Genomic DNA, 72,089 nt, shown 5'->3' with positions numbered 1-72,089 from the left:
GAGTAGAGTTATATTTTATCTTCTGACATGATTCACTGCCTCGACCTTTACAGTCAAGAAAATCATTGGATTACAAAAAGCTTTAAAAAGTCGGCATCTTACAGTAAAGTAGCCTTCTTTCTTTTAAGTGAAGAAGCAGTATGTTTAACAAGCTTCTAATGACCTCAGAAGGCAGTCATCTACTAGAGTTAAAACTACAGAAGACAAATTCTTCCTCTTAGAAGCATATAATTTAGCACAGCTAAATGGTGCTAGACAAGTTGTCTTTTTAAAATAATCTTTTGCCCAATCTTGAGATTTGGCAGTTCTTGACAGGTATGCAGCAATTTAACTGAAGCATTAATAGGAAGTCAAAGACTAGTAGTGTAATGGTTTTTCTTAGCTGTATTCTTGCGTTTCCTTTTCTAACATTTAATTTAATGCAAACCTGTTGGACTTTATTATTTTGTTTGATACAAATATAAATCTACATTTTAAGTGAATGAAAGGAAACAATTTTCTGCAATTAGTCTGAACTCATTGAATATGTAAATGTAACACATTTGCCTTGCATATACTTCTTTTAAAACACAAAATGATTTTTCATGCAACTTAAGCACCTGTTCAAAGCTCTACAATAACATTTTGAAAACAAAAGAAACAGAAAAATATTAATTATAAGTTAGGTAATCAAGAACACAATGTTGTCTGAAACTGAAAGTCTAACATTTTGAAGGTTTCTCCATAATCTATATTTCTATTATTACTAAATTGTTTGAATGACATTTTACTTACTACAAATGTTTAAACCTCATTACAAAAGAACAGTCTTATGTAAAATCTTTATGATAAATAGCATAGAACGGTGTTAGTAGATTTGATCAGTATCAGTAATGACCCACAATACATATCTTATATAGTAAGTTTAGTTCGGGCTGTTGCAAATTAAATTAATGTTTAAAATTTACAGTTTTTTGTAACCAAAAAAAAAAAAAAAAGTGTGGTATTTTTTTGTCAGATACAATTTTGTATAAATTGTGATGGTAACAATAGTTGCTTTTTTCTGTTTTCAGATTTCTCATAACAGATTTGTATTTATGCCTCCACACTCAATACTTCTCATAAGAAGAAGAGATTATTAAAGGGTATGTCGATCATTTTCTGTGTTTTATTATCATTGTGAAGCTAATATGTTTGCATTTGTTTATTTAAGGAAAGCCTGAGGAACATCAGTAACCTACGCAGAATCTGTTCAACGAGCAGTAATAATTACCTAATTCTGTAGGTCTAATTCATGACCTTGCAAGAAAGGATCAAGGTAATCTTAGAGGGAAAGCTGCTTATCTCGGGTGTTAAGCTGATTTATCACTGGTGCAGCTCCTGGTATTTGATCTTTACAATAACACGTTTCAACAAGGGAACTCCGGAAAGGTGTTTTTTTTTTTTTTTTTAAACACTTGCTTTGGCATCTATTATTTTTGGTAATGAAAGTCCAGATTGGAACAGATTTAACAATAAATATATGCAATTGTAATATGTTTAAGTGTCTTACCTTCTTTGCATTACCTTGCATTAATGTAGCTGATCAAGTTTCGCAATTTTTATTTTTTGTTGCCTTTTTTCTTTCTGGGTTCTTATTTCTGATATGTTACAAACTGCAAATGTACCTTATTAAAGCCAAACAATACCTGTCACTTTGTTTAAAAAATATTTTAAAAAAAAGTGTACTAACATTAAACCAAAGCAGGAGTCCATGAACTTCATCAATAATAAAAACTAATTAGTATTTTGATATACAGTACATTGGATTTGGGAGGTACTCAGATTCCTTCACTTTCTGTGCACTTTATTATGATGTAGATTTAATTTTAAATGGATAGATTTGTCATTTTTGACAATCAATCTACACTCAACAACCCATATTGACAAAATAGAAACAGTTCTTCAGAAAGGTTTGCAAATTCATTAAACATCAAAATCTGAAATCTCTCATTTGTCTAAGTATAGAGACCCTTTGCTGTGGCACTCCAAATTGTGCTCAGCTGCATCACATTTGCTTTAATTATCCTAGAGAGAATTGTAAAACTTGATTGAAGTCCACCTTTGGTAGACTGAATTGATTAGACATCATTTAGAAACTGAGCCATGTAGTCTAAGGAACTCTGTAGACCTCTGCGACCAAACAGGCGGAGTGGTGGCTCTGAGGCTAAGGATCTGCGCTGGTATCCTGAAGGTTGCCGGTTCGAATCCCCGTCACTGCCAAAAGAGATCCTACTCTGCTGGGCCCTTGAGCAAGGCCCTTAACCTGTAATTGCTCCAGGGGGCACTGTACAATGGCTGACCCTGCGCTCTGACCCCAAGGGGTATGCGAAAAAAACTAACAAACACTGTTGTAAGTCGCTCTGGATAAGAGCGTCTGCTAAATGATGTAAATGTAAACAGTGGTGAGCCACAGATCAAGGCAAGGGTATGAAACCATTTCTATACATTTGAGTATTCGCAGGAGCACAGTGGCTTATATAATTGCAAAATGGAAGAAGCCTGGAACACATACATACACAAAAACAAACACACACACACACACACCTACCTATATAGTTGGTCGACAGATTTTAAGAAATAGTAGGTAAGTAGTTGATGTGTTAGGAGGTCTGTGTAACTATCATAGTGCCAAAGTACAGCTACACTTTTACTCTGTCATCATGACATCTGCTAAGGAGGGGAAATCACAATCAAGAGAAAAGTAACATGCTACCAAATACCCTTGTTAGGGGCTCTAACGTAACAGCCAAATTAAAAGAAAAGCACACCCTGCAACTGTCTTTTGTACTACCATAAAGTTAGAAGATTCTCCTGCTACCTAAACTTACTCCTGCCACTCCAAAATACTGTGTTGTTTCGCAGAAGTATTGCATTAATTCAGTAACATGTAATCCAGTAACAGTAACCAACTAATAAAGTGTCACTTTAGTTTTCATTCATTTCAATCGCTATAGTTGTGTTGAGAAAGTGTGATCTGGTGGTGCAGCGGCCAGTGTTCAAACCGCAAATCTGTGGGGGCTTGGGTTGGGAATGAAAAACAGATGGATGTTATTTACGTCCCAGCACTGCCCTGTACACAAGAATACAGCATATAGAAATATATAGTAACAGGGAAATGAATGCTAACAGAGATCAGAGAGAAAATTTTTACGTTCATTAATAATAAAGAGTTGGTTAATGGCACAGTGCAGTATGTATGTGGAAGACAGTTAGTCAAAAAAGAAATAAGCTAAGCCCAATGTAATATAATATCTAGTTCTGCTTTTAAGGCTCTGCTAAATTTTAAGTTCCAGAAGTCACAGTGCTAAAGTGCCAGAGGATGTATAATGACATTTCGGAATAGAATTTAGTGTCAGGCTATCTTGGGTGTATCACAGGTTGTAATTGGGCAGGTAACCAACACATATTGTTAGAGGTGTCGGAATTTACAGTTTTATAAGTCAGTAACAGTGTTTTGAAAGCAATATGACATCTGTCAGAAATCCAGTTTACTTGAACCAGTTAAAGGCTGATGTATTAATTATATTTGGTACTGGTCAGGACTCAGAAAGTATCACTTTGAACCTGTGTAATCCCTTAATACTTTAAATGACATACTAATATTTCTTGAAGCAGACAGTACCATCTACATGGAATGTAATCTATGCAAGCCCGGTTTTCCCCCAAAGCAAAAAATGATGCAGATAATAATGGGCCATATTATAGCATTACTAGCCAGCCAAATAAAAATGTTAAATATTCTAGCAAATGTCTGTTCAGCTATAACCTTGTCAAAAACTAATTTACTACCATTTCTCAAATTTTTGATTTGCAGTTATTGATGTCTACTAAATGTAGTGTTGTCATACATGATTCTGAATGGAAAATACCGTGGTGAAGAACAAAAAATAATGTACATGCTAATGTCTGTTTATCCCTGCAGTATACTCTGTATAAACAAACAATTTCACCTCATAAAATCATGTGCCATAGTACATGGCTCAGCTAATATAGAAGAAATAATGGCCAATAACATTACCTACTCAATATTTTATAGACTACATCAGAAAAAATAATATTGCAGGCATTTTTTTTTTTTTTTTTAGTGTGAGTTTTTGGTACTTCCTCCCCTTTAAATTCAAGGAACCCCCCCCCCATTTAAAAAAAAAATGAGTTAACTCCCAAGTACTGTTTTATTATAATGTAGCTCTCAGCATAACACGGCATACAATTACCCACTCTGAGCCCTGATATAACGGTTACAGCAGGCAGAGAAGGTTTGATCCCACATTTGTTTTCTTCTACATTTATTTCCATTCATGAAGGAGGAGCAGTTCAGAGGAGCAATACTTTTTGTTTTAAATTTTAAAACTCCAGTGTAAGATTGTGAGAGTTATTTAGACCTCACAATAGGATAGTTTTATAAATATCTGCAAATGGAATCTGTTTCCACATTTATTTGAATATTAATATTCCCCATGAAAACTGTCATTATAATTTCAAGCTAGGTCAGAAAGAAAAGTACTGAAAGTATAACAAAATATGCAAATTCCTCACAATTTTATTTCAAGGCCAGCTATTGAACGAGAACGACTTGATTTACAAGAAACACTAAAAGGAGTAGTGTCAGTTATACTAAACCAAGATTCATGAAGTAGACAGATCTGAATGTGTACATAATATAATGTTGTTAGTCAAACATCTTTAGTTACAAGAAAATAAACATTTTAAACTACAACAGCACTTCTACAGTATATGCGAGTGTATATACAGTGCATCCAGAAAGTATTCACAGCACATCACTTTTTTCACCTTTTATGTTACAGCCTTATTCCAAAATGGATTAAATTCATTTTTTTTCCACAGAATTCTGCACATAACACTCCATAATGACAACGTGAAAAAAAGTTTGAGGTTTTTGCAAATTTATTAAAAAAAAAAAAAAAAAAATGAGAAATCACATGTACATAAGTATTCACAGCCTTTGCTCAATACTTTGTCGATGCACCTTTGGCAGTAATTACAGCCTCAAGTCTTGCTGAATATGATGCCACAAGCTTGGCACACATATCCTTGGCCAGTTTCGCCCATTCCTCTTTGCAGCACCTCTCAAGCTCCATCAGGTTGGATGGGAAGCGTCTTAGCACAGCCATTTTAAGATCTCTCCAGAGATGTTCAATCGGATTCAAGTCTGGGCTCTGGCTAGGCCACTCAAGGACATTCACAGAGTTGTCCTGAAGCCACTCCTTTGATATCTTGGCTGTGTGTTTAGGGTCGTTGTCCTGCTGAAAGATGAACCGTCGCCCCAGTCTGAGGTCAAGAGCGCTCTGGAGCGGGTTTTCATCCAGGATGTCTCTGTACATTGCTGCAGTCATCTTTCCCTTTATCCCGACTAGTCTCCCAGTCCCTGCCGCTGAAAAACATCCCCACAGCATGATGCTGCCACCACCATGCTTCGCTGTAGTGATGGTGCCAGGTTTCCTCCAAACGTGACGCCTGGCATTCACACCAAAGAGTTCAATCTTTGTCTCATCAGACCAGAGAATTTTCTTTCTCATGGTCTGAGAGTCCTTCAGGTGCCTTTTGGCAAACTCCAGGCGGGCTGCCATGTGCCTTTTACTACGGAGTGGCTTCTGTCTGGCCACTCTACCATACAGGCCTGATTGGTGGATTGCTGCAGAGATGGTTGTCCTTCTGGAAGGTTCTCCTGTCTCCACAGAGGACCTCTGACAGAGTGACCATCGGGTTCTTGGTCACCTCCCTGACTAAGGCCCTTCTCCCCCGATCGCTCAGTTTAGATGGCCGGCCAGCTCTAGGAAGAGTCCTGGTGGTTTCGAACTTCTTCCACTTACGGATGATGGAGGCCACTGTGCTCATTGGGACCTTCAAAGTAGCAGAAATTTTTCTGTAACCTTCCCCAGATTTGTGCCTCGAGACAATTCTGCCTCTGAGGTCTGCAGACAATTCCTTTGACTTCATGCTTGGCTTGTGCTCTGACATGAACCGTCAACTGTGGGACCTTATATAGACAGGTGTGTGCCTTTCCAAATCATGTCCAGTCAACTGAATTCATCACAGGTGGACTCCAATTAAGCTGCAGAAACATCTCAAGGATGATCAGGGGAAACAGGATGCACCTGAGCTCAATTTCGAGCTTCACGGCAAAGGCTGTGAATACTTATGTACATGTGCTTTCTCAATTTTTTTTTTTTTTTAATAAATTTGCAAAAACCACAAGTAAACTTTTTTCACGTTGTCATTATGGGGTGTTGTGTGTAGAATTCTGAGGAAAAAAATGAATTTAATCCATTTTGGAATAAGGCTGTAACATAAAAATGTGGAAAAAGTGATGCGCTGTGAATACTTTCCGGATGCACTGTATAAAGGTTCACTACACATCATGCTATAGTCAATTAAATGCGTCTGGTAAAGGAGAAACAAGGAGTGATTACTAAGGGAAGACCCCAGCAAAACAGAAATTGCCAAAAGCCTCCATGACCTGTATTGGACCATCACAGCAGACATTATCAGCTGCATGAATCAGCTTAAGACAAGGAAACAATGTAGTCCATCTTCTCAAGCTTTTTTCTAGTTCAGGAGATATCACCTTTCCCAAATGCCCATTAGCAATGATGAAGTTAGAAAGAAATAAAGGCAATTAGGCAGCAAATGATTCTTTGGTGCAGCTTTAGCATGCATTTATCTGCTGCTAATGCTCTGGTCACATGTCCTCCTCTAAATAATTATTTGAGATGCTCCCCAATACTAGGATTTAGGGTAATACCTACTAAAGAATATCATTGTCTTGGGTGGGCGTTTAATTATTCTATATATTTTTCAAACGCACATTTATATAAGGATGCACATCTTTCACATTTCCAACAGGTGGGATTATTGATTAAAGTTTGGTCAAAAAATGTCAAAAAAAATAATTTAACCACACTTTTTCAATTAGTAATCATAATCTTATATTTATATATATATATTTATATATATATATATATATTATATATATATATATATATAAATATAAGACCTGCTGTTTAATGACAAAATATTTTAAGGATAAAATGGTAATTTCATGGTTTATTTGTTAATTCTGCTGCTATGATAGATTAGACTGTTGCAATCTTGCAAGCAGATTGCTTGTTTTGTACAAGTAGTGTAACACATTATAAATGTGTTGATTTGATACTGCAGCAATGTATTACACTCTTACAAAGATTTTCATTATGCTTTAGCTTAACATTCTCCCAAACCAAGGTGCACTTAGTATGTCTCACTTTTTCTGACAGTGGTTATTCTGCTTCCAAATGTATTGTAATTCATGCTGACGCATACCCTAAATACTATCCTCATGTGGCTATTTAAATTAACAGTACATCCCAAGGTAAGTTTATATACAATACAATACAGTTTATTTTTGTATAGCCCAAAATCACACAGGAAGTGCCACAATGGGCTTTAACAGGTCCTGCCTCTTGACAGTCCGCCAGCCTTGACTCCAAGACGACAAGGAAAAACTCCCAAAAAAACCTAGTAGGGTAAAATGGAAGAAACCTTGGGAACGGCAGTTCAAAGAGAGACCCCTTTCCACGTAGGTTGGGCGTGCAGTGGGTGTCAAAAGAAGGGGGTCAATACAATACAATACACAGAACAAATCCTCAATAAAAAATAAAAAATAATTTTTTAGAAGTACGGAGCAGAATTTAACAGTAGATGATATCACATACTAAGATTTGGATAATTTTAGACTCCTGGATACCTCATCCATCAAGCTGCCTCCCCCATTTGGCCACTCTATGGCTGAAACAGTGCTGGGCAAGCCAATCCGATGAAAGGACCCCTCTTTCTCACGATTCCTGCGATCCTCCATCAGGGATGACTTTACCTTAGGCAGGCAAAACAACTTGGCAGGTGGGCCGTGGCACCAAGTGCCACATTTGAGTACCGAGAAGAAAAACAGAATAGGTGAGGGTTAGTATCCAATTCTAACTATCATATTACTTATGTTTTAGTGCTAATGACTAACAACAGAAATGCAGTATGTACAGTTAATCAGCAGCTCTAGTCAGGATATGCTAAACTGAAGTAGTGAGTCTTCAGCCGGGATTTAAAAGCCGAGACCGAAGGGGCATCTCTTATAGTAGCAGGCAAACCATTCCACAGTTTAGGGGCCCTGTAACTAAAAGCTCGACCTCCCATTGTTATTTTATTAATCCTTGGAACCATAAGCAGACCAGCATCTTGAGATCTTAATGTGCACTCTGGTTTGTAAGTCATGATAAGTTCAGACAAGTAAGCCAGACCTTGGCCATTTAATGCTTTATATGTTAAAAGAAGGATTTTGAAATCTGCCCTAAACTTAACCGGGAGCCAGTATAAGGATTTAAGAACTGGAGTTATGTGTTCGTATTTTCTTGTTCTTGTAATAATTCTTGCAGCCGCATTTTGGATTAACTGGAGGCTGTATAAAGAACAGTTTGAACATCCAGTGAACACCGCACTGCAGTAGTCAATCCTACTAGAGATAAATGCATGAATTAAAATTTCTCAGAATCCTGTTTATTTAGAAAGCTCCTTAATTTCCTAACATTTTTAAGATGGAAGAAGCATGTTTTGGACAATATGCGCTTTAAATGACATGCTGGAGTCAAAGATAACTCCTAGATTGTGGGCTGATTCAGTAAAATTAATTGGGATTCCAACTGAGTTAAATGATGACAAAATATTTTTATGATCAGCGTCATTCCCTCCAACAATTAACATCTCTGTTTTATCTGTATTTAAAGACAAGTAGTTCTCATTCATCCACTCCTTTAATTCGCTAACAACTAATTAAAGACAACATCGGAGAAATTTCATCTGATTTAAATGAAAGGTATAACTGGGTGCCATCTGCATACGAGTGAAAATTAACATTATGTTTCCTAATGATAGATCCCAGTGGAAGCATGGAAAGTGAAAACAGTAAAGGTCCCAGTACTGAGCCCTGTGGGACACCATATTGAACTTCTGTGTATAATGATGGAGTACTGTCAGCACATTTCTGTACATATTGGAATCGATTTGATAAATAAGAACTAAACCAAGCGAGCATATCAGTTGCACTGATTTAAATTAATTGTATATTAAATAAGATTATTCTTTTAAACTCTTAGTGTAGGTTAATTCAACAAAAGTTGAATGTTAACATCTTCTTTCTAATCCTAAAACCTGGTGGCATGGATCGTGGCCACTCAGTATGACAGACCTCAGTATGTGCGTCTCGGGAACTGCAGGTCTGACATTGTGGTCAGCAGCACAGGAGCGCCGCAGGGGATTGTGCTTTCTCCAGTCCTGTTCAGCCTATATACATCAGACTTCCAATACAACTCGGAGTCCTGCCACATGCAAAAGTTCTCCGACGACACTGCTATCGTGGGCTGCATCAGGAGTGGGCAGGAGGAGGAGTATAGGAACCTAATCAAAGACTTTGTTAAATGGTGCGACTCAAAGCACCTACAACTGAACACCAGTAAAACCAAAGAGCTGGTGGTGGATTTTAGGAGGCCAAGGCCCCTCACAGACCCCATGATTATCAGAGGTGACTCTGCAGAAGGTACAGACCTAAAAAGGCGGAGTGGTGGCTCCGAGGCTAGGGATCTGCACTGGTAATTGGAAGGTTGCTGGTTCGAATCCCGTAAATGCCAATAGGGAGTCTGCTCTGTTGGGCCCTTGAGCAAGGCCCTTAACCTGCAATTGCTGAGTGCTTTGAGTAGTGAGAAAAGCGCTATATAAATGCAAAGAATTATTATTAAAAATACCTGGGAGTGCAGCTGGATGATAAATTGGACTGGACTGCCAATACTGATGCTCTGTGCAAGAGAGGACGGCGCCAACTATACTTCCTTAGAAGGCTGGCGTCCTTTAACATCTGCAATAAGACGCTGCAGATGTTCTATCAAACGGTTGTGGCGAGCGCCCTCTTCTACGTGGAGGTGTGCTGGGGAGGCAGCACAAAGAAGAGGGACACCTCACGTTTGGACAAACTGGTGAGGAAGGCAGGCTCTATTGTAGGCACGGAGCTGGACAGTTTGACATCTGTGGCAGAGTGACAGACACTGAGCAGGCTCCTGTCAATCATGGAGAATCCACTGCGTCCACTAAACAGTATCTCCAGACAGAGGAGCAGCTTCAGTGACAGACTGCTGTCACTGTCCTGCTCCACTGATAGACTGAGGACATCGTTCCTCCCCACACTATGCGACTCTTCAGTTCCACCCTGGGGGGGGGGGGGGGGGGGGGGTGAACATTAACATTATACAATGTTACTGACTGTTATACCTGTTATTTTTAACTTGCATTGCATTTTTATCACTTTTTAATTAATATTGGTTTTATCAGTATGCTGCTGCTGCTGCTGGAGTATGTGAATTTCCCCTTGGGGATTAATAAAGTATCTACCTATCTATCTAATCATTATTGACTGAACAGCAAGCTTTTTATAATTGAATTAATGAATTCCTGCCAAAAAAAAAAAAAACTTGAACCATTCCTTATTTTTTCTGTGTAAAATTATAAAATACATCACTTTCTTATTAAATTACAGTAGGTGTGCTAGGATTCTCTCAGTTACACAAGATGAATCTTTGGGAATTAACAATAATTTTAAATCCAAAGCTGTCCAAGAGGTACACAAATATTTTTGTTTAAAATGGTGTCAGTGTAGAACAATCCCAAAAGATGCTATCTGTTGAGGCAGGCGATTAACAACATAGTTCACAATTATCCCAGATATATTTTTGACAGTTTGCAGTGGGACATAAGTGCACAGTATACAAATAATCTAGTTAATTTTTAAAAATTTGTATAATATAAAAATACTGCTTGCATCATCATCAAAACTAGTCATTTTCAAATTAGGGATGTATATATTAAAATCTGAGAAGTTAGGCAGGTTAGTTTTAAGGAAATCCCTAGCTTGTATATAGACGCAAGAAAAGATTTTCAGTAAGAAAACATTTACTGTGTGTGACAATAGCTCAAAGGATACATATTGTATACATAAAAATCTGTAAACATGCTGGATACCCAATTACTTCCATAAATCTACCAAAAATACTGTCAGATGCCAGTTACTGTCTTCCCAAATAAAATAAAGACCAGCTTAAGTGTAGATAACATTTATCCAGAAGAGAATGTGTTAAGTTCCTGTCAAAAGTTCTAGATAAAACAATATAGAATGTTCTGCATTCAAAAATCTCTCAAGATCAACATGAATTTAACAAATGCAGACATCCAGATTATTTAAATGCAATATATTTGCCTATAGTGCAAGACGTTTCACCAACTTTGAATAAAGAAAAGAGTCAAATGGTGTTATATATTCACTGTATTATGCAAATTTGAATATGGCTCATATATTTTTGCTTGGATTTAATTTTCTTATTCTACTATATATAGCATAAATTCAGACTTTCTCAAACAAGTGCTGAACCTGATGGGGTGCCCATTATCACCAATGGTTTTTTGGATCATTATCAAATACCTAGTTATTCATCTTTGGATGCAATTAAAAGGGACCATAAGGGTAGGATTTGAACAAGTATTTCTTTATGCTTATAATATGGTTCTCTATATCTTGGAACCAATCAAATCATTGCTATTTATATTAAATCTGTTATGCAAAGTATGAAAGCAAATTCAAATGCTGCATCCTCCTTTCTGAAGCTTGAAGAATGTATCAGTCAGTTCAGCTGAGTAAACTCCACTAGAATCTGCAAGACAAGAACATTCTCTTCAGTTCTTTTTCTGTGTTCAGTATTAATCTACTGATGCTACTTGACAGTTCTTTTATACATGTTACATCTGATTTAATTAGCAAATCCAAGACTGCAGCTTTAGCAGTATTATGTCACTAATTCCTTAAAGTCTAAATCTGCATCACATTAAAACACTAAGCATTTAACAAGTTTGTCACATTGAATAGCATTTACAGGTCTTCAAAAGAATTGGCACTTGAGTCCCTTTTCACCATCTATTAATGAACTATGCGTGGGGTCTCTGGTCTAGCACAGGGCACATCTATAGGTCCCAGTTAATCTAGCACACACCTTTATAGGATGTAGAAGAAAACAAGTATACCAAGGGTAGATTTTTAGACACAATGGAAGAATGGAACTGTGGAGCAGCAACACTAACCATATATGTAAACCCTTGTAACAAACAGAAGCAAATACAGCAGAGTTTTTGTTAAATATGAAAAGTAATAGGATTTGTTTTTTGATGATTGATGCAGCAGGAGTACATTTCAGTGACAAAGCCATCCCGGTAAAATTTGCGTTAATGTTTTCCCTGAATTGGGAGAGTAAATGTGAGTTGCATTGTACTGTACATCTATAAATGAGAGACAAGCATTTCCATTATACATTACACAGCAGCATTTTCAAAGTATGACAAATAAATGAAAAACTGTCCATTCCTCAAATGACTGCATAATACTTTACTGATATTGTTTCTGAATTCACTAATATACAAAATGCATAGCATACTATAAACCGAGGTGGGTAATGTTGGTCCTGAAGGGCTGCAAGTTTATGTTCCAAGCTGGTTTCTTAATTAGAAACCAATCTTTGCCAGTCTTGGACCTAATTTAATTTTACGGCTTGTTAGTTTGCAATGTTCGGTTATTACATCATAAATTTTTCATTTCCGATGATATCATCTAAATGATTTGAAGCCTAAAACTGATATTTTTTCAGTCTGTCACATTTTTCTCAAAGTGGTTTATTAAACCAAATACTGCAGGACAGTTTTGCTCCACATGATGTTAGCCGTTAGCTGTTATTTGTTGAGCTGTGCTCTCCCTTTGTCTTGTCATTTATTAACACACCCGTCAGTCACGTCCCACACTCACAGTTGTTCCATAAAATGTCTATGAAGCTCACATAAAGCATGTAGGTCTCATAATATACATTTGAATACAATACACCCCATGTGTCTCACATAGGCACCCCTTTATCTCTTGTTTCTGTCATGTCTGAAGTGTATCTTTAAGGTATATACTCGTAAACTCCTGGGCCTGGTTAGTTGTGGTATGCAGCAATTTGAACCTATGTCTACCTTTGTCTCGATCCAACAGTGGAAATCACTCGCCTTGTGTCTTTTAAAGCGTCATTGTTTAATGTATACTGTATGCCATCTATTGCTTTGTAAATCATTCTTTGTCTTCGGTTGTACACCGGTATATACCTGTGTATCTTTTGGACATATTTCAGTTTACAACGAGGTACGTCCAGTAAAAGCTTTCAAGAAAGCTCACCCCTTGTAGTTTTTTTGTGGATGTGCCAAGTTGTTTAAGCTCTCTGCGGCCACGTTGCACGGACAGTGCGGAATGAGGCAGAAAAATGACGAATCCATACAGGTGTACATAGAAACAAGTTAGACAGAGAACTACCAGCTGCTTTGCCACTTGCATGTTATTGCTAATAAGGAGCCATTAAAAACAGTGAATGCAGCGGCCTATGACTGAAATAAGCAATTAAAGGATAGGACCCTAAACAAGCAAGACCACTAAAATGAAGCATCAAAATGTCACTTGAGCAATAACTGATTAATCAGCAATAATTGACCTCTTAAGAAACTGCGTTGGAACAAAAAACTGCCCACCCAGCTTTAAACAAAGGACACATTTAAAGTTAAATCTCTACGTTTTTAAGAGGACTTCACTTTCAGTGAAAATGAACGCTGCTTGCTTAGTTTAACCGAAGCCACTATAAGGGACAACCGGCAGTTTTATCCTGGTTGGGACGCAACAGCAATGGAAGGATGGGGGAAGGCAGCTTATCAAGGACACTGCCTCCCCCAAGATGATAGATGGCAGCTTCCCTGGACTACAGCGGTGCCCCAGATGCCCGCAGGAGTTCGGCAGCACATCCCTGCATGGGTACCGTGGGTGCCACCAGGGGACGCTGTGGGAAGTTGGTGGGAGAACAAATTCTCACCTAGCTTGGAAGTACTAATGGACAATGACAACGGAAGCCCAGAAGTACTTCCGGGCCGATTAAAACCTGAATTCTTCAGCTAACCTGGAAGTGCTGGCAAATCAAATAGGAGGAAGAACAGAAGAACTTCAGGGTCATGGACTATATAAAAGGACTGGTGGAGATCCAGAAAGGGAGCCAGAGTTGGGAGGTAGTAGGACAGAGCTTGCTGAGATGAGTGGAGGAGATTATTGTGATTACTGTGTTTATTTATTGTGCTTTTTGAGGCTGTGGCACTTTGGAGGCACTGTTAGAAAAGAAGAAGGCGACAATTAAATTACTTGGTGCTTTTAACTTGTGTCCAGTGTGTCTGTTGGGGAAAAGGTGGGCAATAGTGCCACAAACCGTCCACTCTCTTACACCACTTCAGTTTAATTAGAAATGTACTGTATTTCAAAATGTATATAGAGTAAATCTACATAACATGGGTTCTGCTCTCTGCAGGGTTTACACATTTTTCTTTTACTTCCTTAGTATTTCTGTGAGTATATTATCTTGGATTTCGAATTATTTATAAGAATGATAATTTTCAACAGTTACTACTATGCTGCTTTTACAGAGCGCCAGTAATTGAATGTAATTATTAAAATACCATTAAAGTTTGTATTTATATTCTGCCTTGCTTTCCTTATTCTGTTCTGTAGTCCTTTATATCGAAGACTACTTAATGTGTGCTTTTCACAAAAAAGTAAAAGATATTGCTTACTTTAAGACATCCAAAACAAAGCTACAGAGAGGCCAAAAACAAGACAAGAAGAAATGTGTGCAAAAGGCAAAAATGTGCTTTCCTTGAACGTAGTATAGCACATAAACCTGTGAGCACCATAATTTCTGTAAACCAAGACAGCATTATTTCATATGGCGGTTTTGATTCTCTGTACTCAAAAAGTTTTGTGAGGACTGAAGAAAATCTTGGTAAATCAAGTGACTGAAAAATTCCTTAAAAAACAAATCTGCTGCACAGTTGCTAGAAGCCTAAAACTGGGACAAAAAAGTTTTTTTGGTATCTATTGTCTGTACACAACCAAGATAGAAGAGGAGTAGCTAAGGAACAAAAGAAAACAAATCACAGAAAATGTAGTCCAGTCAGACCTCTGGTCTTAATTCAAAAATCAGTATGAACCATTACACTGGTCAACAAGCATTTTGCTACTGGGATTCTTTCACCTGTACTTTAACAAATTTCACTTGCGAACTCCAAATCTGAAAAACCGTTTTCGTCCAGCATGTCCCATTTTTTAGTTATGATGTTCCAGGTCTTGGACAGCTAGGGTGACTGGACAGTAAAGGCGATGCATTTCAGCATTTAAGAAAGAAGTTTGGTCTCGAGAGAAGTGAAGCCAAAATTAAGGAAGGTGTTTTTGTTGACCCTGAAATCTGTGAACTGATGCTTGACGAGGAGTTCAAAAGGAAACTGAAGCCAACTGAATCAGCACCCTCATTCGTACAGGTTGTCCAGAATTTTCTTGACAGTCACAGAGCAGAGAATAATGCTGAGCTTGTGGAGAATATGCTGAAAGTGTATCAGCTTACGGCAGCCAGAATGTCACTGAAGATGCATTTTTTACATTCTCATCTTGACTTTTTTTTCCCACCAAATCTAAGCAATGTCAGAGATGAGCATGGGGAAAGATATCATCAAGATATAAAGGTGATGGAAAACGGATATCGGGGAAAATTCACTCCGAGCATGATGGCGACTACTGTTGGCTCTTGCAGAGAGACAAATGTGCAGTACAAGTGCAACATTATTGGGCACGCTGACCTCACTTTTATATTGAGGTAAATTGACAAGTATGCTTTAACTTTACTCTGGTATTGTCTTCTGGTTTGCATTCAGAAGAAACACATCAAAATAATTTTGGTGGGAAATAGTCCAAACTCCAGATATCGTGTTGAAATATTATATTGATATTCAAAAGTCTCAAAACATCAATGATGTGTATTTCAAAAACCTGACGTGCTAGCTTAATTCCAATTTCATATATGAAATCAGTGCAAAAAACTTAGAGGTGCTCTGATGTTCCCAGTAGAAAACAAAAAATATTTTTTTGTAGACCAGTGTTATCAAACCTAGTTGACCTACACTTATATAGACGGATCTAAGCATTGTACTACTTTGAGCAAAAGATGTTTCCACGCAAGGATGAAAAGGTGAGCTATTTTATACTATAACAGATTCAATAAATTCAAAAACATACTATAAATACTATAAACTATAAATTCAAAGACAAACAAAGTCTACTATAGGTTGCCTGAAATTCAAATAGTTATGTAAAAGTCTTAAAGGCATCATATTCAACTTTTTTCTCATTCTATATTATTTGCGTTTCAGTCTATTCATTTAAACTTCCATTTCACATTTTATAACCAACATTCTCAAGTTCAGCTCTGTCATTTATTAATAAAACTCTTATACTTAGTGTTAACTTTTTTTTTTATCTTCAGTAATTTTAGTTTATAAAATTATACATATTTTAAATGTACAGAAATTTGCACATATACTCAAAGGAGATGCATACTTAGATAACAAATATAACATTATTTAGCCATCTGTACAACATGCCAAGTACTTTAAATTATTTTCTTAATAACGGTGACATTTCAGTTGCAGTCATTTTGACAAGCAAGGCATATATTAAATCAGTAAACAGTGTGAGAGTGGTCTTTGAAATATTTAAATTAATGGGTTTAGAGTTTAGTCTATTTGCATGGCAAATAGTATATCATTAATCTCATTTTTAATTTTGTTACTCACCTACATCCACAACTTCAAGGTAGGTTTTTACTTTGACCCTGAAAAATAGTAATTCTCAATTACCTAAATTATATTGTCTACAAGTGTCCTAGTTAGGGAAATATTTTTTATCAATTTATTAAAAGATCAAAAAACTAAGTAATAAAATTTTTGGTCACTGGTTTTTGTACAGGATAACAATCCAAAAAAGTACTGAAGTAATGTGAGAGAAGGAATGTTACATTTTTGTTTTGCTTCGTCAATGATGCCAGTAGTTTTACAATAAGGAAGTTTGAGTTTACCTGGTCTTTCATAATCATATTTCTAGTAAGTTAATCTCTCTTTTTATTAAAATCATCACAAAAGATACCCATGACTTTCAAGTGGAGTCCGAAATAGTAGCTTCTTCAAATAATAGCATTCGACAAATAAGCTCTATATAATCACTGTCTCGAGCAGATTAAAAAGTACAACACAGTGTATGCTTGTCTGTTTCATGTATACAGCTGTCCTCTTGCAGCAAAAGAACTTCCTTCTTTTGGGGGTGGGGGGGGAAGAAGCAAGAATGAGAATGAGGGGGACAAAGAACTGGCATACTTGGCAAAGTGCCAAGACCATATGGTTTAGCGGAGGTGTGTTTGTGTCCTTTAATTTGATTTTCTTTGATCTATCTGATGAACACATCAGTTTCTAAACAGGTTAAAGAAAAGATTATATGGTCAAGGCTAGTAGGAATTTTTCCTTTTTCAAAAGAACATGGTTCTGCACCTTTCAATTGATATTTATTCAGCGTTTGATGACTTGTAATAGCATTGCTGAGAAATTGGAGGGCGTATGACATTAACAGATTACCCCTGAACGTGTTATAACCCTAACTGGCACAAGTATTCTAATTCTAGCGTTAGCAAGTAAGCACGCTCAGGAATAGAATTTTCTGTCTGCTTAAATCTTCAGACGGTAAAAACATTTAATGAACATCAAATTAAGTCCTAGTTATCCACCTGCAGTTGAACAGTATAAAACATTCATTTATATCAATTTAGAATTGAAGAAACATTACTCTGACTGTCACAGACCTGAATACAGTATACTTAGAACATTTGAATATTTTGAAAATTAAGAAAATGTAAAATATGTTATGCAAAGTATAAAAGTAAATTCTACTGCTCTAAAACTGTTCTAGATAAAACTTAATATGTTAGTATGTAAACACTTGCACTCCAACACCGGTCTATATACTATACTGTAGTAACAAGATAAGTTGAAGAACATTCATCTATTTTTCCAACCCGCTGAATCTGAACACAGGGTCACGGGGGTCTGCTGGAGCCAATCCCAGCCAACGCAGGGCACAAGGCAGGAACCAATCCCGGGCAGGGTGCCAACCCACCGCAGGACACACACACACACACACACACACAAACACACCAAGCACACACTAGGACCAATTTAGAATCGCCAGTCCACCTAACCTGCATGTCTTTGGACTGTAGGAGGAAACCGGAGCGCCCGGAGGAAACCCACGCAGACACGGGGAGAACATGCAAACTCCACGCAGGGAGGACCCAGGAAGCGAACCCGGGTCTCCTAACTGCGAGGCAGCAGCGCTAACCACTACTTTAAATAAATAAAAGTTCTATTTAATCTAGCTTTTTTAGTTTGCTTCCAGGTGCTGTGCAAGCAGCATCCTTTCATATTGAATCATTTTTCAGTTCAGTAAGCTAAATTGGCTGTCTCCCACTACATCAAATAACCCAATATAAGAATTGTGTGAATATCACAACCAATATTGAATATTAGTAATAAACTGTATACATTCTAGAGACAAAGATGGACCAAGTTCAGTTTCCAAAAACGCAAGGTGGTAAACAAGGTGAACCATAATATTTGCTGTTTATTGATACATATTTCACTGTCTAAATAGAGTTGTTTAAATCCTTACTTTTCTATCCTTAAAAATCTTTACAAAATACCTATTGTAAAAGCAGGGATCATAGATCACACCGTTAAATATCCAGGATAGGAAAATCTGCGATAATGAAGGAAAAAAGTGTTGGTTCAACACATGATATGAAAAATGTCCTAAAACAGAAAAACATGTTAAAGATCAAAGAAATCAAAATATTATATTAAGTGGATGAATATATCTGTTCAGTCAGCTTTACAAGTTTAATAAGAAAACCTAAAAATTTTTACAGGGTAGAACACTGGTGCAGGTCAAACATCACTGTTCCTGTTCCAACCATAATGCTGACAATTTCCACGAGTGTAATTTCAGATTTCCTGGGTCAGCGCACTGATCTGCGATTACTGTTTTGGAGGCATTAGCTGCAGAGTCATCTGTTGGCACAAACTTGTAAACACTGGCAACCCAATAGCTCTAGCCATGGATCCAATGTGTAAAAGAAGTGCTACTCTTGGTGTAAACCACAAACACAATACAATGTCCATAACCGATACAGATGAACTTCTGAAAAAGCTCAACAGCAGTGTATTTGCGAGAGACCTGTGTGAATTATACAACATTGGCTCTTCGACAATGCAGGATATACAGAAATGGAAAGAAAAATTGATCCAATTCTTTTCTAACAGTGGATTATAGTATATAACAAATAGAGATAAGGAAAACGATGAAAAACAGGGAAAGTTCAGAACTGGAAATAAAGTGCTGATAACATTGTCTAAGGTCCACGTAAGTAAAGAAGTTCAGCTGTCTAGGGAACGGGTGAAGGAGCAAGGAAAAGATTTTTGAAGAAAAATTGAGTAGATTACAAGTGTGATTATAGTGAAGGTTGGCTTCAGCATTTCAAACAGTGTCATGGTTTAATAATTCATACAGAGTGTGGCAAAAAACGACAACGAAGCAGCTGCTGCATTTGTTGAGTTTGCCAGTATAGTTTCTGATAAAAAAAAGAAGTCCTGAGAAGGTCTAAAATACCAATGAAACTTTATTGTATTAGAGATGGACTATAAGAAAAACTCTGACAACTGAGAATGCAGAATCACCAACAGGTTAGAGAGCATTGAAAGATCACATTACTGTGCTAGGCTGCTCTAATGCTGTGGCCTTCAAAGGTTGACAGTTTCCAGTTATTTGCTGTGCTAAAACATGGACGGATTACAACTAAAATAACATTGGAATGGTTTGAAAAATAGTTTGTTCCTGAAACAAGAGCTCACTGTGACTCGGTTGGCCCGAACTGCAACTGTGAGATAATGCTTAATGTAGACAATCAGAAATTTTGGAAAAAAAAAATTTTTTTTCAGTATCTACTTTGTACATCATTAGTTGAACCCCCGGACAATGGCATATTACCTTCTCTTAAGTGTAAGTATTTCTCCCTGCTCATGAGGCACCTATGGAGTGCAGTTAACTCTGGCAGACTAGTAAATGAGCTTTACAGAATTTAATGTGAGATATTGTTTACTGCGTTGCCAAAGATGAATGGCATAAAATGGTGGCCAGGATTAAACTTATGCTAAAATTTAATACATTACAACATGGCTTGAATAAAGACAAGAGTTTTATGGCCAGATATGGGGATTGTTTACATCTCTCAGAATGACAGACACCCTGTCTACAGATCCACATTGTTTTGAAAAAACTCATTACAAACTTCAAAAAAAAGACTTTGTTGGAGAGTTATCTTATCCAAAGATCTTGACCATACATTGTTCTTCTCTCTCTTGTTAAATTAATCCTAGCCTGAATGAATCTATTAATTTTTTACATTTAAAATTTCTCATTTAAAGATTTACCAATGTTGTTTCTTGTCCTAGAGTGTGTATATAAAAACACAGGGAATTTCAGTTTCCGTATTACATCTTGCCTGAAGAAGGGGCCTGAGTTGCCTCGAAAGCTTGCATATTGTAATCTTTTTAATTAGCCAATAAAAAGGTGTCATTTTGCTTGGCTTTTCTCTACATTCATAATGGCTAACACGGTACAACACCCTAGTACTGCATATAACAGAAATAAACAGCAAACATCCTGAATAGCACATAAATACATTGTACTGTGATGCTAGTGGGTCTAAGAGACATGGAAAACAACAATTAGAATAACACATTTTCATATAAAATATGCGGTTTAAAGTGCTTTGCACGTTCAAGAAAAAAACAGAATGTAAAATTGACAAATTATTACAATAGAAAAATAAAAATATATACGCTTGCACAATGTACACAGGCATAAATGGGATTACTTACACTTATATTGTAGTAATTACAATTTTAAAAGTAGCTAGTTGACTTTACTCCTGTTATTGGAGTAGTGATCCTTGCACAAATTGACAACTGGGGGCATGCCTTAGAAGCATGTTGTACTCAGATTTTTTTTTTTTGTGATTTCCATAGGATAAACCTATAAACTAACAAGCAGTACTTAAGATTATTCAGCTTGTTATTCTGTTAGCGTAAGTTTGGGTGCCCTGCTTTGGTACACAGCAAGCAGGTCTCAGGTAGGGTTGCCACCCGTCCTTTAAAATACGGAATAGTCCCGTATTTGAAAATGAAATTGCGCGTCCCGTTTTGAATCAATACGTATGCGTCCCTTATTTTTTTGTATTAAAAGTGGTAACCCTAGTCTCAGGTTACTTTGTATGGAAGATGATTGATATTATATTAGCTTACTTTATGACATTCACACAATAAAAAGGATTCTGACACTGAAACAGTTTCTTCAGAAAAGATAGATTTAGACCCTGTTGTACCAGAACATCTTCTCTCCAACATTATTGCAAGTTATTCCTAGATGGCATAAGCTTTACAACCAAGCATTTTCATTATAAAATTAACAACTTTTAGGATATTGTTGCATGCATGTCATTTATTAATAATCATTAAATCAATAATGTAGTTTCAACAGTTAAAATTAGTGCATAGTTCAGAGATCTGGTTGTAGTTTTTTTTTATTCCCCATGTTTTCCATAGGCACGTGAATAGATACTTCAGAATCTGATGGCTGAGAACTGCCCTGGTTTGGATAAAAATGGATGACAGTATTCCTGAGTTATTTGAGGAGAGTAGGACAGACTGTAGCAGAATAGACTTGCCAGCAAACAGGAGTGATAAAATGCATACAATGAAGTAATCCCCTGCATCATGTTCCACACATAATTCACTTGTATTCAACCGTTTCATAATTTTGACTATTTCCTACTTAAAAATTGCTAAGCGTATTGAGAAAGTTAATTACGATGAAACAGAAGTCGCTCAAGTTCCAGTTTCCAAAAAAATCATTGAAGGAAAGAAAACTTCAAATTGAGCATCTTTGAAACAAGGTCAGTTTCTCTCACAATGTAGAAGTTTTGAAAATGGGGAGAGAAATTCTTATTACATGCAGACAGGCAAGACATTGTTTGGGATCTAAAGATTTCATGCCTCGTTTGAATTGTCAAGGTCCCCTTTTTAGAAAAAAATCTTGGGCGACACATGAAACATTGTAAGCTTAAACAGCAACATAACCTACCAAAACCAGGAACAAAATAGAGTTCAGTCATTGTGTTCATTTGCTGATCCTGAGCCTTATGGCATGGACAGTGGCATGTGGAAGCTATTGAATGAAATAATTCCAGATGATGTTTCAGTTGTAGTCAAGAGTGATGCTTGCATTATGCATGCAAATGGCACAGCATCTCTATAGGTTCAGAACTATGAAAACATGAGTACATTCATCAGAAGACCAGAGAACTGAGTTGTTTGTTATTAAAGGCAAGACAAATAACACCATTGAAGAATATGAGGGATTTCATAATTCCATCCAACTTTGCACATGTAACAGCAGCAGTGAAATGTGTTTCAGGATATAACCAAGAGAGTAGCACAATGAAAACTCCCTCGTTAGAATTTAAGCTTGGTCATAGTCTTTATAAAAATAATAAAAAAAAAAAAAAAAAAAAGGTAGAACAAAAAAATAAATCAATTGTGAAAAATGCAGAAAAACCATCAGAAAAACAAAATGATGAAATTAGTTCACACAACTGTGGTTACATCTATAGCCCTTAAGATGTCTTAAAGAATCAAAGCAGAATGCACCTCACCTTTTGCCCTGAAGATGTGCATTTTTTCGTATCTTTTTCACATGTACCTGGGTGACAAACAAGACGAATACTGAAACCTATCAGCAAGAAACTGGGAAAACTTTGCAAAAGTCACACTAGCACAAATTATTTTGTTCAACTGTAGAAGACAGGGTGCTTTCAAAATGCTTCCAAAAACACTTCATATCAAGAGAGGTTTCAGACTTGTTTGAAGTTGTTGCCCTAGCTTTTTTTTTTTAACTGGAGTAGAAAAATCTGCCATCATTTCATAAGAATTTAAATTAAAATCAAGCGTTGAAGAAAGGTTACTATACTTTTATGCCATCTATGCACAGGGCAAAGAATTTGGATGTAGAGAAATGAGAAGCCTGTGGTGTACCCTGCATGTTTGCATGATCATTGGATTTATCACATTTTTGTGGATCCAATTGTATTCAGCTCTTTGCCAAAGAATATGGAGCAAAAAAAATCCTAAAACTCATTCTTCCACCAAACTCCAAAAACCATGTGGCAACTTCTTTCAAAAATCATCAACTTGAATGACATAGAACTGGATCAGTCGACTAATTTACTTAGACATGACAATACAGTGCATAGACAGTACTGTCATCTCCCAGGAAGCACCTGCAGCTGGCTAAAATCAACAAAATTCTCTTAGCTCTAGAAACTGGGTGCCTTGGAGAATTTAAAGAGACAAAAACTACAGGATATTATTACCTGTGGGATCGATGTTAATGACCCTTTTCTTTCTCTCACACTGTCTACGAAGGTTTCTTTTTATATTATACAACGTGTATACACATGGGGAAATGTATGCATGGAGCACTAAATTATTCCTATAGTATATGGATGCTACGGTTGTTCTGTGATTAAGATAACAGCTTCAAATCATGGTAAAGTTTGATATTGATATCAAAGTGGCCATCCAACTTAATTCTTAACATTTTTGTTATCAGCAAAACCAGTTGAGACAGCAGTGACAGAAATGTTTAGATCATCACAGAAGGAGTATAATTGTTTTCAAAACCTCTAGTGTGGCACATGCATATGCCTATTTAATGGGGCTCATTTATGCCCTGGAACTAAGATACCCTAAGAAAATTAAATATGCCTTTAGAATTTTTCCAAAAGGTCTTCCCAGAGATGAATGGTGCAAACAAGAAAGTTGACATCTAGGATTCATTAGGTCATGGTTATTATTATTATTACATTTCCCCCCCCCCCCTGTTAGTTGGTCATAATTTTTTTTAAAAAATTAAATCACTATTTGAATGGCATTCTGTTAAAAATTAAAATGTTTCAAAATATAGATTGTTGAGGGAAGATATTATTAAATGATACTTTAATTACCCACATGATGTATCGACTCTTTGGACATCTTAATATATCCATGGCTCTCGGTTTCGGTTTCTCTCTACTTTATCTTACTACTTTGTTTATGTCTTATTTAGGTTTTAAATTTGAGTAGTAAATTTACCAATTTGCCTGTTTTTTGCTTGTCAAAAATTCATAATATATGTAAAATGACAGATTTAAAAAATATGCATTTAAAGGTGTACATTATTAAGAAAACGTAAAAACGAGTAGGATATATTCTAATCTAATCATTTTCCAATCAACCCTCCACCTCTCCCCATACCTCTTTGACTTCCTGAATGTAACACAACCCCAATGCAAATCTGGGTAGGTTTTATCTTTAGGATGTATTGGCTAGCCCTAGGTACACAAGTACAAGTACAGTATATTGGGACAAAAACAGTAAAACTTAATAAGGAATATATGGACACTGTCTGCAAAAAAAAAAAAAAAAAAAAAAAAAACAGAATAGAAAATTGAGTCAAGGAAAAACCAAAGAAATATCAGAACTAGAGTCAGAAATAATTACTAGTATCAGTGGAGGAAGAGAGAAATAATAATCACAAAACATGATGTCCAACATCATACAAAATGGCTGCCAAGATGACCTTTTAACCTGGTTACCAATGACCCCAATTTCATGACCCTAGAGGCCACACCCCCAGAAACCAGAATTTGCAACATAACAACTGAAAACACAAAATGGCCACCCACAGTCTAAACAAAATGGCAACTAAAAATGTGTTAAATAAATGTAAATTTGTAAAGTATGGTTTTAAGCAGGAAACTAACCAAATAAATTCCACAAGTGAATAAACCCTGGAAAATACACCTAGATGATTTTTATACCATCTGAAAAGCCTGAAAAAAAACCCCTAATCATGATAACTGGGTGGAGACCATTCACATTTTTGCTCCAAAGATTTTGGATTTTATGTTTAAATATCTTAATATACAAAAATGAAAACAACTGTTGACAATGAAATTTTAAAAAAAGGAAAAAAGTTGTTGAATAGCACCACTTCCTTTAACTGCATATTTTGGATGTTGTTTTTGGAATTACACTGTCAGGAATAAAATCTTCTGTCATTTAAATCTTCGCAAATTAAGTCTAATTTGTCTATTTGCAGTTTGACAATTCAAAACATACAATCATTTGTATCAATGAAGAATTGCTGTTTGTCATTGATCTGATCATTCTTAGTACTGTTTGCATAATTTGTAAAATATTTGAAAATTTAAAATCAAAACATTTAATTAAGATAAGAGTTTCTGAGTTACTGTAGACACTTCGTCTCTAATGTTTGTCTATATACTAATATTACTGAAGATTTACAGCGACAGTCCACCACTGCTTTAAATAAGAGTGATTAGGTCTTTGCATTCTTGCTGAATAACAGAGACAAGGATGGACAAAGTTCAGTTTCCAAAAACCTTGCCAATTTTAGATGTTACTTTTGGAATTACATAAATTACAAGTTTTGCATGATAGAAAATGAAGTTAAAACAGAAATAATTCTAAAAGAATTTATTATAACAGTAATGTGTGACTTTTTGTGTTTTGTATTGTAGTCTTGTGGTCTTGATTTCAATATTACACAGTTTTGACTACTAGCTTTAACTGTTCATTCATCAGTATAACGCTTTTATGCGTTTTTAATATTTTTTAAACTAATTTACAGATCCCTTGGTTTTACAGTATTTGTTCCTGTAACACTGTAAAATTAGAATAAAAATCTTAAACAGTCACACTCCTCAATGTATTTTAAAACTGATCAGAAACAATGTGTAGTTGTAAAGTGCTTTAATTATATATTCCAGATGTTATTTTTTAATTTTACCTCTAAATATTGATATATTGTAATGCCCTTTCTAAGTGGATCCTAGATGTACAATCCTGATAAATTTCAGCTTTTTACATGAACAAGAACTAGTATTTTTGTTGATGGATGAGTGACAGACTATTTTGTATATGTATATATATGTAAAATCTGTCATGAAGTGACCCTCTGTCCAGGGTTTGTTCCTGCCTTTTGACCTCTGCTAGTTGGGTTAGGCTCCATAGGCTCCAGTCCCCTGACCCAGGCACAGCCTTTGTCTGGATTAAGTGGGTTAGAAAATGACATGACACATGCACATTTACAATAATAAAGTTAACTGCCACACATTGTTCCTTGAAAAGTGACGGGGTTTAACATAATAACACAACAAAATCAGTTTTATTCCAGATTTCCAATAAACCTCAGTTTTAATGACTTAGTTATGTATCTGAACTCAAGAACTTTTGTTGTCATAAGAATTCTAGATACATTGGAAGCTGTTATGGAAAAGAGAATGGCTGGAAAACTGGATGCTATCTTAAAAAAAAATCCCCTCCTTCCCCTCCAGGTGGAGCTCTTTTAGAACTGTTCTAGCCAAACACTCATTTCTCAACGTTGTGCTAAGAAATGGCAATTGCTATCAGGTAATTCAATGCTTCCTTCTGACGTCCCAGAATAAATTGTAATACTGTTTTAAGTTAACTTGCTATTTCTGTACAATATACAGGTGTTTATTTACTTATCTGTCTATGTATGTATGTATGTATTGATTGTATTACTTGTCCTGTGAGTTTCAATCTTTTCAATGTTTCTGCTGCTATAAATATCTAAATGTCCCCTTGGAATTAATAAAGTTTACATAATGTAATCTATCTAATTCTTACTAGAGCAATTGAAACATGTCTGCTGGCATCTAACAAAAAGGAGGACTCATTAATACATATTGTAAATGAACAAGAATGAACAATAGTAAAAGAAAAAAATAGTTAAATTAACTGAATGATCATTAAACCTCTAGCATACCTGCCTACCTTATCTTATTAGAAGTAGCAATTTTGTACGAATTGCATTTGTCTTAAATTTAAGAGACTTGTGATAATTATTAAAGAAGACCTCAATCAAAAATTCAAAACTAATTATTTAAATGTACCTTTAATTGTATTTTTTAAAACTTTGATTTATACCTCTTTTCTCCATTACCTATGTTCGCCTAACAGTTCACTGAAAAATGGGCAGATGCAATCCTTTGCCTTGAATGAAATCTGTACTCTGCGCACTTTCTTCATACCAGATGTGCATTACCTCCAGCTTTGTGTTGAGTTTTCCAAATGCTACCTGTCTTTCATGATAAATTATACTAATATTGAAATATTTGGTCAGTTGTTAAGAAATCAAAAAGAAAAATAAGAAAAAAGAATTCAATAAGCAAAAATAGATAAGCACTAAGCTCACCATATCCATATCCACTCTCTGAATAGTGACCAGGGGCCTCATGTATAAACAGTGCGTACGCACAAAAATGTTGCGTACGAATGTTTCCATGATGTATAACACCTAAACTTGGTGTAAAGCCACGCACATTTTCACAGTAGCTCCAACCCTGGCGTACGCAGGTTCTCCGCTCGGTTTTGCAAACTGGTGGCACCCAGCGTCAAAGCAGTGCTACTGTTCCAGTGTGGTTATCTTTTTTAGATCCACATCCCTGACACGGCTTTATCATATACACTGAAACTAACTGCATATTGTTTATTAGTTTAAGGCATCTGATTGTAATTAACCTGTAACAATATAATGGTCCACGGAATAGCCAAAGTATTCCAAATACCATAGCTGCTTTAGCATTGTTACTCTCACTGCACCTTCTTTTTCTTCTTACAGCTGCTACCGTTAGGGGTTGCCACAGTGGATCATCTTTTTCCATATTACTCTCACTGCACCACTTGGAGTATTTATATCACTATATCTGAGTGGGGAATCACAGATCTACAGCAGCTGATCGGAAAGAGAATTATCGGTACACAGCATCAAGCACACGCTGCCTCAGCCATGCTGTCTATTGAACTGCTCTCACACGGCAAACGCTTCAAAGCCTTTCCTGTACAGGCCTTGCGGTTCAGAAACAGTTTCATCCCAAGAACTATAAACGCATGCAATCAGTCCATCAAGTGCTCCTTGTAGAACTGTTTGTACTTATAAGTACAATTACCTCACTGTAAACTTGCACTACAGTTATAATATTGCACAACCTGAGCCACTGTATAAAGCACGTATTTACATATGATGACGATATCATTTTTAAGATGAAATGCAGAAAAATATGCTTGTTATATTATACAGATAAAACTTTAACTTCATTTAAATAATCTGTATTGTTAATAATTAAACATGTGAGGACACGGTGCCGCAGCGCTAGCTAGTTCAGGGATTGTTCCTGCATTGCGTTGTATTCTTGCGCTGACGCGACACTGGAATGATAGACGGATGAAATAATTAAACATGTACTACAAACATATTTCAATGTTCCTTAAAAGTTTTGAAGAATCGGCGTTCTAAGCTTACAGATGGCTTCACGTCTATTACATAGCTGATTGTGTGGCGATTGGGTATTTGGAGAAAGAAAAGTAAGGACAGGAATTGGAGGTTAGTACGTTTGAAAGAGACAGTACTGCTGTGATAAATTATTTCATTGAAGGTCGCGCATGGCGCAGCAAGCCTCTTGCGTGAGATATGAACAAGCACTGCGCCACTGTGTTCCCATGTTTAATAACATGTTTCATTCCTATCATCATGAAAAAGATATCAAGTATACATCTCAGTATTTTAATTATTCAGAGAGCTGTAATATCACGAATGTAATGGATTATGTGTCCTGTTGGAGAAAGAGAAAGCCCGTTTAAGAAGCAGGTAGTGATTCACACACAGCACAAAGAAGATCAAATACAGAACAAAGCATTTAACGTCCTACTTTAGTTACAATGGGATTTGAGAAACTAGTAAATTAAACGATTTTAAGATGAAGTTTATGATGTTCTACTTTAATGACAAAATAAACTACGTGATTAAAGTGGAAATTTCGAGATTAAAGTTGGCATTTCGTGCTTTTTCCCCACTGTGTGCCTATTTTTTTGTCTGTACCCTAATAAGCTTTCATACGACACTCAGACGGTGGGCTACAACTTGCCTTTTCACGGCGACTTTGATATGTGATTTCTTTTTTATTTCGGGCACTGTGCATCTTTGTGAACTTGCGCTTTCAAGTTTCTCCGACACTCTGTCACTCAATCAACTTCCTTTTGTTGATTATATCACTGTTTAAACCAACAAATAGTACGTTTTTTCCTTTGCCTCCACTTGGTATTCTCTGAAATTCTTATATTTTCCCCTGTGCTTTTCCCACACCTCTAGTTTTCTTTGTATAACTAGAACAGAATATCTGGCCAGTCCAATCTCTGTGCAACCAAAACTGATCCTTGCTAAATAAAGTGTTTCTCCTGTAAAAATACTATTTTAGTGTTTAGACCTGTTAGGTGAGAGAATACTTTCTTTCTCTTTAATTCTTTATTGAGATCTTTAACGTTGCAGCTCACAAAGTTAACTGTTTGGTCATGGAGACATTGCTTTTGAATTTTTTTGATTTTTTGTAGTCATAATTTAAAATAGTACATTATTACATAAGATAGGTTTCACCCTAATTTGCAGGATAGGTCTTCAGCTGCAGTGGCGATAACATCTAATACTGCAAAAATAATTACACAGTTTGTAATGGATCATAACTTATCAGGACCATGGAAATGTTTGACTCCAAATTTAAGAGTATATTCCTTTTTCTCGCCAGTACATCATTGTTACTCAAGAACTGATTATTTCTTAATAAATAATCATTTTTTGCCTTCCGGTCAAATCTTTCAAGTACAATAGTATTGTTATCTCTGACCATGCCCCTCTGATCAAGGAGCTTAAATCACTGTGCCCTAAACACTCATCTCGTAGTTGGTGTCTAAGCCCCTGTCATAGACTGATGAGAACTGTACACAATTTACATCCAAGCAAATTGATTATTTTTAGAACCAAATGCATCCTCAGAGGTCTCTGCAGGAATTCTCTGGAAATTCTCTGGCATTTTTAAGAGGAGAGATTACTTCATATCTTTCTCATAAAAATTGTTTTTTTTTATACCAGAATAGATTAAGACTACACCAGGGGCCACATGTATATATGGTGTGTACACACAAAAATGTTGTGTATGCATGTTTCCAAGCTCACATCACAATGTATAAAAAAAGCCACACACATTTTCAATCCAGTTCAATCCATTGCGTACACTAGTTTTTGGCTCAGTTTTGCAAACTGGCAGCACCCATCGTCAAAGCAGTGATAATGTTCCTGTGTGGTTTCCCTTTCTTTTTTAGATTCACATCCCTGACACGGCTTTATCAAATACACTGAAATTAACTGCATATTGTTTATTAGTTTAAGGCATCTGATTATAATTAACCTGAAACAATATAATGGTCCATGGAATGGTCAAACTATTCCAAATATCATATCTTCTTTAGCATTGTTACTCTCAGTGCACCACTCAGAGTATTTTTACCCACTGTACTGAGTGTGGAATCACAGCTCTACAACAGCTGATCGAAAAGAGGATTATTGGGATACAGCTTCTAGCACACGCTGCCTGAGCCTTGCGCACAGTCTATTTGAACTTTCTCCATACGACAAACACTTCAGAGCCTTTCTCTAGGGACCTCGTAGTTCAGAAACAGTTTCATCCCAAGAGCTCTAAACGCACTCAGTCAGTGCTCCAGGTAGAACTGTTTGTACCTATAAATGCGATTACCTCACTGTAAACTTGTACTACAATTGTAATATTGCACAACCTTAGCCACTTTATGAACCATTTCACTGTCTGCACTATATGTACATGCATATTGTACTTATCTGCGGTGGGTTGGCGCCCTGCCCAGGGTTTGTTTCCTGCCTTGCTCCCTGTGTTGGCTGGGATTGGCTCCAGTGGACCTCCGTGACCCTGTAGTTAGGATATAGTGGGTTGGATACTGGATGGATGGATGGATATTGTACTTATGCTTTCATATGGTATATTTTTCATTGTTTTTTTATCATATTATTACTACTGTTATTTTATCATTTTATAGGAAAATAGGTTTATTGAAGATTTGCATATTAAATCTCATTGTACCATACAATTACAATAAAGGAATTATTTCAATTCTATAGATGATGATGAAAGTTTTTTCCAAGCACTATCTTCTTGGAGCTCTTGATATCATTTTTAAGATAAAAAGCAGTAAAGTATGTATATTACATTATACAGATAACTTTTTAGCTTCACTTAAATAATGTGTACTATTAATAATTAAACATGTGAGCACAGAGGCGCAGCGATAGTGATGAGCTGACGCCCCGTTTAGGGATTGTTCCTACCTCACGCTGTATGCTTGCTGGGAGGGGTGCGACCCTGGATGGATGGATAGATGGATGGTATAATTAAACATGTACTACAAAGATATTTCAATGTTCCTGAAAAGTTTTGAAGAACTGGCGTTCTAAGCTTACAGATGGCTTGACATTTATTGTAGAGCTTGTGTGACGATTGGTTACTTGGAGAAAGAAAAGGAAGGACAGGAATTGGGGGTTACTACATTTGAAAGAGACAGTACTGCTGCAATAAATGATTTCATCGAGGGTCATGCACAGAGCAGCAAGCATCTTGTGGGAGGCAGGAAAAATCTCTGGACGGGGTGTGAGTCTATTGCTACCACTGCACCATGGTGCCCTCATGTTAAATACATGCTTTAATTACTACCATCATGAAAATGATATCAACTATACATCTTTAAATTGTTGATTTAAATTGTTCAGAGATCTGTAATATCATGAATGTAATGTATTCTGTGTCCTGTCGGCATAAGAGAAAGCCTGATTAAGAAGCACGTAGTGATTCATACACATAGAATGCATAAAAGAACACATAGAATACGAAGCATTTAATGTGCTGCTTTAGTTAAGATGGGATTTGAGAAATTAGTAAATTAAACGAATTTAAGATGAAGTTTAATACGTTCTACTTTAATGACAAAATAAACTATGTGACTGATGTGGAAATTTCAAGATTAAATTGACATTTCAACCTTTTTTTTCCCCACTGTGTCCCTATTTTTTTTTTCTTTTCTCTGTACCCTAATAGGCTTCCATATGACACTCAGATGGTGGGCTACAACTCGCATTTTCACGACGACTTTGATATCTGAGTACTTTTTTTTTCTAGCTTTCTACTTTCTGAACGAATAGTTTTTCCTTTCCTCCATTTGATATTCTCTGAAATTCTTCTATTTTCCATGTGCTTTTGCCATTGTCTTTTCACACAACCCTGAACTTAAGGGGCTAGTTATATGGATTTGCATATTCAAAGAGGCGTAATTCTGGGAGGAGTTGGGGTGGGGCAGCAGGTGCATGCACATTTCACGCTGCCGTACACACAGATTTATGCATCTGGATTTTTTTAGTGTGTACACACATTTCTGTTTTTGTCTGTGCTCCATGTTTTAGTGTGAATTCTACGCATGCCGTTATACAGTATACTCCAGGTCTCAAAATGAGGCACTTTGCAGGAAAAGACAGGTTCTGCAATTCAAATTCAACTTCTTGACAACTAAAGAAAGAGAACAACTCGTCTTTAAATAGCGACATCATTACTATGAACACAGAGAAAAGACTAATAAGATCTTCTCTCAACAAATCCACAAGCAGGAAGTTTGCAATGCAGTAGCAATATTTATCAACGCAGATGGAGAAAAAATAATTTGGCCACAGAAATATAACCCAAACATTCACAAAGTACTATAAGTCTTTATATTCTTCTCAGTTTAAAGAATTAAGACACAATCTAATGAGTTTTTTGATGCATTACAGATACCACAGCTAGATACTCTTAGTGCATAGGAACCGGATAAACCTCTGACACCCTCAGAATTATTAGATGCTATAAACTCATTTCAAAGGCAGGCAGCAGGCCCCGATGGCTACCCAGCTGAATATTATACAAAATTTTCAAGCAAGTTATCCTCATTATATTAGCAATATTTATAGTAGCTAGAGATAACAAATTTCTATCTCTAACTTTTTGCCAATCATTTATTACCATCTCTCCTAAGAAAGATAGGGACTTATTACAATGTGCATCTTACAGACCAATCTCACTTCTGAATAAAGATGTTAAGATACTCTCCAAAGTTCTAGCTAGAAGAACTGAGAAAGTGCTTCCTTCGGTAATATCACAAGACCAATCTGGCTTCTAATCTTCAACACTTGTTTAATGTAATATATTCACCAATAAAATCTAACACCCCAGACATGTTATTATCTTTGGACGTAGAAAAACCATTTGATATGGTTGAATGGGACTACCTATGCACTGCTTTGTACAAATTTGGGTTTGGCCCAAACATATGTGCGTGTGTACTTTACCACATATCAGTCCAGAAGCCTCAGTTTGTATTAACATTATTTCAGACTACTTCAAACTTCAACGAGGTACCCAACAATGATGTCCGTTATCACCATTGCTCTTTGCAATCGCCATTGAGATATTGGCTGTTCACTCTCAAAAGAGGGGATTACCAGAGAAAGACTTGAACAAAAAATATCACTATATGCAGATGATATGGTACTGTATATATCAGACCCACAAAATTCGTGCCAGCAGTCCAAATCAGAATTTCAAAAGATACCTTTACTCAAAATCAATTTGAATAAAAGTGTGTTTTTTCCAGTGAATTCTCTAGAACACAATATTAAACTGGACACCTTCCCATTTATCTTACCAGATCAGTTTAAATGCGTAGGGGTAAACATCATAAGTTAATATAAAGCTATTTTTCAACAAATTTTGCTGTCTGCTTGGAAAAACTTGAGCAAGACTTGCATAGATAGTCCACCCTTTATCTCACTTTAGCTGGAAGAATTAGCGTTATCAAGATGAATATCCTTCCTAAGCTTCTTTTTCTATTTCAAAGCATTCAAATGGTTCTACCTAACTTTCAATTTTATTACTGGGCGGCAAATATATAAGCAATAAAAACCTGGGGGGTATTTTCTGTATATCGCTTAAATCATCCGAGATCAGATGCCTCATCTTGGATGAGTTAATGCCAGTGAAACTCATCCGGGATAAGACGGTTTTTCAAACGCAGCCGTGTAGTAGATTAGTTTAGCTGGATCTAATCATCTGAGATGAATGCACGCATCCGCGCTGATTGAAAAGCCCATATATATTGAGTCTAGAAAACATGATCAGCAAGTCTTATCTTGATAGGCTGTAACAAAATGACGAAAGAACAGGCGCATTTTTTTTTCACACAATCTGTGAGTGTGTGTGTGTGTGTGTGTTTGTGTGTGTTTGTTAGTTAGTTAGTTAGTTATTCGAAGGATTTCAAGATTTAATATGCACAAGGGGTAACACTGCAAAAGCAGCCCAAACCAGAAAAGACGGCTGGCAAAAAGTGGCCGACAAATTAAACACTAAGTAGTATGCATTGTACTTACTGAAAGCAGCCTTTCATTACCTATGTGTCAGATTAATTATTATTTAATATGTCATAATTCCAGATCAAACGTGAGCACAAGGGGAACACGGGAACAGGTTAAAGTGAAGTACAAGAATATACTTCAAACTGGTAAATATTGGTATATAACTATTTAAAGAATTGTTGACCTAAAGAATCATATATAATGTAAAGAACATTAATTTTAAAGCTAATAAGAAGGCAGACAAGCAAAAAACAGGTGGAGGTCCACGCGGTCCAGACCTAACCCCTGCAGAAGAGTTGGCTCTCCAGCAAAATGTCCATCGCCCTGTTTCTGAGGGCATTCCAGGGGGAAGCTCCTCCTCAGAACCAGTGGCAGGATGCAGTGGTCAGTTCTTTTCAGGTAAAGGATGGTCATTGCATATATTTGTCCTCAATGTGTGCCATAGGTATGTTCCATATAGCCCCCTTTTTTTGTTGGGTCAGTTGCAGGGAATGTCATATCCCTTGAACCTGTGTCTGACTAACGAAATATTGACAAAGGTCAAATATTTGATGAAGACACTGTGTCTGATTATTCTTCAGGAGGAGAGGTACATTTTCCAAATCAAACTCCACTCTGATAAGTCCCATGTGCCCCAATCACATTTGGAAATCCTGGGTAATGAGAATGTTAGGCTGATTGTGATATTCTTCATGGAACTGTGGGTGTTTTTGCATGTGTATTACCTACCTGCAATGGCATGAAACGCCTCTTTTATTGTCTGCATATGCAGGTGTCCAGGAAACACTATGAAAACCCGAAGGAAATATTTCAGAGCCAAACAGACTTTACGAATTGCCTGGCAAACTGCACTTTTAGATATTTTTTCCGCATCGCCTACAGTATATAAAAAAGTGCCGCTTACAAAAAACCTCAAAGCAATGCCTACTGTCTGTGTGGTTGTAAGAGCCTGACTTCGCCGAGTTTGACTTCAAATATAAGGTCCTAATAAATTTTTGAGGTACAATATTCCCCCTCGGCTAAAGCAGTATCTTTCGAAAAGAATTTCCTTCGGGAGCAATAAAGGATCTTGCTGATCGAACTCTCTCTATAGGAAATTCTCTTCTTATAATTTGCGTACCGATATCAATTGGTCGCTCATTCATGAACGTCGAAGCCATGACTAAATGAATTCCATGCATGGACACTGATTAAGTGTGTGAGCTAATCCTTGTTTACATAGAATAAACCTGCTCCGAGCAGGTTTGAGGATTAGGATGTGTTGCTATGACAACAAATCCAGCAAGAGTTTCGAAAAACTGACAGATCCAGGATCATGCCAAATCGTCAACAATTACATCCGGCTAAATGAGTAATCCACGTACGAAAAATACCCCCCTGGACATTGACACAAATGGATGAACATACACAGGCCTGGTCTGCAATAGAAATAAAGTCCTACAGCACTCTTTTATATTCCTTGCTTTGCGTCCTTGACCCAATACCAACAAGAAGTATTGGGCATGCTAATTGATAGTATTCTTGACCTAGTAAACTCGTCATTATATACAGGGGTCTTCCCAGACTGTCTTAAGACTGCTGTAGTTAAACCCTTGCTCAAGAAAAATAATCTTGACTCCTCTGCTTTTGAAAATTTTAGACCTACTTCTAACCTGCCTTTCTTAAGTTAAATTCTAGAGAAAGCAGTCATTATGCAGCTTAATGATCACCTCAATAAGCATGCCATTCTTGATAGGTTTCAGTCGGGTTTCAGAACAAATCACAGTACAGAAACTGCACTTGTTACAGTAGTAAATGACTTGCAGGTAAATGCAGACAGAGGCCGTTTATCTGTTCTCATCCTCTTAGATCTGAGTGCCGCATTTGATACTATTCATCACAATATTCTTAGAAATCGCCTTAGTCAATGGGTGGGCCTCTCTGGCAGTGTCTTAAATTGGTTTGAATCCTTCCTGGTAGGTAGAAAGTTCTTTGTTAGTTGTGGTAATATTTCAAAGATACATGATATTTTATAAGGTGTTCCACAAGGCTCTATCCTGGGTTCGCTGCTCTTTTCGATTTACATGCTTCCATTAGGTCAGATTATATCAGGGCATAATGTAAAATACCACAGCTATGCTGATGACACACAGCTGTATTTATTAATAGCAACTGATGACCCCAACACTCTTGATTCACTGACACAATGTCTCACTTATGTTTCCGAATGCATAAGTAGTAATTTTCTAAATACTATAACTACTTTCTAAATTAACAGAAAACAGAAGTTTTAGTGATTGGCAATAATGGATATAATGAGGTTATTAGAAATAAACTTGATGCATTAGGATTAAAAGTCAAGACGGAGGTAAAGAATTTACGGGTAACTATTGACTATGACCTGAATTTTAAATTACATATCCATCAGATTACTAGGACATCATTTTTTCACTTAAGAAATATAGCAAAAGTTAGACCTCTAATAACATTGCAAGATGCTGAAAAATTAGTTCATGCTTTTGTTTTCATTCGGCTCGGTTACTGTAATGCACTCCTCTCAGGACTACCAAAAAAAGACATCAATCGATTGCAATTAGTGCAGAATGCAGCTGCTAGAATCTTAACTCTGAAAAGAAAATCTGAGCACATCACCCCAGTTCTGATGTCACTACACTGGTTACCTGTGTCATTTAGAATTGACTTTAAAATACTGCTTATGGTTTACAAAGCCTTAAATAATCTCGCTCCATCTTATATTTTGGAACGTCTTACACCTTACACTCCAAATCTTAACCTTAGATCTTCAAATGAGTGTCTACTTAGAATTCCAAGTGCTAAACTTAAAAGAAGTGGTGAGGCAGCCTTATACTATTATGCACCTAAAATCTGGAATAGCTTGCCAATAGGAATTCACCAGGCTAATACAGTGGAGCACTTTAAAACATTGCTGAAAACACATTACTTTAACATGGCTTTCTCATAGCTTCATTTTAGTTTAATCCTGATGCTCTGTATATTCAATTAATTATCATTATTATTTCTGGTGGCTTCAAAATCCTTCTAACCCCTACTTTCTCTTCTGTTCTTTTTCTGGTTTTCTGTGGTGGCGATCTGCGCCACCACCACGTAATCAAAGCACCGTGATTTCCCTACATTGATGGTTTAAAGGCCAGATGACTGTCATCTTCCATGTGAACCCTGAATACAATGAGGACTGATTGAGGTCATTTATGTTAGGTAGAATGCCTAGAGGGGGCTTCAGCCATCTGGAGTTTTTTTTTTTTTTGTTTTTTCTGCCCTCCTTGGCCATTGGACCTTACTTTGATTCTGTGTTAATTAGTGTTCCCTAATTTTAATTCTTATTTATTTTGTGTTTTTTCTCTTTCTTCATCGTGTAAAGCACTTTGAGCTACATTGTTTACATGAAAATGTGCTATATAAATAAATGTTGCTGTTGTTTGTACCCCAGTAAATACAAGTTATCGCCAATATACTAACAACCCAATTGTGCTTCATTCATATAAAATATGGAACCAATGTAGGAAGTACTTTAAGACAGAGAAGATTTTATCAATGACACCTTTGCACGATAACCATCTTTTTCTTCCCTCTCAAATGTATGCAGCTTTTAATGTCTATTAAACAAGGATTAAATCACTTAGAGATCTGTACATAGACAGCGTCTTTGCATCCTATGAACAATTACACTCCAAATTTAACCTTCCAGCAACACATTTCTTTCACTACCTCCAAATTAGAAACTTTGTTAAACAAAACCTGCCTGACTTTCCTCACTTACCACCTACTTCTACTCCGGAAAAAACATTGATCAGTCTTGAGGACACAGACAGCATTTCTCTAACATATAAAAATATTTTAAAGTTCCTCTCTTTCAAAGATCCCAGAGTATATTAGGGAAAAGGATCTCTCACTCAACATTTCGGAAAAGGAATGGGAGGCAGCAATGCACACAATTCACTCTAGCTCCATATGTGCAAAGCGTACAATTTTTCAACTTTAAAATCATCTGTCGAGCACATCTGTCTCATTTAAAATTGTCCAAAATGTTTCCAGGGCAAGCTCCAACCTGCAAACGTTACAATCAAGTTCCAGCCTCATTGGGTCATATGTTTTGGGCATGCACCAAATTAACATAATTTTGGACCAACACCTTTCAATGTCTTTCAGACACCCTGAGTGTCCCAATCCCTCCTAACCCATTAACAGCTGTGTTTGGTGGACTCCCAGATGGGCTTAAAGTGGAGAAGGACAAACAAACTGTAATTGCCTTTACTTCACTATTGGCACGTAGACTTATTCTACTCAACTGGAAGAATCAACTCACCACTTTTCAGTCATTGGGTAACCGATGTTATATACTACTTGAAATTAGAAAAAATTAAATGCTCACTTAGAGGATCTGTGCAAAACTTTTTTAAAACCTGTCAGGATCTAATTAATAATATTTTCAAATAAGCATTTAAATTGAGGAAGCGGATTCTCTTCCCCTTTTTATTCTATTTATTTACTTAGTTATTTTTTCTACTATTAAAGTTTCACTGTGTTGGACTAGGTCTCTTTCTCATGGGAGGGGTTTGACTTGATTTGAACCTAGGTTTGTAAAATTTGACTTTTATGGATTGTGTTTGATTTTAATAAATTCAATAAAATGTTACAAAAAAATAAGTAAAAATAAAGATTTGCTCTAATTGTGGGGGTTGAATTTTGGTTACATATATATATATATAAGTCATATATGTGTATATATGCATATTTCAAGAAATCCCCCATGAGCTTGAAGAATAATCCTCAGGTCCAAGAATTAATGCAGTCAGCAACTGAAGGAGATATTGACTAAGTTTAAATAATGCACAGCTTGTCCTATTGTGGCCTAGCTGAGTGTTTACTTGCTTATTTACATTTGTGCACTTGTATTTAACAATATATAGTTTTGCTTTCTCCCACATTTAAAGTGGCTTTGCACAGACAAAAAAAGAAGGGGGGTTGTGGGAGATGATCATGTTTTCAACCTCATGAAGCATATTTTGAAATATTATATTACATTTTCATCTGCATAGTACATTATTGTAAATATTCACTTTGGAGCTTATGAAAAGGCCTGTTCAGTCAGTATGGCCCCCCTCTGTGTATGGTGAGGATGCCAAGGAATGTGAATTCAGGGAACGGCCACCTGTGTCCAGAAAAATGTAGTGGGCAGTAACAAGGCACTCCCTTGCTTGGAGTGTTCCTGTGCTGCTTATGTCCAAAAAGGAAACACGGGCATAAGATGGCACTTTTAAGATCCCAGGCTCTGAATAGATTATTTCACTCTGAGAGCAGAGAAGGGCTCAGAAGGCAAAGGCAAACTACTGTTGAGCCAAGCTAGTACAAACTGGTGTCGGCCTATAAGTTTCTTCAGCAGCAAAAGATAACAGTTAGTAAAACCCCCTTCTGAGGTGCATTTCTGAGTTGTAGTACTGCCAACTGTGAAATAACAAGCAGCTTTATAGTTATGCATTGATACTATTACATACACACTGTTACATTAGTTGAACGTGTTTATTATAAAAATGGGTACTGTTTGTAATGTAGTTAGACAATACTGATACATGCCATATTACATTACTTTTTTTTTTTCTTTTTTGAAAGGCAAAGTAGGCATTATCTATTTTGCTTGACATTTTAGTGTCAGAAAAGACCTGTTAAGATAGCAGAATTAACAGGGATGCAGACATTCAGCTTCACCTTCTGCCAACCTGCATATTAGAATGAGGCTGAACATTTTGTATATAAGGACCAGCCTGTACTTCATCTGATAACAAAGGTGTAAATCAGAGTTAAACTGACATCTTTAAAGAGGCCCTTTCTAATCAAAGGTGCCAAATAGACACTTGAATACAAATAAAGAGCTAGAATTGAATGAATGACAATTGTTGATGGACAAAATAACATGCCTATGAGAAGGCTCCGATTTTGTTACTGGAATTGACTTTAACCAGTCCTAATAGGTTACACATTTATACAAAAATAGCTGCACTCCTCACACAGAAACTCACTGGGCACTCTCTCGAAAATGTATTCCTTCATTCTCTGAATCCTGTCTCCTCACTGAAACCTAAAAACCGATGAGCTGCTCTTTCACTCTGAGGAGCTGAATACTAACAATCTCTACTCTTTGTGGACCTGAAAACTTAGAGCCACTTTGCCAAGCCTTATGCCAGTCTAAAAAGACTGAGAAGCAGCTATTACTTCAAGAAGGGAAATACAGTATTTAAACTCTTGTAATGCTTTTCCCTGAAGTTTCAGAGAAAGCTTAAAAATCATAGCTGAGAAAAAGTACAACATGCCATTAACAAAGGACCACATCGCAAAGAGAAAGAATGCATTCCAATCCAAGAATTATCCTCCACTTGAACATGGAGCAACAACAGCAATAAAAGCATTAACTCTAGACAACATTGGACATCACTTTTAACGACTTGGTATGTTAAAACTATTATCAGTGCCAAAATAAACCTGAAATAGCAATTAAACAGCCTACTTCTTCTATATTCTAGTTTGTCTGTCTAGTCAGTCATGTGTCCTGTCTTAAATGTTATGTTATATATATATATATATATATATATATATATATATATATATATATATATATATATATATATATATATATATATATAATATAAACTGTATATGTAATATGTATGCAGTTATCATATTTCTGTAATCCTTGTGTTGATCAATAAATTGCATTATTCTGTTTTTTAAAATGTGTGTGCTTTGGTTACCTTTATATAAGATTAGGCAAATGTTCTGTATATTGTCATTTTGGTATCATTTATGCACTACTTTATGTAGGTGCTGGGTAAAAGGATTACAGTAAAGATTGCTTGATATTGGAGTTTCACGATGTGTGTATCAAAATGTTTTGTAGGTTAAAGCAATGTATTGTGACTGTTAACCTGTGATTGTTTCCCTCTTGGTTGGCTTCAGTAGTCCTCATTGAGACTTCCAAATGAATTAATATGTGAGGAAGACATAAATGAGGTTCTTCCCATTTGATGGTTACATTGTGAAACACAATGCATGCAACAATGAATTTGCAGGTTTTTGTTCGAGATGTTTTAAATCCAGGCATGCAAAATGTTTTTTCAAGATAACAAATAAATGCCCTTTCAATGTCAGAACGAGCCTTTTGGTGGCTTTCATTGTACTGCACCTCTGCTGGCATGGCTGGATGGTATTCGTTTGGCCACCCAATAGAACTCTATAGTCTACAGCCTCACACATCTGGAACAAGATACTGAGGGCTGGAGCGATAGATAGATAGATAGATAAATGTGCCACACAATTAGAAATCAACGTGTTTCCTTGAAAAGAACAGGTAGTTTTTATTATTTATTTATTTGTTTGTTTGCCAGAAAAAGTTTTTCAGTTTTTCAGATGAGGACAGAAGTTTTAAGATATTTTGAGATAAGGTAGTAATACCAATAATGGTGCCAGAGAGTGTCAATGTGTTGCAGGTTGATTATCACATGCAAGCAAGAATTTCACTGTACTCTGTACTCTGTATAAGGGAAAAAAGGGAACCAACAATACAGTATGTTGTTAAAGTTGCAAACACTGTGAATTCTCCACAAACATAGTTTGCCAGCACACATAGTTTGATTATTGGTGCATAATTGTGTCTGTTAATAAATACTGGCTCTTGGCAAAGCTGTGAAAATATTGTCTAATGTGTGAAGTCATTGACACCAATCAATCCTGGCATTCCGGAGTTTGTGTCCAACACAGCTGTAATGAAATGCAGTTTACCCTCATGTACTGTATGTGTATCAGTTTATCAGCAGAAAGATTAAATTACCCAACAGAGACTTCATGTAACTGGTAAGTTGTTGTAAGACCACTGCCAGGGGTTAAATAGGCATATTTGTTGTTTAATGATCTTTTCAGAAGTGAGAAATAGTATTTTTAAATGCTGTATACATGGATCAGTGGCGGCACTGTGACACTGCAGGTATCATGGAGGTAGCACTTTGTGTATATAAATTGGATGTTTTCTTTGTGTTCATATACTGTAGCTTTCTGCAGGACTCCTTTCACAATGTAAAGACATGCACTTAACTCTTGGCTATTATATCTGAGTATGAATGTACTGGACTTGTTTCCTGTCAAGGGTTGGTTTCTGGCTGATACTGCAAAGATAGGATACTCAAGACACTATAATAAAAAATTTGCGTTCAGGAGATAGAAACATATATCACCTTCAATTAAAAGAAGACTGAGGAAAGAAGGAGTAAAGTGAAGAAAATAAAAAAGCAGTAAGAGCAGAAAAATAGAAAATAATGTGCGGATTACAGGTTCCGTTTAAAAGGGATCCTAAAATCAAACATATAGAAAAAATAGAAGAGTAACTTTAATAATAAATTGTCTTCAGATTTCAATATATGCACTTGATGAAGTAACCAATAGATGGCAGCAGTGTAAATGTTAGTCTATAAGGCATTTTGTTTGGTTTACAAAGTAAACTAAAAGGAGTTAAATTTAAAATTGCATAAAGTAAGGAAAGGGGCTTTATAAATAAAAAATCATTATTATTAAAATATTGGAACCCCAACAAAAGTTGATTTTTGCTTTCCATTAAATCCTTGTGGTATAGGCTGCAGTCCTTCAAATGGATTAATGTAGTTCAGAAAATGGATCAATGCAATATCATCATTATAAACACATTTTTTTTACCCAAACCTTCTTTTTCCAAATGCATAGACACATGGTCAAGTGCCAAAATTCTCATTGTTTTTCATAGATCTCCCAATCCAGGTGATTTGAAACATTACAAAAATAGCTAATAGCAAATGATAACGAGAAACTGATCATATGCAATACCCAGAAGTTCAATTTCTTATTAAATTCTTACAATTCCGAAAGGCCAAACAATTTTCTTTTTCTCATGATTTTTAGTTGCAAAATATGAACAGATTTGCTGTAACTAAAAATCCTTACTGTTATTTCTTTTATTTTCACCTTTTTAATGTAGGAAGATTATATCTACGGCATGGCTCGCTTCCCGGGTCCTCATTGCGTGGAGTTTGCATGATCTCCCCGTGTCTGCGTGGGTTTCCTCCGGGTACTCCGGTTTCCTCCCACAGTCCAAAGACATGCAGGTTAGGTGCATTGGCGATTCTAAATTGTCCCTAGTGTGTGCTTGGTGTGTGTGTACGCGCTCTGCGGTGGGCTGGCGCCCTGCCCGGGGTTTGTTTCCTGCCTTGTGCCCTGTGTTGGCTGGGATTGGCTCCAGCAGACCCCTGTGACCCTGTAGTTAGGATATAGCCGGTTGGATAATGGATGGATGGATGTAGATATGTAACACCTCTCACAGTGAAGAGCAAAGTGCTGTATAGAAAGTGCTACACGTAAAGCGCAGGCAAATATGATGATTTGCTTCGTTTACAAAGTCAAGTGTCAAACTTGAGCTTTGCAGTCCACTTTCCAAACTGCTTGTCACTGAAAATGAGTTACCTGCGGATTGTGCCTTTCTCTTTAATGTTGGAAAGTAAAACGGTAGTTTTCCTTTATATCCTGCAATGAATAAATGAGTTTTGCCCATAATTTGCATTCAAGTATTCTATAATATATACTGAGCTTGCAGTATTTTCTGCCTAGTGTAGGATATTCCTGTTTTCCTCAATTCCACCAGGTGCTCTTTTTTGATATCCATAAAGCAGATAATAGTAGTAGACTTGTACTTAATATTTACTTAAGAGATGCCAAACTTACTCCCTTGCTTTGCATAAACAGCATTTAAGGAAACAATGTGTATTTAAAATGCAGTGCAAGTGCTGTTTATGCTGCTGGAGAGAGTAAGTATGTTATTGGTGCAATAACATGCAGTTCTCTATTGACTGCGCAAAGGACAGAGCCTTGCTACGCAGACACTGCGAGATCAAACCTCACAAGAAGCACCTGGTAGACGGTCCATACTAAATCATAGACATTGTGCTTCAAAATAGTGTTCGCTATAACAAAGCAGCTTTTTTCCCCCTCTGGATACTTCACAATCACTTTTTGTAATGCTCGGATTATGTTTGTCAGCTACTGACTGGAGGCAAGGGAGTGGTGAATACCGGTGAAGTTTTCCTGCCAGTTACTGTCTATCCAGTTTAAATATACAGATTATCTGTCAAGGAATTCTGATCTGAATAGAGAGGATGTGTTAATTAATTCGACAGAGGAACAAATTAAAATACTCCAAGCAGCCAAATTATACTAATTACCTTGATATGCAGAAGAATTTTAAATTTTAGACAGAGAGAAAAAATGTTTACAAATTCCTGCCTTCTGACAAATATCCCAAAGAAGTTTTCTGAATCTCTTAATTGTGCCGCATTTCTGACATCTGCAAATCAGGTCCCTTATCGATGGATGGCAGATCTTTTCCTCTTGTGACAGCTCTCATGCCGTTGCTGTCTTCAGTTGTTTAGATATTTAATTAGTAACAGACAATAAACAGTCAGTACCAACATGCTTACAGTGAATTAAAAGATAAAAGTATCTTTCAGTAACACAGAAGAAATATGCCATCTTGGTAAGTACAAGAGCAATAGGAATTTGCACATTTCATTTTAGGCTTCTGAAATGTTTAATTATGTATGTGACCCAAAAAGATTATAACTTCATTAGCAAATTAACAGCTTTTGAAGACAGTCACACAACAAAATTGTATGTGTAATGTTTAGTGTAGTGGCTGGTGCAGGGGAATTTAAAACACAATGTCCCTAGTTTAGTCCCCATCTCTGATAAAACGTTTCATCTTGGGCATTACAGTTAATTTATTTGTGCTCTGGTTGGTAAAACAAATATCAATAAACAATTGTAAATTTATCCCCCAGAACATCAGCAAAATATACAATTGTAATGATAAGTGAAAAAAACAAACAATGTTGTATTTCATTAATTATAGATTGGGCTGTGGACTTTTTTTTTTGTCTCTGTCTTTTGTAATCAAGACTTGATTGTTAAAAGCAACTGACTACTTGTCGGCTGCCACAGAAGATCTTCCAGGTGTTTTTGGATATGAAATGCTATTCCAAATACCATCTTAAACATTATCAATCTATTGTCCAGGCTTGCTGTTATTAGCATATTCAGTTTAATGTTGCCCTCATAAAAGATTTATGCATTGACCTTTCTCTATCACTCAGGGGCAGATCTACCATCATAGGCATTTTGAGTGTGTTCCCAGGGCTCTGTGACAGCAAGGGCTCCTTTCACAAATCTCAACCGTTATATTAAAACAGTGGAGTATCCATGAGCCAAATTGAACAAGCGTGACCTCCTCCAATGAAACCATGGAGGATCTGTGCAGCAAAATGATCAAGGAGGCAATGATGGAATCAATTCTCACACCAAGATCACCGAGCTGCATTAAACGACTCAGTGTCTGCTTGCAGCATTATTAAAAGTATGATCAACTCTCTGTTAAGATGTTAAGTCACCTAGAGGTTTGGTTGGGGGTCTTAGTTCAGCCTGCTGTCATTTTTACTCCCTAAATTTCCTGCACATGTTTTGTGACTATTCCTTAGGCACTCCCTGGTATGTTTTTCCCAACTCTTTTCAAATTTCCTCTCATCAGCCCTTTCTGTCCAGATATCACTCTCAGCCCCCAATTTTACTCTCCTGGGCCTTACCATACTCTTTCCTAAACCAATTTAGTTTTTTTTCTCATGAGTACCATCACCACCCAAGTTTGCATTGGCCTGTTGAAAAAAACTCCCATCTTTCTTTTTCTGATGATTCTTTCTATAATATATAATCTATTTTCTCTGCATTGAGAATCAGTTGAGCATCTGGACCAAACATTTGGAAATGGCTTTCAGTTACCAATGTTCTTGTTGGTGGTGTTGTGAGCTCATCCTTCATTATGTAGACTGCCCTCTTCTTTGATTGAAAAAATAAGTTCTATTAAGTAATTTCCTGTGTTTCCCCATATTATGCTTCACCATAAGGTATGGGGGTTATCTTCTAATTGTATACATTTTGATTTGGACAAAAATGGAGCACTTGTCTGCACACTGAAGGTCAATGGCCATTGGGTTAGTGATTCTTGTTCAGGACTTTTAAGTGATGTAGTTGAAGACATGCCTATCAAATCAGTATTCTATCTGCAGGCCTACAACAGTGATAAGAAACAGGACAATGTCAACATTACTTTATAAAGTGTTTGCTTGATAGAACAACTATATTTGCTCCTTGTGCAGATGATATTCATGGGGATTCATTTTCATGCTGTTTCTGGAATGAAACAGTTGCAATTATCTGGTCATACGACACCCTTAAGATAGTTTAAAATTAAATTCATATAGTATTTAAACCACTCCATTTTCGGCACACTTTATTTTGTCTGAGATTTAATTTTAAATGAAAAAAAAGACTATTTTTGCCCGTCATTTTATACTTGATAACCCATAATGACTATAGGTGATGAGCAGTACCTGATCGTCTCAAGATATAGTGTTAAATGCCATTTGTCAGATTCCAGGCAGGAGTTAACCGCTCTGCCTTAGACTCCTGATTGATTTTGTGCTGCTGAGATGGTCGTCCTTCCAACAGGTTTTCTCATTTCAGCAGAGGACTTGGAAAGCTCTGTTTTACCTTAAAATCTGCATCTTAAAAAAACACATTAGGCATGGAAAAATATTTATAAAAAAGTTTATTAGTTATCACCTATTTGTGAAAAAGGAGATTTGTTTTTTATAAATAAGACAAGTCACTTTAGTCTGTCAAACCTAATCGGTAAGCTATTTGATAGGCTGTTGTAAAGTCTCATGCACATATTTGTTTTAATAAAAATTCTGTTTCAACTGTAAATTAAATGCGCAACAGCTTCCATCTTTGCAGAGTGTGCCACACATCTGCATTATCTGATCCCTCTAAGGAGGATCTCACCAATGTGCATTCAGCTACAGCCACACCCATTGTCACATTTAAAAGTGCAAAGTTCACCAATTTTGTTCAGGCCGGAATCGTACTTATCACTAGGTAGTTACATCCCAGGGTGCTGGACTGTGCCAAGCAGTACACAAGCTTTCATGAAAAAGTAGACATCAAAAATAGCAAACAGAAAGAAGGGAACAACAATGATGTGAGACGCAAAGCGAAAGTCGTCTTTACTACTACTGTTTCAATAATTAACATATTTCAACCAGTCACCTAACACTAAGTCATTGGAATGCCTCACAGAGTTAATCAAAGTATCTGAACATATGAAAACTGCTACATACATGACATCTGTCTATGGAAGATAAGAATAACAAGAAAGAACTTGTTATAAGTCAATGATCAAAGGTTACTATGATGTATCATCATAATTCCTTTTAGTTCTGTAAAATGTGTGCAGAGTATTTGTGAAAATATCAGGGAGTTTAAACTTGAAATAGTACACTAAGTATAGGGTTAGTTTCTAAAGCAAAAAGTCTTAGTCACTGTTTGCTGTTTCAAAATGCAAAGTAAAATCTGCAAGTTCCCAACATAAAGCATATTCACTGAGTAATGTAGCAATGTGATATTAGCCAATGGTTGGGTCTTTCTGGTATTGTCTTAAATTAGTTTCAATCTTACTTAAAAGGTGGAAAATACTTTGTTAGTTGTAGTAAGTGCAGTTTGGGGGTTCATGGTAATGCATTGAAACTAAAATAACAGTGAAATGGAAAAGATGCTTGTGGTACACCATATGAATTATGCATCTTTTCCATTCCAGTTATTTTTAATCTTCATGTTCCTGTTAGGCTTGATTATCTGAAAACATAAGGTAAACTACCACAGCTATGCAGATGACACACAGATTTATTTATATTTAGCACCTGATGACCTTGAAGCTCTGTATACTTTGATCCAATGTCAATTATATTTTTTAGAATGGGTATGTAGTAATTTTCTCAAGCTAGACAACTGAAAAATCTTAGTTGATGAAAAAAGTGCAGGTCTTAGAAGTAAACTTGATCACTTGCCACTACAAGTCAAGATGGAATAGAAAATTTAGGTGTTATTATGGACTCAGACCTATACTTGAAATCGCATGTGAACTTCCTTAGTGTTAGAACTGAGCATCACTCGGACTGTAAAAACATTGCTAAAAGCATTAGTCCCGACTGTCACGGGGGCAATGGCATAGACGAATGTCACTTAAGACCTGAGGTTTACTTGGACGGTAAAAATGCCAACAGCATTAGTGCCAAGCATTAATTGGGCAACAGTATATGCATATCTTGCATAAGTGTCAGGCCCCACCATTACCTGGGCAATGGTGTAGACCAGGGTTGGGCAAAGTCATTCCTGGAGGGCCATAGCGGCTGCAGGTTTTTGCTCCAACCCAATTGTTTAATAAGAAGCACTTATTGCTCGAGTGACACTTCTGCTTCATTTTAGTTGTCTCACTTGTTAAGATTTTGAACCCATATTACCTATTTTAGTCTTAAACAGCTGTAGTCTTGGTTTTTAATTGCTCCTCATTAGCAATAAGATGCAAATGACAAAAGAAACCAGCAATTTTCCATTTAGCTTGTTTCCATTTACACCTGTTAGTATTTATTGTGCACTATTTGGTTTAATTAAATAATTAGAAGGATAGTGAAGTGAATAAAAGTGAAGGACTGAGAATAACTCATCCGGTTTTAGACTTAAATTATTTGGATGATATCCTTAGAAAGGAGAATGACCTGACATGGCAGAGTTAAAGCACTAACAAGTCATGAAATTAAATTATTGGCAACAATTTGTTTTCTAATTAAGCAACTGGGTTGGAACAAAAACCTGCAGCCACTATGGCCCTCCAGGACTGACTTTGCCCACCCCTGGTGTAGATGCATCTTCTAACTAACCTCAGCAGTGATGATGAAATGAATCTGTCTTCAGTCAGTAAAATTGAAACAGCCAGTGAAACTGAAAGTGAATCTGAGAATCCGAAAGTGATACTTGTTTCTCTTGCATATGTACAGTGTACTGTTCATCCATCCATCCATTATCCAACCCGCTATATCCTAACTACAGGGTCATGGGGGTCTGCTAGAGCCAATCCCAGCTAACACAGGGCACAAGGCAGGAAACAAACCCTGGGCAGGGTGCCAGCCCATTGCAGGGCACACACACACACCAAGCACACACTAGGGACAAGTTAGAATCGCCAATGCCCCTAACCTGCATGTCTATGGACTGTGGGAGGAAATCGGAGCACCCAGAGGAAACCCACGCAGACACGGGGAGAACATGCAAACTCCATGCAGGGAGGACCCGGGAAGCGACCCCTGGTCTCCTAAATGTGAGGCAGCAGCGCTACCCACTGCGCCACCGTGCCACCCTGTACTGTTCATATTATTATTATTTGTATCATTCTTATACTCGCTACACTTCTGACTGTACTTTTAGCCTTTTGCATGTTTTACAGTAGAAAGATTTAATAAAAAATGTAATTTTTCAAGCCAGAAAATGCAATGCTTTTTACATGTTTTTTGAGAAAAAAACCAGGGCTGTGTTTTTCATTTAAGGAAACTTTAAAAATTGAAACTTTCTATAACATCACAAGATGCTGAAAAATTAATTCATACTTTTGTTTTTAGCCGATTAGCTCAGTTGCGTTACTTCAGAATGCAGCAGCAAGAATCTTAACCAGTGAAAGAAAGTCTGAGTGCACCTCACTGGCAGCATCATTACATTAGTCACTTGTGCCCTTTAGAATTTATTTCAGAATACTAGAATAACAGAATAATCTTGCTCCTTCTTTTATTTGTAAACTGCGTGTCCTTTTATGTTCCCAGTTGTAATCTTACATCCTCAAATACTGTTTTTTATTACTCCAAGAGCATAAAAGAAGCAGTGAGAGGGCCTTTTGCTGTTATGCATGGAATATCTGGAATGCCTTACCAATAGAGATGCGCTAGGCTAACACTGTCAAACATTTTAAAGAACCTCTAAAATCTTTTTTTATTTGGCTTTTTCATAGCTTCCTTTTAGCACCACCTAGTATAGATTATATATCCTGTACTGTACTTCATAGGTTTGCAATCATTATTAACCTCTACTATTCTCTGTTTTCTTTTCCGGTTCTCTGTCTTTGGTGGCATTTTGCACCACTGCCATCTGATCCAAGTACTCTGCAGCCACCTGTGATATTGGAAGGAATGTGGGCACTCCAAATGTCAATGAGACCCACTGCATCAAATCTTCTGGGATGAAGCATAAAACTAAAGAACTAAACGAAGCACATTTATGTTAGGTAGAATACCCAGTGGGACTGGATGGTCTTTTGGTCTTGGAAACCCTGCAGGTTTATCTCCTCAAGCATTCCACTGGCTAGAGTTTTGATTATAATGTTATAATCATTACTGACTTTAAAAATGAAATTAGAAATTTAACACATGATTAAAACACTCATATTTATCTGTTACTTGTTTATCTATATTATGTATGTGCATATTGATTTTCTTTTATTTATTTATTTATTTGTTGGGCAGCACGGTGGCGCAGTGGGTAGCGCTGCTTCCTCGCAGTAAGGAGACCTGGGTTCACTTCTCGGGTCCTCCCTGCATGGAGTTTGCATGTTCTCCCCAAGTCTGCGTGGGTTTCCTCCGAGTGCTCCAGGTTCCTCCCACAGTGCAAAGACATGCTGGTTAGGTGCATTGGTGATCCTAAATTGTCCCTAGTGTGTGCTTGGTGTGTGGGTGTGTGTGTGTGTGCCCTGCGGTGGGCTGGCGCCCTGCCTGGGATTTGTTCCTGCCTTGTGCCCTGTGTTGGCTGGGATTGGCTGCAGCAGAACCCTGTGTTAGGATACAGCGGGTTGGAAAATTACTGACTGACTGACTATTTATTTGTTTGTTTGTTTGATTGATTATTTATTTATTTGTTATTTTTTGGCATTTCATTTGTTTATTCATTCATACACTTATTTTTATTTTTTTTTGTTTTCTTTTTACTTGCATTTTTTCTTTAATATCTTGTAAAGCACTTTGACCTACAGGCATTATCTCACTTTTGCCTTTTGTGCCTGACAGGTTTGCCACAGCTTGTTGTCCTCATGTGGTTTCTCTGACAAACACTTTGCCAAAATAATCTGAGCTGTAGTCACAAAATAAGAATATTATTTCAGCATTATTAATCTTAAAGCACCTGATTAAATACAAATTAAACAGAATAATTGTGTTAATATTATTTAATAGAGGAACAGAATTGTTATCCTAGTATTTAATATATTAAATGATTATTTTTTTATGAAATAAGCATTTCAGACTATCACTTGGAGATGTTTTGATACTTTTGAAGACTTCACTTTGATCCTGAGATACTTATGTCAGCCATTCTTTATTGAAATTGTAGGTTGTCTTGGGTTGAGGCATCAGCACAGTAAGCAATAATAATAATAAGTAGTAGTAGTAGTAAACAGTATATTTGCATTGCCACAGTAGTGGCATCATCAGATTAACATTCAAGGTTGACCACAGTGATGTGTTTGGTGTATATTTTATGGAGTGGACAAGCTCTCCTAGCAGCCCAGGGTTTCAGACTGATTCTGGTTACAACTGATTTAGCATTATAATTAAACCAAGAGCAGACAATCCTAAGACACTAACATAAGGCTGTAAACTAATGAAAGCTGTGAAATTCTAAAAATGCGCCAATGTGGTCTGATGGTATAGCCCAGGACTCAAAATGGAAGAAGGGGTGCAAAGAAAAGGCCTGAATAGACTGGTAGATTTGACTGATAGGAAACTGTCACATTTAAAAGAAAATGCATCGGGTCTTAAATGTTGCAGATTTGTACAGCTTATCGATAAGTTCTTATTATACAGTTTGCTTTCAGGTTCCCTTACCACCAGCTGAAATGCTAGGTGTGCTAATTTGCACATATGCATCTACGTGTACAGACAGAAAATATTGGCACCTAAAACTATGAAGTTCTTCAAGCCCAAACAAAAGAAAAAAAAAAGTCAAATGCAGGGTCAGAACTTCACTGAGAAGCAGCGATAGTTATTGTGTAAGCATCTGTTATTAATAGAAGTGCAGGTGAGCTGCTTGCGTACTGAGCTGGGTTTATCACCTGATTTACAGTAAACCTGTTGTTAATTAGAAGTTCTTAGAATGTTGCCCTCAGTGCACTTACATATATGAATGATGAAGTGGAATTTGGGACCATAGACTGCATTTCAGTCATATTCATTTGAACATACATTGAAAAAGTACAGTAAGCTTGAATGGTATTTAAATTTGTAAGATTTATAATGGCCTCCTCAAATAAATGTGAGTAGTAGTTGACTTTGAAGGCAAAGCCGTCATCTTTAAACTCGTGTTATTTAAAGTACATTTAAAAGATACTCAGAAATGCATTAACTTCTAGACAGTAGGTGTACAATGCTGGTAGTCCAGTGAATATTGTGAAGGAATGGGGAAAAAATTATCTAATAAATAAAATAATTAAAATAGCGGTTTCAAAGATATCTGGAGCAGCTGTGGGTATTATTGTGCTTGGGCTCCTGCATTATGGAGATAAAAAAAATTCTGATTACTTTCAAATGGTTTATAAAGATAGTTAAAGGCTCTTATTTTTGAGTTTTATTAATTAAATATTATTTTAGATGTGCAAACAAAGAGATGGTCTGCACATCGTGATTATAAATGACTTTGTATGTTACATACTGTATGAAAACATGGGACTGTATATTGTAAGTGTTTTTAACTTTGTCACACATTTGCAGCTAGGAATCTCCTTCAGGTCTCTGTTCAGGTGAACAATGCTACCCCGAGATGAGAGAGGGCATTGGGACTAACAATCTACTCTATGTTTGGAAGCAAACCATCCAGACAGCCCTGCATGCAGTTGCTGTTGGCACATTTTGTTTTGTTATTGTTCCAAAGTCTTTACTCTACTGATTAAATAGGGATCACATAGCTAGTATCCCAACCAATACCCCTTCGGGCGTCCAAAGTCTATACTGGCATAATCAGTAGGATCACATCAATATGGCTGACCTTACTATGGTCATGCAGCAGCTGGCCAATCATATCACACAACTACAGTTGCAACTGGCAACACAAAAGGTGGACTTTGCCAAGGTGGAAGTGTACTGTGACGCTGCAGAGGCTCCCAGCGCCGAAAGGGTGCAAGATCTATTTCAGGTATTGAATCCCTTATGGGCCAGGACAACGTAGATGCTTTCCTTTTCATATCTGAGACAGATGGCCACACAATGATTGTCTTAGCCCCCAGGATATTGGCAGCACATTTATTTTTATATGGAGGAGCATGCTGCGGAAGAGTTCGCGACTTTGAAATAGGAAATTTTGTCCCGTACAACCGTCCCCCTGCCTGCCAGGCTTAACTCTGTCAGGATTGGGGATTTGACCCCAACCGTTCAACCAAAAGTACAGGCATTTGAACCCAGTGGAACACATGGTGGAAATTGTCTCGAGCTCCTATTAGTCCAAGCACTCCTGGAGCAGTTTGCCTTACCGGTAAGATGCCACTCCTAAGTTGAAATAGAAGGACTGGAGGATATCGTTGAACTATGTGACTTCTAAAGCCCAAAACAACCGCAAAGGACTTGGACCCTAGTGTGTATCAAAGTGAACACATGGTGAGAACCGGAACACCTTCTCACTTGCCTTCACCCAGACCTATTGAGTATGGCTGGGCCCAAAGAAGAGGGTATTGTGCAGCTGCTGCACCTAACCCTTTTACTTTTCCATTTCAGATACAGTTTTCATTAATGGACAGTTGGTAGCCACTTTATATGCAGCTACATTTCCGTCATGGCTCACTGATTTGTAGCCTCACAACACTTTAATGGTAAAAACTTCAGCTTTACCTGTATACATGGTGAGACCCACTTATATCGGACAACCTCCAAGGTAATTCCTGGGCTTGCTTACTCTGTGATTCTGGGACCAGGCTGGTTATTGCCTAGAAACCAAGAAAAACAGAGCCTGGCCATGGATGAGCCTTTCTTCTCCCAAGGTGAACCCATGCCATGTAAGGGTGTGGCTGCCCAGTACTGCATCATTGACTTATGGAGTGAAACAGTGACACTCTAGATTTAAGGTTCCTATTGCTCCCTGTGTGTTCAGCAGGAGCAACCCTACCCCAGAGTGCCACTACTCTGCACAGGCTTCTTCTGTGACCACCATCTGCTTTGAGAGATCTTATGGATGCTGAGAGATGGTGGTGGGAACACAAGCCAATTATAAGGTTAACTGTGCCTGCAGGAGAGAGGGTGTGATTATGGGAGATTGCTCTAAGGCAGTGTTTCCCAAACTCGGTCCTGGGGAACCCCTGTGGCTGCAGGTTTTTGTTCCAGCCAGTTTCTGTTTTTAATTGAACTCCTGGGCTAATTAAGTGATCTGTTATTTGCCAAGTTCTGTGTTTAGGGAACAATATAGAAATTAGAAAAAGTTTGCTAAAAAATACTAAAATGAACCAAGCAGTTATATATGAATAATGTATTTTTTTTTTCTTTTTAACAGTATTTTCATCTTGATTTTCATTCTACTTTTCCAGGTGTTCTAATTGTTTAATTACTCCATTATTTACTAATTAGTGGGTCTGACTCTAAAGTAGTTGCAGCCTTTGATTATTCAGTGTTGTTTGCCTGGGTGTCTGATCTGCTCGTTTTAAATTGACATTATTAAGATACAATGAAGGCGGAAAAACTGCACAGAGAAAGAGCAAAGTATAATGAAATCAACAAAAGAGAGTTAAGCATTTAAATCTATAGCAAAGGCAGAAATATTTCTAAATGTCTTATAAATGTAAAAATCATGCTGCAGTGCTTTTCTGAATGTCGAACAAAAGGAAAAAATTACCAGCTAATTAAATGAGATCAGTGCTATCAGATGTTGTCACTGATTAGGAATCCGGTTGGAACAAAAACCTGCAGCCACAGGGGGTCCTCAGGACCGAGTTTGGGAAACACTGCTCTTAGGTTTGTGAATCAAGTAAATGAAAATTAGAGAATGCATTTGAGAAATGTAAATGAGTGTTAGGGTGCAGTGGGAAAAGAGAAGCATCCAATAGGCAGTGTAGAAGCAGAATAGGATCACAGGTTAGAATATAGTGGAGGCCATGGAATGTTTCATGCCACATGACAAGCAGATTGCTGCCTGACATTGCTAGGGTCCAGAAGCAAGCACAAACTCCCTTGATGAGATATACAAAGAAAAGCAGGTAAGTAAAAATATGCATTTCTTTTGTGGTGGTATCAAGCATTTGTAACTTGTAAATGACCATTAAATCAATCAATTACCAGTGATCTTAAAAAGTGTAAGGTCAAATTGCAATAGTTTTAGAATTTTTCAGTATAAACATGTTTAGGAGGGCAATATTCACAAACTGTCTATGGTTTGAAGAAAAAGCACACAGCCATTCTTTAAAACACATTAAAGCATCATGAATACCACAATAGTGCCAGACATGATTGAAATGTAAGTTTTGCATGAAGGATTCTTTAAAGAGACTAAATTATGCTTTGTACTTGATTTATTTACTGTTTTTCTTTATCTCCATGTCTCCAGAATTTACCTTAAGTTAGCCTTTACAAACATGCTTAGTACAGTTCAAAGGTCATGGGAAGTTACAGCCTATCCTGACAGAACAACAACAGCCACTCCCCACTTTTGAAAGGTATTAAAAATTTATACAATAACATTTTCAGCACATACAACATTTTCTGCCTATCAACAGTAAAACCACAGGCATCTTTGAGAATGTGTTTCTGTATATGCATGTGTGTCTGCTCACTCTGTGAGGAAAACAAACAGACCAATTTTGGCAACACCATTTGTGTTCAGTTGAATCGGGTCTGCTGACAATTGATACTACTTCATTCTGCATACACTTGTCCAAATAATAATACTCAAGCAGTGCTGGGTATATTCAAAGAGCCTAGGGCTAATTTGAAAATAAATACCACATTGTTTTCATGAACAGCAACTGTCGTTAGTTTTTGGGTTGTTAGTTAAGTTGTTAAGTTGTTAGTTGGAGCATTAAGTCACATGGTTACCCCAATAAACACAAAAGTAATGTAGTAGTACAATATTAATAGTACAAACTACAAAGGAAAATGTAAGAGCAGATTATATCACATATGAGGATTCAGATTTGTTCAGAGTCCTGGAGACCTCAGTCAACAAGCTACTTCCCCACTTCTGGCCATTCCACAGCTCAGTCAGTGCTAGGCCAGCCAATCTGTTTAAATACCCTTTCTACTCGATGATTTCAGTACTCCTTTATCAGAGATGACTTTTCCATAGGCAAGCATACAACTTGGCAGAAGAGAAACTGAGTAGGTGAGTGTTAGTAGCAAATTATAAATATCATTTTACTTATGTTTTAGCAGTAATGACTAACCACATATATGCACTATGTACAGCGAATCAGCAACTCTACTCAGGGTATGCTAAACTGAAGTAGTGAGGTTTCAGCTGGGATTTGAAAGCTGAGATTGAAGGGCCATCTTTTATATTAGCAGGCAGATCATTTCACAGATTTGGGACCCTGTAACTAGAAGCTCAACCTCCCACTGTTATTTTATTAATTCTTGGAATCGTAAGCAGACCAGCATCTTGAGATCTTAATGTGCACTTTACTTTGTAAGTAATGATAAGTTCAGATAGGTAAGTAGGGCCTTGGCCATCCATCCATCCATTATCCAACCCGCGATATCCTAATTACAGGGTCACGGGGGTCTGCTGGAGCCAATCCCAGCCAACACAGGGCACAAGGCAGGAAACAAACCCTGGGCACACACTAGGGACAATTTAGAATCGCCAGTGCATCTAACCTGCATGTCTTTGGACTGTGGGAGGAAACCCACGCAGACACGGGAAGAACATGCAAACTCCACGCAGGGAGGACTCGGGAAGCGAACCCAGGTCTCCTAACTCTGAGGCAGCAGCGCTACCACTGCACAACTGTGCTGCCCCCTTGGCCATTTAAGGCATTTAACATATAACATTTTTATATGTTAAAGGAGGATTTTGAAGTCTGCCCTAAACTTAACTGGGAGCCAGTGTATGGATTTAAGAACTGGAGTTATGTAATTATATTTTCTTCTTCTTGTAATAATTCTTGCACCAGCATTTTGAATTAACTGAAAGCTATATAAAAATAATTTGAACATCCAGTGAACACCACATTGCAGTAGTCAGTCCTACTAGAAATAAATTCATTAATTATTTTCTCAGTATCCTACAGACCAAAATTGGTCTGTTTGTTTTCCTCACAGAGCGAGCAGACACATGCATATACAGAGACACATTCTAATGATAGATCCAAGTGGAAGCATATAAAGTGAAAACAGTAAAGGTCCCAGTACTTAACCTTTCAGGAGACCATATTTCACTTTAGTATATAATGATGGAGTACTGTCAGCACATTTCTATGCATACTGGAATCGATTTGATAAATAAGAGCTAAACCAGGCAAGGACATTGCCTATAAACCCAGCGTCATTTTCCAGCCTGTGTAGAAAAATAGAATGGTCAATGGTATCAAAAGCTGTGCTTAAGTCTAACAACATAATTACAGTGGGATTTCCTTCATCTGAGCATATCGGAATGTCATTTACAACATGTGTCAGTGCCGTTTCTGTATTATGACCAGTGTGGAAGACAGACTGGAATTTCTCAAATACAGTAAATTGTGATGTATAAGGTGTGACTGAAGCCTATTGGCGACTACTTTTTCAAGTATTTTAGAGAGAAACGGTAAATTTGAAATGGGTCTGCAATTATTAAGTTTATGTTGGTCAAGGTCTGACTTTTTAAGTAATGGTTTAATGACTGACACTTTTAATGCATCAGGTGCTGCACCATGCAGTAATGAGCATTTGATAATGCTAAGAATAGGTGCTGCAAGAACATCCATTGTTTTATTTACTAGTTTTGTTGGTACTAGATCTAAAGAACAAGTAGTAAGTTTCATTTTAGAAATTAAAATCAAGATTTCCTACTCACTTACAGGATTAAAATTTCTAAAGTGTTGAATGCAATGTGAGTCAGGGTCAGCCAAGCTAGTATGTGGTTTGCACTATGATGCTGAGATCTGGGATCTTGTATTTTTAATTTTATCATTAAAGAAGTTCATAAAGTCTGTACTGCTAATACCTGTTGGTATTTTGCACTAACCAATGAACCGCACTGTGCCCCCCTGACTAAAAAAATATTAATATTTGCCAAAACAGTTTTCAAAGATAGCTCTTAGTAAAAAAATGTAATTGCATTTTTTACAATGTGCAGTCAACATGTTTGCTTTTTTTCATTAATGCTTGTGCGGTGTTAAAGTCAGAGATTTAATATTTAGTGTTGGTAGTTAATGGAATTTGTACATTTTACCACTAGGTGGCCTCAGAGGACTATCTAGAACATGTTATTTTCTGCAGGAACTGGCTTGATGACTAGTTTATATTGTTCAGTTTTAAACAAAGGAAACATTAGGATCAAAAGACCCATTTTGTAGTTATACACAAAAGAAAATGTGTGTGCCTAACACAATCTGCCTACATGTTCTCTTCCTGGCTTCAGTTTCCACCTTAGCCTTAACCATGTGCACATAAGCCAGTGGTAGGCTATTAAGAATATTGAAATAATTTCACTATTTTGCTTTTGCACTGCTTATAAGTTTTCTTCTTATGTAGTGGCCTTGCCTAATTCACAAGTAAATATTCCACTGCATGCCACCAGATGCCGCTGTTCAAATCCCTACAGTAATCACCTCTTGTTTTGTCAGCTTTTTCATCTGCAGTAACAATACATTGTGTGTAAAGACACGTGAAGAAAAAAAAATGATACACTGCACATAACGGAATAGATGAGAATGCTATAGAAGACATTTTCTACTGAAAAAGTATTTTTTGTCCTTTAGCTAGAAAATATTCTGACTGGACAAAACCAAGCTTGTTTATATTTATGGAGAGGAGGCTCTAAACAAACTTCCACCAAAAAAAAAAAGTTTGTTCTTGTCCTTGCCTTTTTACAGAAGCTCTTTACATAAATAAATACATAAATAGAGAGAATATATATATGAGGTGAGACACAAAAATAACCAGATTGGTAAAAAAAAATAAATATTTTTTGATGAATTACAGCATTCTAAACATTGTCACCTTCTATATACAGTAATGCCCCTCCCGATCTTTACACCGCTCCATAAATATCCTCCATTGATTGAAACAGTGCTGGAAGTCTTCTTGCTTGAGGCTCTACAACAGGCTTGCCGTTTTTGTCTTCACTTCATCCACTGAAGAAAAATGTGTTCCCTTCAGGTCATTTTTGATTTTCGGGAACAAGTAAAAATTAAAGGGAGCTAAATCGGGAGAATAGTGAGGATGATTTCGAACTCAAGTGCTTTAGAGAAAAAGAGAAAATTTGTGAGAAATTTGATGTGGATTCGCTGTTCGATTTTTTCACCTGACATTATCACGGCAACTTGTGTAGCGATTGTTGTGCAAATACTGACTGGGCTATTCACAGGATATACATAGCTGGTCGGCAGTTTGAGAGGGCGTGTAGGAGGGGATACAGTTCTATGATTCACATCCGGCCGACCTCCAGCATTTTCCAGGAATACTCCAAGCCCAGTCCGGTTATTTCTGCGTCTCACCTCATATATCTCTTATATATATTTCTTTTCTGATTCGTCCTGCTTCCTGTTCAAAAGCGGTCCTGCCCACACGCAGCCGACACGGCATTTTTCGATTACTATTCGTCCTCTTCCAAACCCTTCCCCATGCTGCCTGCGGCTCCTCTTCAAAACCGATCCCGCCCACACGCAGCCGACATGGCATTTCTCGATTCCTATTCCTGCTCTTCCAAACCTTTCTCCACGCTGCCTGAGGCCTCCCATACACCCCCACGCCACTTTTCTCGATTCCTATTCTTCTTTCGGACTACTGTGTTCCCCGCTCCTCTCTCATGACCCCATTGGGTCACGTCACCACTCTATATCTAGTCTGACCGCGTGACCTTTCACTTCAACCATGTGTGCGCCTGGGAGTCTTTTCCATAGCCTGCTACTAGTATATATATATTGTGGCAAGCGGCTGGGGGTGGTACCCAGCTGGGATGCCCAGGAGGACCGGAGGAGGGCTCACGCCTCCTCCAGACCACGAGGGGGTGACCATCCTGGTTGCTTTGGGGACCACGGGAACTGAGCTTGGAAGCTCAACCCTATAGGGGCCCGTGGTCACCGCCAGGGGGCGCCCCAATGCCTGAGGAGCCCTGGCCCTCAGCACTTCCATCACACCCAGAAGTGCTGGGGGAAAGAAGACCAGGGACACCCGGAGTGCTTCCGGGTGTGCAGCCAGTACTTCCGCCATACTGGGGAGTGCCGGCGGAAGCTAATCGGGAGGCACCTGGAGCACGTCCAGGTGGGGATAAAAGGGGTTGCCTCCCTTCATTCGATGGCTGGAGTCGAACAAAGGAGTAGTTTTGTACCCATTTACGATCACCACGCCTATGTGTGGGACCACCAACGGGTTAGTGAGAGCACACCAACCCCCCTCCCCCTCTACCTGCATTCCTCCTCGCTCCCAAGTGGTTTGCGCGCCCATGACTCCGGGGACGTCGGCACAAGCTCTGAGTTGTACAGGGGTGCTAGGTTTTGGGACGTACTCCGGTTGAGTTTGACTACGGGACATTTCACTATGCCCGACGGGAGTTCGCTGGAGATGGGGCACTGTGGCTAGCGGCTGGGGGTGATACCCAGCTGGGATGCCCGGGAGGACCGGAGGGGAGCTCACACCTCCTCCAGACCACGAGGGGGCGACCGCCCTGGTTGCTTTGGGGACCACGGTAACTACGCACTAATTTTGTGATTTTTTTAAGCATCTAAGCACCTCCTCCTCTTCTGAACCCATGCTGGCTGTTCAGTTAAACCTTTGTTTTTTTCATGTGTTGCTCAATCTTTTCCTTAATAATTCCTTCCATTAATTTATCTGACATGTACATTAAGCTTACTGGTTTATAATTGCTTGGATCTGTTCAATTATCTTTTTATATAATATTCACCATTTTCCAGTCCTTCAGAAACTCCCCAGTGCTGATCTCCTGAAGAATCTGTAGGTAAATATTATCTGGCCCTCGGGATTTGTTTGATTTCAGCAGTAGTAGATAGATAGATAGATACTTTATTAATCCCAATGGGAAATTCACATTCTCCAGCAGCAGCATACTGATACAATAAATAATATTAAATTAAAGAATGATAATAATACAGGTGAAATACAGACAATAACTTTGTATAATGTTAAATGTTAACGTTTACCCCCCCGGGTGGAATTGAAGAGTCACATAGTTTGGGGGAGGAACGATCTCCTCAATCTGTCAGTGAAGCAGGACAGTGACAGCAGTCTGTCGCTGAAGCTGCTCTTCTGTCTGGAGATGACACTGTTTAGTGGATGCAGTGGATTCTCCATAATTGATAGGAGCCTGCTGAGCGCCCTTCGCTCTGCCACAGATGTTAAACTGTCCAGCCCCATGCCAACAATAGAGCCTGCCTTCCTCACCAGTTTGTTCAGGCGTGAGGCGTCTTTCCTCCTAATGCTGCCTCCCCAGCACACCACCGCGTAGAAAAGGGCGCTCGCCACAACTGTCTGATAGAACATCTGCAGCATCTTATTGCAGATGTTGAAGGACGCCAGCCTTCTAAGGAAGTATAGTCGGCTCTGTCCTTTCTTGCACAGCTCATCAGTATTGGCAGTCCAGTCTAATTTATCATCCAGCTGCACTCCCAGATATTTATAGGTCTGCACCATCTGCACACAGTCACCTTTGATGATCACGGGGTCTATGAGGTGTCTGGGCCTCCTAAAATCCACCACCAGGTCCTTGGTTTTGCTGGTGTTCAGTTGTAGATGGTTTGAGTCACACCATTTAACAAACTCATTGATTAGGTCCCTATACTCATCCTCCAGCCCATTCCTGATGCAGCCCACGATAGCAGTGTCATCAGCGAACTTTTGCACATGGCAGGACTCTGAGTACTTCTCTCTCTACAATTTCCAAGTCACTTAGTAGCACTATAGCAGTCACTTTTACCACTAGGAGGTCATCTACATCCTCACTTTGAAGACCTCAGAAAAAAAGTGTAGAGCATCTGTATTTTGTAGTTAATTTTCCTTTACTATTCATGATATGCTTGACCTTGTCCTTAACTATTCTTTTAGTACTAAAATACTAAAAAATCTCTTTGGGTCATCTTTCACCTTATCTGCTATATTCCTCTCTGACTGCCTTTAAGCTTCCTTAATATTCACATTAGAGTTGTTAATCTTATACACCTTTTACAGCTGTTTTTTCCTCTGCAACTTCTTTTTCAACTCCTTATTAATCCGCTGCAGAGTTTTGTTTTTTAAATTTACTATTAATTCCAATTTTAGGTATGTACCTGTCCTGCATTATATGTACAGCTAGCTGTGTAAACTCATGCTGTAAAAAGCCCGGTGTCCTAGAAACTATTGAAATCGTTAGAAACAAAATTGAAATGTAGAGATGTCAGGTAACTGAAAGGAACTACTCTAGGCATCTCTCTCCTAGGAGGATTTGTTTTGCCGACTTTTGTGCATTAGTGGCAGGAGAAAAAGTAAAAGAGATACTGTTTTGCAGATGTTAGCAGCTAAGCGACTTTGTCTTTCTTCTGAGGTTTCGTTTTGCTGACATGCTGGCCCCGCTTGTGTTATTAGTGGCTAAGTGAGTTTTCTGTTTCCTTGGAGGCAGAGCCCTTACCCCGACTCCACCTTTCACTTCCGGGCCTGACACACACACACACTTCCACGTGTAGACGTTTTATATGTAAAATGGTTTTGAACCTGTTCCTTTGGTCTTTGACTGTCACCACACTTAAACTTATTCCAGTCCATAACTCCATAGACTTTGCCACATCTGCTCAAAATTTGCCCTACCAAATTCAAATTTGACATGTTTGGTCTTTGCATCTGCACGCTTCTAAAAAAACTGAGAATTGTTATATATTTTGGTCCCTTGACCCTAGCGGTTCAATCACCTGTACATCCCCAAATCTATCTTGATTTTTACAAAAAACTAAATCTAGACAAGTTTTCCCCCACTATGGTGCTTTAAAATACAGTGTTAAAAAACAATCACTGATTATGTCTAAAAAAATTCTGCTGTTCTGCTCCGCTTTTGCAAGGTTTGCCAAGTTAATATTCAGGTAGTTAAAGTCCCTGATGGTTATAATATTCCAGTGTAACCTTGCCTTTTTAATATTAATAAAAAGAGGTTCAATAAAATTACTGTCTGTACTGGGCAGTCTGTAATACACTCCTAAAATACAATAAGGCGGCTTTCCCTAATACTTTCCAGATAACGCCAGATATCCTCACTAAGATTGGGCTCATCGTCTAATTGAAGAGGAGTTGCATTTAAATTCTATTTGACATAAACAGCAACCCCACCTCCTTTTGTGATCAGTCTATCCTTCCTAAAATGTGAATCCCTCTATGTTACACTCATTCCCATCTTTTTTATTTAGCCAGGTTTCTGTTATTGCTGTAATATCATCATTATGCTCAGCTACATACAACACCAAATCACCTGGTTTATTTTTGATACATCTAGCTTAAAGGCAAGCTATTTTTTATGTGATAAATTTTATTTTTCCACTTAGAACAAACCAGATACACAATGAAAATGTGTGACATGAAAAGCAAAAAAAAATTGAACATTTTTGAAAATTTTAGTGGGTTGATTATGTTGCACAAAAAAATCAATTTTTTGTGTTTTGTACCACCAAAAAATGTGATTTTTTTTCTCAGCGTCAGAGGGGTAGGAATCCATAAAGATGTTTCCAATTTTAGGATTTCATTTTTTTATGTTTTTGATGTCACAAGGTCTTTACACGTATGAACAGCAACATTGTGTCGCCTTTCTGCAATGCTTAAAAAAATCATAAAATTTGTGAAAATCAATATCGGTCATCAATTTTTACAGAGCCATTAAGAAAAGAGTATGACTGATTTCAGAGCATATGCTAAGTGAAAAGAATCCTCCATTTATGTTAAGAAAAACCTTTTCTGAATTACTTATCTTTATTGGTTCAGGAGATATTTGACATACTGCAAATGTGTCTGATTGCTATAAATGTTGATGGATGGATGGATGGATGGATCAATGGATATTTGAAGGGAGCTAATGGGAAGCAGGGGGGGGGGGGGAACTGTAAAAAAAATATTTTTGACCATGAATCAGTCATACAAATGAATGGGCAAAGTTTCAGTTGTTTTTTTTTTTCCAATATTTGATGAATCTTTATTAAATTACACATATCAGTTGACTAATCCCACTCATACAAGTCTCTCACAACTCCCCAAACCTTCTGTACAGATTGTCCTCTTTCTCTGTCTTTCTGTCTCTTATGTTCCCCCTTATATTTCATCTTTTCCTGACATGATCTTTCCATTGCAGCATCAGGAAGAAACTCTTGCGATGCACAGTGGAGATTTGGACAGGAGAATGGTGTTCCTGAAGATGTTGTCTTCTCCTTGTCGTTTTGTGAACAGCTGCCTCCAGACATTAAATTATTTTATGCATTGTTATTTTACCACATTTTCCATCTCAGTATTTCCTTCAGGTAAGATTAATTGGGAAATGGCTAGTTAATACTGTCAAAATCAAACTTTGAAATACTGGATTTTCCAGTTTGTAAATCTGTTTTTATGAAAGACTTGGCACTTCTTGGCATAGTCTGCTACATCTGAAAATTTACAATATGATAAAAGCTACACTGCTTTTGATGCCAGCAATAAAAAACTAATCTTAATTTTGTTGGTTGATCATCTTCTTTCAGTTCATTCTGACATTTACAAACTAGAAATAGATTTGCAAATGATTTAGAAGTGGGTGTGCACTACTTTCTATTCATATATCAGTGTTGATAAAACACATTAATATTAGAGAACTGGGGGAAATAAAGGTACATAAATCAAAGATCAGTGGGTTACTATGTTCTGCCCTGTAGCAAACTAGAAACAGTTTATGTTCTGCTGTGTCAAAATTATGAAATAGATCAATGGAAACAGAAAAGATGAGATCTCCTATGGCTGGACAGTGTAAATATTATTCCAGTAGGACAAAACAGTCTCAGTGAATTATAGCTTAAGATATTTTACAGTGTATTAATGAGAAACAGCATTGAATGAGCAACATTATAAAGACAACTGGCCTTCATTCAGGAAAGGCTTATACCATCACAAAATTTCATTTCATTTGCCACACTATGGTGAGTTGAGCAGTTCACAGGAGTAGGTTGCAGTTCAGTATGGGCCTGGCTTGTGTTGGGCAAAGTGTGCGCTCATGCTATTTGTTAAATTTTTTTTCCCCAACACCAATTCATCATCCTGGGCAAAGCAGTAGAGACTCTCATCAACGATAGTTATAGATAGATGTAAGAGGGTTTTGGGAGTGTCATTGTGCCTACATTTTAAATATAATATTTAATGCCTGCGGTAGGCTGGCACCCTGCCCAGGGTTTGTTTCCTGCCTTGTACCCTGTGTTGGCTGGGATTGGCTGCAGCAGACCCCCGTGACCCTGTAGTTAGGATATAGTGGGTTGGGTAATGGATCGATGGATGGATATTTAATGCTATGTTTGTAAATTATCTTTTGGAATTAAAAGATGAAGAAAAAGGGTGTTGATAATGCTTTAAATGAAAATGGCATGTATAATTAAAAAAAAAGAATTAAAATTAAGAGCCTTTAACATCCAGCCCATGGGCCAGATCTGTTCCATCAAACAAAATCCTTTGGTCCATAACCAGTATTGTACTCACTTGCGTTTTATAATCAGCATACAGTTTAATCTCTAACCATAAAGACACTGCCATTTTCTCTATGAAACATCTAAGTATATTTGATAAACTGTGCAACTGATATTCAGAACACCACTACTAGCATAAAAAACATTCACTACTCATTTTCTCAAAGCTGAGTTCTTGTCATTTGCCATTTACTGTCTTCATGTGGCAACATGCATACAAATATGTCCATTTTTTACATTGCTCGTGTGCAAATAAATATAAAAGTACTCAACTGCACATTTATTCTTACATAAAATTAATAGCTGTAGTACCAGCATGCACAGAGTATAATCAAATTTTTACAAGTAATTGTGTATCATTGGATTATACCGGCTACATATGGATTCTGTATGTCATAAAACACAGCAAGTCTATATAAAGTAGTCATCTACTGAGTGCTTACAGCTGTGCATTCATACACTTGTACCATTTTTCTGTTTGATGAATATACTGCATGGCAGATACATTAATCCTCTGGGAAATTAAACTGTCTGTCTTAACTTGTGTAAGAGTATTTCACTGATACAGTTTTCAGAAAAATATTTTTTGCTGACATATTTTATATTGTTATGGTCGATCTCTGTATCCATTTGCAAGATCACAACTTGGGGATGTTGAATACCAGTTCTAAAGGGCTAGAGTGGCTGCAAGTTTTATACTTACTTTGTATCCATTCTTGCTACATGCCATTTGATTAGATAGCTTGCCTCAGCACTCTGTTTGCAAACTCAGGAATTACCAATGGCACAGGTGTTACGTCTTCATGAACTTTAGAAAGATGTTTATTGCAGTCGCAAATTTTAGGGCACTTGTGTTGATCTGACTCGTTTTCTTTTGGTTTCATTTCAGTTTGTTTACTTGTTAAAGTCGATTGCTTCCTTTTTCGTACCTAGTTGGCACATAACAGTTAGGTGCAAATACAGTAGCAGAGTAGTCAACAGTGAAACAGCTAATTTGATACCATTTGCACCTGTGTTTGTTCATCATAAACCAGCTGTTTGAATACAATATTTAGAAAGAAATAAAAGAAAAAGTTGAGGGGCTGATGAATGCTAATCAATTCCACTTCACATGGCATTTTGTTGATTTTCTCAGGGAAGTATAATACACACTGGCAGGAATTTCTAATTAGACAGAAGGAGAGCAGGAACAATCCACCTAATTAAATGACATGTTTCATTAACAGCAAAAATGGCTCCTAAGTAGGAAATTGCTTTGAACAAAAACCAGCAGCCCTTCAGGAAACAAGTTTGAGACACCTGACTGGTAGCAGGAGGCACAAGACTTTTGCATTAGGAAGTCCTTTGCAATAGTTTAAGAATGTTGTAGGAAACAGCTTAATATCTAAGGCCTTTCTAATCAGTACAACAAAAAATAAAAATGACGGAAAAAGCACCAGAATGATCTAGTTCTAACAAGCATGCTACCATACTTTCAAAATTGGGGTTATGGCTATTAGTACATTTCTTAATGCTACCAGAATGTAATGCGTGGGGAAAAGGCGTAACAACTATAAACGTGAAGAGGCTTTTCAATTTTTGTTTAGATAACCACTAGGTTTTATGCTATATATTTTGATGAGGCACAATGCAAGTAGAGGAAAGTATGTTTGACCATGATATCAAGAAGGATTTTCAGAATGGTAGGACTTCAATCAGTCCAATACAAAAGCTGTGGTTTGAAGTTTACATGGAGTAAACCAAAGAAAATAGAAGGACAACTGAAACATACTGTTCTCAGACGATTTCTACAGGTGTACCTCAAGAGCCATTACTTCTTCTCTTTCTCTCAATAGTCATTCCTTAGAAACTGTTATTTCTTATCACGAGTTCTAATTCCATCACTACAGTGATGACACATATATATATTTTTCATTTCATTTTTTCAATAGATTTTAAGCCAACTTCCTCTCCACAGTCACATCATCATTGAATAAGCATTGTCTTAAACATAACCTCTCAAAGTTCAATATCTTATAGCAGCTTCTGCTACTTCAACCACAGATCTTTTTCGAAACGTTATCCTAGATGTAACCCTTATGCTTTCAGATATTGTCAGAAACATAAATGCGACCCTAGATGCTTGCCTCTTTTGATTGAAACAATTCTTCAACGACCCAGGACTGCTAGCCTATCCCACAACCTAAACTTTTTGTTTTGGCTTTTGTTCTTTTTCATCTGAACTACTGCAACTCGGAGCTGGTGTATTCTGTTCTTTGTTTTACAGATATTAAAACCTCCTCTGACTCACTTTTCACTAGCTTCCAAGATCCCTTTCTCAATATTAGAACATTAGAAGATTATATACAACTGCAAAATGTCTCTTTTTTTGCTTCAGCATATTTATTCTGCAAAGGTATTTCCACATTAAAATATTTTGTCTCTTAAAACACAACAACAGGGCACCCCTTCCAATTCTGTCACTATGGCATTAAAACAATATTTTGACACTCCAATTCCACATAATGTCAAGTTATTAACACTTCTTCTTCTCCCAATGTAATTCTGCATCTGACTGGCATTGTATACACTCCCACTAATAAAAAGAACCACTGTGTTCTCTCTACTACAAAACACTTAAGAAGAAAAAACCACCACAAACACAAGAGTCCACAATGATTAAATGGGCCAGTCTGCCAAATTTGATTGACTCAAAGTAGAAATGTCTGCAGGTATAACACCTCAAATGTATAACAAGACACCAGTGCTACCGGTGAATTTGCAAAGTCCGACACAAACATAAAAAGTGCATCACTTGATTTGAATTTCATTGTATGGTTGTGAGAATCGCACTTTATTTAAAAATCCCAAAAACGGAAAGCTCATCATGCTCTGAGGCATAACCCAGACCTCTCTAATACTGAAAATGAATTCATAAACACTAAAACTGTGATAATTCTTTGGGCTTTTAATACTTGTTAACTTGTTAACTAAAATGTGACACACTTAGTCAAACACATACTGAAGACAATGTTAAAAGATGTTTTTCAAATGCACTATGCTACTGTTGTAATAAATGCCCAGTTTGTAATTTTTCCCAATTCATACACATAATGACACCCACCTTACCATTCTGAAATTTACTCAAATTTTCTTTTAATTGGATCAATATATTATTTACTTTTTTAACAAAAAAAGAAATGACAATGAATCTATAGACTGCTTAGTTTTAAATTTGTTTTGCTATTAGTTAGACAAAATAAGACAGAATTCACTAATTTAATAATGTAAAATATTATTTTGTGTATTTTGCATAATGCTTATAGTTGGTTATAGAATGCCCCTGGATTCTGGGCATTGAAGCATACATTGCCTCTTTAAAAAATTATTTTCTACCCTGCTTTGCAAATACTGAACAGCTGAATGATGCTTCTCAGTTGTCATTCCCAAGCTGTCCAATGAACACCTCATGGCCATCCAGTCTACAGATGCTCAGACACATCTTCAGTGCATCTGGCCATTGCTTAGACTCTCTGGCCCTCTGCTCTCCTCATGAACAGGCTCTACTGTATATACCATCAACAAGCTTAACGCTAATTGCAGTATTAAACATCCTGAAATCTATTATGAATTATGTTCACTATTGTCTGTCATCCTCTTACTTGCACCATGGGTAAAGGTATCTTGTTAGATAAATAATTATAAATTGGGCACCTGGTATTATTTATGCATTAACAACTCAGTTCATTTTCATCCATATTTGCTGGTTATTTAATAACAGCTCACCCTGGGGAACTCTGTGGCACTGCAAGGGCATCTGGAAGATGACCTCTCAGTAGGGCATAACAGATGTATTCCTTGTGTGAGGCATGCAGGAACATCTTTATTAATTTCTAAATACACATCAACATATTGTTGATATGGAAGAGAAGCAGCTCTACTCTCAATGAAATTTAATGCAAGGTATTGCACCTAGAAAGTTAAAAAGTTAGATTTGAATATACAAAGATAGGTCTGAAACTATGAAAGTCTCCCTTATAAGAAGAACCTAGGGGTCATAGTGGTCTTATCACTATCTGGACAGTGTATAGAGGCGATCAAGAAAACAAACACAGTGTTAGGTTATAAAGCACAATTAAGCTATATAATCCACTTGTGAGGCCTGAATTATTGCATTGCAGTTTTGGTTTCTGGGTCAGAAAAAAGACATTGAAACGCTAAAAAAGTCTCAAAAAGAGCAACCAGGCTGATTCTAGGACTGTAAGGTATGAGTTATTAGGAGAGATTGAAGGAGCAGAACCTTTTCAGTATATGTAAAAGGAGATTTACAGGTGACATGACTGAAGTTTTGAAATTTATGAAAGGAATTAGTGCAGTAGTTCCAAGCTATTATTTTAAAATGAGTTCTTCAACAAGAGCATGGGGACTCAGGTGGAAACTTGGCAAGGGTAAATTCTGCACAAATGTTAGGAAGATTTTCTTCACAAAGAGAACCATAGACACATTGAATAAATTATCAAATAATTGGTAGAGAGAAGAACAATAAGGTCCTTCAAAGCTAGACTTGATGTTGTTTTGATGGAATTAAGTGGAGAGAATCTGCAAGCTTGGTCTGGCTGAATGGCCTGTTTACTTCAAAATTTTTCTAATGCTCTTGAATAAAATAAAAACCTAACCTAACCTAAAACATGTAGGATTTCAAAGAGCAACACTTCCACAAATACATGAATACAAATGTATATTGTATGATTCACATTTTTTATATATAAAGGAAATTAACAAACCTTCTCTAACTCTTTTTTAATATATTATTGCAATAAACAGTACAAATGTGAAAGAACTTTGAGAATTATGTGCACAAGTATAAGAAGACATATGTATAACCTCACCATTTCTGGCATATGTATTTCTTTTTTGGACAAATCAGAAGTAAAATGAAACGAGACGTCAACTGTCAGTTAAGAGTTTTTTTTTTCTTCTAAAAATAATAATTAAGTGAGTAGGTGTGAGTTACATGCCTATCACTAATGAACACTATTAAGTGATTAAGTGGAAAGACAAAGTTTTCAAAAGGTCATGAACAAAGAAATACTTAATTGAGATTTTATCTCCAGCTGATTAATACAACTACATAAAGGTCTTCTATAACTGTTATTGTCATGTTTTGCCAACAGGCTGTTCACACTGTTTGATAAATTTACAGTTAACTCAGATGTCTTAAATAGTCGACTTACTGTAGCTAAAGGTAGAAAGTAAAGGTTCTCAACTTCTTTTAAAAGTTTCCTTTTAATATACACTAAGTGGCCGTTTTTCTAATTACACTAACGGTACTTTGTAGACGGTTGCTTTCTCATTTGCCCAGGGAAAGGCCTTAATTCATTGCAGCACAGGGTTATGCTAACATGTTACCTTTATGGTGTTCTTCATTTATTGTAAATTACCTTGTGGTAGCAATGTACTCTGGATAAAAACAAAAAACAAAAGTTGAACAATCAGTCTTTCATTATGTTTTTAAAAATGTACACAGCATTACTCCTCCATTACGTTAGTACCTCTTGTTAAAGCTTTTATTTTGTAAAAAAAAAAAAAAAAGCTTCAGAATGGGGAAGAAAGCTGACTTTGAATGTGGCATGGTTGTTGGTGCCAGACAGGCTGGTCTGATTATTTCATTAACTGCTGATCTACTGGGATTTTCATGCATAACCATCTATAGGGGTGTACAGAGAATGATCTCAAAAGGGAAAATATCCAGTGAGCAGCAAAAATGCCTTGTTGATGTCAGAGGTCAAAGGAGAA

Source organism: Erpetoichthys calabaricus, chromosome 5, assembly GCF_900747795.2.
Source record: "Erpetoichthys calabaricus chromosome 5, fErpCal1.3, whole genome shotgun sequence".
Classification (NCBI taxonomy): Eukaryota; Metazoa; Chordata; class Cladistia; order Polypteriformes; family Polypteridae; genus Erpetoichthys; species Erpetoichthys calabaricus.
The sequence above is the reverse complement of the archived record's forward strand: the minus strand, read 5'-3'. Positions refer to the sequence as shown.